General features: G+C 45.6%; 2 protein-coding genes across 3 annotated transcripts; both read right to left on the bottom strand.

Annotated features, from left to right (window-relative positions):
• Window positions 1-6848: 6848 nt before the first annotated feature.
• LOC311159563 (organic cation/carnitine transporter 2-like) lies at window positions 6849-31878 on the bottom strand. Its single transcript, XM_084215709.1, has 10 exons — window positions 31462-31878; window positions 22825-22928; window positions 20111-20265; window positions 18549-18720; window positions 17483-17609; window positions 13877-13977; window positions 10860-11074; window positions 9438-9620; window positions 8834-8969; window positions 6849-8285 (listed from the first exon to the last, which is right to left on the bottom strand). The coding sequence occupies exons 1-10, from the start codon at window positions 31852-31854 to the stop codon at window positions 8198-8200; spliced, it is 1674 nt and encodes a 557-aa protein (XP_084071835.1). The 5' UTR covers window positions 31855-31878; the 3' UTR covers window positions 6849-8197.
• A 3723-nt stretch (window positions 31879-35601) lies between these two features.
• On the bottom strand, window positions 35602-57464 carry LOC311159584 (solute carrier family 22 member 4-like; the record flags this gene model as incomplete). Of its 2 annotated transcripts, none has more annotated exons than XM_084215742.1 (10): window positions 35602-35677; window positions 36842-36977; window positions 39390-39572; window positions 40226-40440; window positions 41379-41473; window positions 43467-43593; window positions 45495-45666; window positions 49216-49370; window positions 50953-51056; window positions 57072-57464. In XM_084215742.1, 10 exons carry the CDS (start codon window positions 57462-57464, stop codon window positions 35602-35604), a joined length of 1656 nt encoding a protein of 551 aa, XP_084071868.1. The 2 variants fall into 2 exon arrangements, with proteins under 2 accessions (XP_084071868.1, XP_084071867.1); XM_084215741.1 differs by having other exon boundaries at window positions 41379-41479.
• Between the last annotated feature and the right edge of the window lie 8608 nt (window positions 57465-66072).

The following is a 66072-nucleotide window of genomic DNA, read 5'->3' on the forward strand; positions in this document are numbered from 1 at the left end:
TTAGCAGGCTGCCCAGCCCCCAGGCCGGTGCTGGCAGGACCAGGCAGCCTATCCCTCAGCATCATGGCTCTGCAGGACTGGGGCAGGATGAGCCCAGCACCTCTGCATCTTTAATTTCCAAGGCTCTCAGCCCACATTTCCCAGGAAGGAGCAGTATTTCAATTGTTCCCAGGAAGGACATTTTTTAAGTTTGCAAGACATGGAGGTCACCAGGTAAATGCTTTAGGTGGCCAGAATATAACAAATGCCTTTCAAAAACTCTTGTGGGAAACCCAGAGAAAAAGAAGGCAGAATTTGTCACCTCCAAATCTCATTCTGTGCCTTCCACAGATGGTGCAAAAGCAAAAGCTGTTTCATATGTGGAGCCTGAGCCCTGTCCAGGGATCAGCAGCCACCTCTGACCCACTCAACACAGTGCTCTGGTATTCAAGAACATCCCTTCCCTGTAACACTCAGAGAAAGCTGGTTTTGCAGCCCTTCAGTCATGCTACTTTGCTGATGGAAAATAAGGTGTTTGTAAGAGAAATCCAGTTAAGTGGGCTTTATTCAGTTTAATCGCTGTGTTAATTGTATAGGAAATGAGCACCATTTAAGTTGTATAACTAGTACATAAATCTCCTTAAGTAGGGTTCACTTAGAACAAAAACATCTCACCCATGAAACCACCTTCTCTCCAAGAGTGTCCCTCCCATCAGCTGCCAGAGGTAAAGAGAGAGGAGAGGCTGCCCTGAGGCTCTTCACCACAACAACGAAAGTCAATAAAGCCACACAAGGCGTTCCCTTTTCTCCAGGGACGCGGTTTCAGCTGCGAGAGGTTTACTTGGGCAGCACAAGTTCTAGACATATTTTGCTAAAATAAAAGCAAAGGCCCTATAAGGCAAATAGGACTGACTCAAATTCCTCTCAAGTAATGGAGCACTTTTAGCAGCAGCTAAACTGCCCCTCAGGGGAGAAACCTCTCATCTCCTTTGCCTGTTTCTTCAATCAAATCCACCTGCAGTTTCTCTACCAGACCCAGCACACTTCTGCTCTCCTGCAAACCGCTCTTCTGCATCTCTCTTCTAGAAAAAAAACCCTCCCTCCAGGTTTCCTCTTGTTATAAATGGCAATAAAGTTAATGGCTCTTGCATTTATGTATTGATCACAGCTGTTGCTAGAGGAACAAACTGAATTTCATCTGCCAAGGCAAGGGTAAAGCACCCTGCCCTCACTGGTCTCCATCCTCAGCAACTTATAATGTAGTCTTAGTCCAACCTCAACATTAGCACTTTATCCCAGCAATGTCTGCTAAACCCACGTCAATGCCTCACCCCCTTCAGGTTCCTGACCTTTTCTTCACACTCTGGCTCCACCAGCAGCAATCTGTACCAGAGCTACAATCAATACCCAACTTGAGATAGAACAGAAAGAGATTAAATTTGTAGTTATTTTAATTTGTGCAAATCAGCTTATACTTGGGCAAGTAATCTTTACAAAACCTGTTCCCCCTTCCCAGATATAAATTCCTTGCTGGAGTTAAGGAGGAGGTTGGGCAGGCAGTGCTGCTCCAAGGAAAGGTCACCAGAACTACGGCCATCTGAGAGCCAAGGGTCAGTCCTTGCCTCCCTCTTGGATGGAAGAAAATAAACGAACAAAGAAAGGAAAGCCAAGCTGAGGCAGTCACCCAGGTCACAACACTTTCAGCTCAAACAACTAAAGTTGGCAGAATTGTAAGCAACTGAAAACCTGAAGACAGGACCTTGCTGTGGGATAAACTGAACCATCAGAGCATTGGGCAGCTGCTCCCCAGCACTCTGGGAAACACTTGCACCAAAGAAACCCCCCGAACAGAATCCCAGAACCACGGAATGGTGCGGGTTATCAGGACCCAAAAGTTCGTTGAGTCCACACCCAGCCAGGGGCAGGAACCGGACCAAGCTGCTCTAAGCCCCATCCAACCTGGCCTTCAACAGGCGTCTACAGCTTCCCTAAACGTCTATGCCAGTACCTAGCTACTTATGAGAGATAAATAAAGGCGATGGTCAGACTTCCAGAGGCTCCACCGGGAGCTCACAGGACCCACCCCGGGGTACAGGAGCCGGCGGGACCCGGCAGCGGCCGGAGCGGAGCGGAGCGGGGGCTCCCCGAGCGGGCGGTACCGCTCCGAGCTCGCACCCGCCCGCGGCCGGAGGAGGAGGAAGAGGAGGAGGATGAGGAGAAGGGAGCTCCGAGGGGCAGGGCAGGGGCTGGCCGCAGCCGCTCCCTCGGTGCCCGCTGCCCGACCCGCCGGGTCCGCTCCGCTCCGCTCACCTGCCGGGGCCGCCCGTCGCCTCCAGCCCCACTCCGGCCGCGGCCCCGCTCCGACTCGCACCGCTCACGCTTTCGCTTTCCCTTTCCTGGCGAAGGAGGGGCGGCCGCGGCTGCCGGCCGCCCTCGGGGAAAGGTCTGGGGGAGCTGGGGCGGGGGAGCCCGGGAGGACCGGCCCGGAGCCAGGGGCGCGCCGGGGCTGCGAGCGAAGCGGCTGCCCCTGCCCGCCTCTCACACAGCGGGCTTGCCTCTTCCCCAGCGCGATTGTCCCCTGAGCTGCAGCAGGGCAGGTGAAGAAGCGCTTCGGCTGGGCACCGGCGGGACCAGAGGGCTTTAACAGACGTGTAGATGTGGCACTTGGGGACGGGGCTTAGTGGTGGGCTTGGCAGTGCTGGGGAAGTGATCGGACTGGATGATTGTAGAGGCTTTTTCCCACCTGAACGATTCTGTGAGTCCCTGTAGATATGGCAGACCCAGTTCCCACAAGGTCATTTACCTCTTGGGACTTGAGGTGAAGGCACTTGGGATGGTGGGAGTGACTTTCTTCATGGGAAAGCAGCAGTCCCGCAACAAGAGAGCTGCCTCTGACCAATACCCTCTCTGCAATTGAGAGCAGGAGCTACATGAACTCTGGTGGCTTGGATAAAGCTGTCAGAGCACTGAAGAGTTCTTATGGCTAAGAACAATTAATGACTAAATCAAAAGGAAATAAGGTTGGTTCACCCCAGGGGCAAAGAACCCTCCAGATGGTCACAATTAAGATACTTCAAGAAGTCTCACTTCTAGCAGAAAGCCAACACTGACACAGCCCAGGGGAGAAAATCTGGGACTCTCAAAAGTGCTTTGCAGGAACAAGGAACATCCTCCTCAGCTGGTCTGCAATACCCCTCCTGCACAGCTGCTCACTCCAGGAGGGAACAGCTGGAGTGGGAATGCTCACTCAATGACTGCAGGCTTTTAAGGTATTTTCTTCAGGAATTTAATCAATTACCTGGTGTTCTTGGACAGTTGCTGCTTATCACTCATTATTTACCTTGCCTCGAAGTAAAGCTGACCTAGGAGCCAGCACACTTGTAGTTTGTTAGAAGTCAGGCAAAGAGTCAAGTGACACAGGTATGACTTGCTGGCATAACAGGTCAAAAATCTACAGTGCAAGTGAGACAGAAAATCTGTGTCCCTGCAGCTATGGACATCCATCTCCAGAAACAACTGGCTCTACACAGTGCCGTCTCGTCTCTGGTTTGGGGTTTTTTTTTTTCCTCTTCTCAAAAGCATTTGTTTCTGCACAAGAATTTCAGGAATGCTGCTCCCAGGCTCTGTTCAGAAGAATGACCCCAAATGTAAGAAAAACCAGTGTGCACAGGCTGCTAGAGGCAACAGGGGTTTTATGTGAAACCACAGACTGGTTTGGGTGGGAAGAGACATTAAACCTGGTCTCATTCCAAACCCTGCCTTGGGCAGGGGCACCTTCCACTAAATCAGATTGCTCTAAACCCATCCAACCTGGCCTTGAATATTTCCAGAGATGGGCCAGCCACAGCTTGTTCCAGCAGGCACTTGTCCCTCCACAGTCGATAATTCCTTTTCCATCTCTTATCTAATCCTGCCCTCCATCAGTTTGAAGCCATTGCCCAAAGTCGCTCTCCCACTCTCCTGGAGCCCCTTTAGGCACTGGCAGGGGCTCTCAGGTCTTTCCAGAGCCTTCTCTTCTCCAGGTGAGCACCCCCAGCTCTCCCAGCCCAGCTCCAGGGCAGAGGGGCTCCAGCCCTCTGAGCATCTCCCTGGCCTCTCTGGACTGGCTCCAGCAGCTCCACGTCCTTCTGATATTTGGGATCCCAGAGCTGGACACAGCGTGGCAGGTGAGGTCTCACAAGAGCAGAGTAGAGGGGTAGAATCTTGTCTCTTGACTTGCTGGTTATTCTAAAAGGGTATTTCATTCTGCTTTCGTTCTGCTCAGATCCCAGGCAGCTCATCTGGGTTGCACAAGTGCTGCTGGCACCTCTTGCTGGGCTCCTGGGCACTGCAGGCCTGCTGCTATTTGGATGTACACAGAGAGCTCTTACACAAGGATCAGGGTACAGACAGCCCAAGAGATCTCAGACTGGCTGCTAAACAATGAAACTTCATACCAACAGCCTTTCAATAGATACTAGGATATATTTCTAAACATGAAGATTAAAAAAAAAGAATATCTCATTTTAAAGATAATTCCAGGTATTTTATTCTTAATTTTACAAATAACAAGCATTTCTCTATTAAAAAAAAAACAAACACTAAGGTAAGAATCAATGTAGGTTCAGCTAGGAATATTTACATTCTTTGAAGAAATTTATATATTTTTCTATGTACAAGGCTGTAGCCATTACTGGTTTAAGGTACTCCCAAAAGCATTTCTAAGTAAGGCTTTATGGTCCTAAGCTGATTCTATGTTTTAAGAAAATAATTTATAACTGTCAGGACTGAGGTTCTATTCTACAAATACTGAAATAGGTATTGCAGTCCAGCCCTGTGTACCCACCCACCCCAAATGCTCACTTGCAAAGGGAGGAGGTGTTCATGCCTCTTCATAAAATAGTGTCAGAAGTCAGCCAAAGCTGCCCATTGTGGAAGATGAAGTACTAAATGATGCTTATGGGAGCATTACATTCACTGCCAGGGGGGAGAGTCAGAGATTCTAACAATTATTGACTGTGGAGCACAGATCACAAGTAGGTGTGGAACCTTTTGAGTTAATGGCATTTCCAAGCAAAGAAACAGAAGTCACAGGATTATCTGACATGCTTGAGATGATGACAGGAGTCAGCCTGAGAGCTGGAAAGGAAGGGATCCTTGTCCCAAGGCCATATGCTATTTCATGATTGTTCTCTGGCAACAGGGAATCCTCCCTAACCAGGTAACAATAACATGCATTGCTGCTGTGACACAGGTTATAGGCACCCAAACCATGCAGGATTTCCCAGGTTAAGATCAGTCTGAGTGTCAAAGTCTATTTCATCTTCCTCCTCCGCAGCACAAGCTCACAGGTTTATCACAATTCCTCTTCAAAAAGGTCAATTCTGGCCTTTCTCCCTGTTCTGTAGGTACTCTGTGCCAGCATGGATACCACTCTAAAATTTGCCCATGACTGTATCAGGTCCTTTTATCTGTATCTTGTTTATGAAAATATTCCCTCAGTTTCTTTTGGAGATGCCTGTTACCCACTAGAACAAGATCCTTGGCTTAGAGCTGAACTTGAAAAGAGTAGGATAAAACAGTAAGTACAAAATAACCCAGTCTGCTATTTCAATTGTGATCCACATTTCTGACTCAGACTTTTTGTTTTTAAAAATATAAGCAAGGGAAAAAACCGTTTTTTGACCTGAAGTGATTGCCATTGAGTTTTGTAGTATTAGTCACAATCAGGAAATTCCCCAATTCGGATTTTAAAAAAAATCCCAAACCAACAATAACAACAGAAAGCCTCACAAAGAACTTTAGTAAACATCAAAATATTTAAATATTCAAGAACAAAAGTCTCTCTTTCAAGGCACATACTTTGATAAAACAGTGGGTGAGAAATTACAGCTAAATCAGATGTTGAATGGATACTGCACTTTAGGACTGGAATTTCCAGACTAAATCATCAATCAGGCAAGCACATATCTTACATTTCAGGGTATTTTCTGAAGCTGTTTACAGGAAGAGCCTTATGGGACACGTTGTTTACATTGGCAAATTCAGTACAAGGAAGTTGCAGCTAAATGTGTTTTGCCTCAGATTCCTGCAGTTACCAGATCCTTCTTCTACAACACACACACAAAAAGCTGCTTCTCAATGTTCCAGTTCCTAAACATAAGGTTTACAAAGAAAAATATCTGTACTAGGTTTTACAACATACTCTTATGCTTGCAATAAATATTTCAAAAAGGCTGTAAACCTAACAAATCAGGTCGTGTTTTCAGGCAAGGGGGACTGGCTGTTACGTGCACTACCTGACATGTATTCATTCATGTCAAGGCCGCCCTGTGATGTGCAGTGAGGTTTGTAAAATCCAGATTCTCAATTTTGGCAGTAGCCTCAAATCACACACTGCATTTTAAACCTGCCTGCTCAGGGCTTGTCAACCTACTAAACAGGAGTGACGCTGAACGTGCCCCATGGTTTGGATTTTTTTCCTTGGAAAAGCTGCCAACACTGTGGTTTTGGTATCATTCTCTGACCCAGGGACATTGGTCAGCTTCCTGCTGCATTCGTAAATGAAAATCCTAAATAAAGAGGTGAGAAAATGCAGGAAAAGTGAAGCAAACCCTAGAGCTCAAGACACTGTTAGGAAGAATTTAACCAAACCACTATAATCTATACAGCATTTTCTACTTTGTTCCTGTGACAAGCAGTCCAAAGTACACATCAGTCCCATTGCTGGAGTCTGTTACCAAGGTCAGAATTTGGGATATTGATTAATGAAAGACTGGAATCAACAAACACCACCTGTATATTTAAACACCAAAAATGCAAAACTTCCCCAACCAGCTGCTGCAGTACAGAAGGACCCTGAGAGTTTAGGCTACAAAGGTTTAGGCTGTTTATTATTATTGTCTTAATTTAACAAGACAGAACAAAACACAAGTGCCATGAGAGAGAAACCTTTCACCACTCACATTTGTCACACTGTAACCAGCATAGTACAAATGAGACTCTGTGTACATGTATATTATTGTGTATTTAAAGAAACACAGGTAATGCCAAACTTCCATGACACAAGGAACAGTTTCTTGGCAGACTGACAACAAGATTTGTGGGTTTGTTGGTTTTTTTAAACAATTTAAAAGCAATTCACTGATTACATAAGTTAAGTGAAACTTAGAATGAACAGACCTCACAGCAATCATATAGTTGACACTTGAAGATGGAGAATCAGGGTCAGAGATATATTCTGAGTTTTGTTCTCAGTACATTCCACCATGAGGTCACTGCAGTGGCATGATTAACATAAAAATTTACAACTAAATATATTAACTGTGCGCATGTGTACATGAGTGGGAAAAACACAGAACAAAGACAGGAGAATTGTTTCCATCATCCAAATTGCACAGAAAACATTAAAACAATTTATACATAAAACTTTCACCACACATTGAAAAGGGAGAATGCCAAACTAACACCACTCCCTCTACACACAGGTGAAACAATTTGCATTATTTAGAATAAATCCAGCCTGAAAAAAGGCCATATCCAAGGTCAGATGTAAACAACTTCACCAAGAAGGTACAGTTGAAATCCAGCATTGGAATCAAGTGAATTTTATGAACAAAATTTCAGTGCTAAATACTTTGTGCAAGACAATCCTTTCAGTCTATGTTGAGTTAAAACATAGCAGGTTAGAATTAATTCTCAAAATCTTTCTTTGCATCTTTCTCAATTTGGTAACAAATTCAGCGAATGCAAAGTCATTTGAGTAAGATCAGAGAGAAGCACGTTGTCATAAACCTTCACTATAATAAATAAGATTCCTGTCCACAAACAGAAGTCAAGGAGCCAAAAGCAATGAGCAACTTTTCCAGGCAATTTTTACCTCTTGATGTAAGCATTAGCTCTGGAGGAGGTTCACTGAAGAATCCAGGCACACTGCCAGCCCTTGAACTCATTTTCAAGTATCTTTCAGCTGAACTATATGTATAAAGTTACAAAAGATGGATCAGATTCTGCTCCATGGTACTACTGCATGAACTCAACCGTGGCTGAAAAATCTCATTGAAGGCTACAAAGTATTTATGTTCATATAAAAAGAGAATGCAGGGAACACAGTGTTTAAATTAATAAATAAGGTTCAAATTACAGAAAACAAAGTGTTGTCACTAGCCCTTTCTAGGATAAATTTTAGAAGAAAAGTCCATTTAACTTTCAGTCCACCAGGAAGTACATAGGAGTTCCATCAAAAAGCCGTGCTTTTAAAAATCTCTGGATTTTCTTCTTCTTCCTTGGAATCCCTTGTGCTACTAGATGGAGGCCTGTATTCCAACCTGGAGGTTGAAGAAAGAAAAAATAAAATAACTTTAAAAACAAAGAACTTAGGGAAAAAACAATCTGAATCCTGTCTGACATTACAGCTTCCTAATTTTAATATCCTGTTGACTTCAGTTGAAAAGGTCCCTGTCTTACACCACATCTGTGCTCATGTGTCATCTTCAATCAGAGCCAATGCAAAAGGCCAAATGCTCTCAGTGCCTTTTAGATCAGCTGAACTAAACTGGAAGAGTTCAGCTCTTGCCCAGCACTTAGGAGACTTTCAGGACCTACAACATGTCCCTGTACCTTGATAAAGCAACACACTTTTAAAATGCATTCCTCAGATGTACTTTTATAAAGTCATCAGAGTCAAATGATAAATTTGGACTGAGAGATGTACACATGAACATTTACACTTGGGACGAGGGGCTAAGACTTCAGCTAAGCTCTTATATTTTCAACAGAGTACTACCTTTGCTGCCAAAACCAGCCTCTCCCTCTGACCCTACCTAGACAAGACAATTCCTCAGAGCTGAGGAGTGTTAAATCAGGTGGCACTTACCCTTTGACCCTCAGCATTTGATCAATGGTGTCAGGAAGAGGCATGCCATAGCTTTCAGGCAGGAACAGTGTGAGAATTCCTGACAGCACAGTCAGGCTCCCCATCAGGATGTAAGGCAAGAATCGATCATAGGCACCTAGTAAAACACAAAAAAAGAAAAGAAAGAAACAAAGGAAAAAAAAAAAAGCTGCATCAGCTCTTAAGTTTCCGACAATTGCCCAGAGATGCTGTGGATGCAGCATCCCTGAAATGCTCAAGACCAGGTTGGACAGGGCATGGGGCAGCCTGGTCTGGTGGATGTGTCCCTGCCCATGGCAGGGAGGTGGAATGAGATGATATTTAAGGTTCCTTCCAACCCAAACCATTCTGTGGTTCTCTGGTAATGTTTGTACCAAGGTTCAGGGTTTTACCTGTGTAAGTTTGTGCTTTCAGTAAAAACAAAACCAACCAACCCCCATCTCAGCCTGACGTTCAAAGTGTATGTTGTTATAAATGTGGTTGTAGGAACTCAAGGGAGTGGGAATAAATAGTTGTGAGAAGTGTCCTTATTGAGGCAAGAGAATTGAGCCTGCAGAGCATCTCTCCAGCAGCCCAGGTAACTCACCAAGGTAAACAAAGTAAGGTGAGAGGATGCTGCCCAGTCTGGAGGCCATGGAACTTGCTCCAACTCCCATGTTTCTTACTACTGTTGGGTAGAGCTCAGCCGTGTAAACATAAACCATTGAGAAGGCAGAGGTGATTCCAAACTTGCCCAACATCACCAGCAGAATGGACAGCGCACCGAGATCTGAAACCCAAACACAGTCAGGACTTAGGCTCCCGCAATTCACTGTATCCCTTAACTCCTTTGTGTTTGTGTAACTCCTGCCTAATTAACTCCAATATCTGCTGTCTTTTTTCCCCTGTAAATATCCAAACATAAGCAATGTTCTTTTTTAAATTACTAGATGTCAACATTTTCATTTTCTCTTGAGAACAGGGCTTCCTGCCAAGTGAAAAATATGGAGAACAGATATTCTCCCAGGTTTCAGGGGCCAGACCTCTGCTATTGCAAAAAAATGCCATATATCCCTTTTTAATTAAGTGAACAAAGGAAAACATTTGAAACAAATTATTTTTATTTTAGTTTCCTAAAAAACTGGTTTTTCATTAACATTCTTAGCTCCATTCTTTGTTTCATTAACACTCTTAGCTATAATAATTTAAGTATAGGAAGTTGGGTTGTCTTTAACTGGAATAGTTAAGATTTGAAAATCAAACCAGATTATATCAGTGTCCAGTTGACTCAAAGAACAGGGGAAAAAACACCAAACCTGAGAATGCAGCACACATATTACCTCTATAAAATAAGCAAGGCAGTTCTTGCACATTCTCTTTTGTATATCTTTGATTTTTATATGAGTCCTAGGCAACATCACCTCCCTTTATATTCAATATTGTTATCAGTAATGACTCCATAGCCCTATTAATCTAACTGGACTAAAGATACATATGGTTTGAGATCCAATAAAGGTTGCTTGGCCCTCCTTCCCAGTAGATACACATTATTTTAACTATCAACACTAATTCAGTACAAACATCTCTGCTTATCAAAAATACTTACACAATGACTCCATTGAAAGTAACTCTTTAAACAAACTCTAAAGTCAACAACAGCTGTTTGGGAAGTGAGTTCTGCAGCCCCTTGGTAACTTCCACTTACCAAATTCTGGTTGGTCTAGTCCTGGTTTTACACCTGGACCTTACCAGGACACCCTGCCGGAGATGTAGTTTAGAGGCAAAACTGGACTACAATTCTAATCCCAACAGATCCCAGAGCCAATGACCCACCTTTCAAACTGAATCTGAATGTCCTGCTGTGGCAGTCACTTGTGCAGCAGCACTGAGAGCCAAGGAAGAGGGGCAAAGATAGGACATGGGTATCTGTATTTAGTCCCCTCAGGACACCTTTCCTCCACATCTGCCCCGTGCAAGGTACTGCACCTCACCTATCATAGATAAGTGAGATCAACTAATGATTCCATACGTGAAGGCACCAGCTGAATGAAGAGAAGAACACAGCCTCCCAAGAATAACGCAGCAGCCATTGAGTACCGTCGGGGCAGATAGCGCAGCAGCAGCCAGGAGATGATGTAGGCTGGCACTTCAATCACTGCTGAGAGGAAGCAGTTCACATACACGTCTCCATGCAAGTTAGGTGTGTCAAGAGAAAGTCCAAAATAGCCAACTGAGATTATCATCCTGAAAGAAACAATAGCAGGGTCAAACAAGTCTCTCTTCTTCCTCAGGTTGCTGTGAACCTCTTCCACATTTCCATCAAGCACAGAAATGGCTGTGTAGGATAAATTCAGCATCTGGCAGACTTGTTCACTTCTGAAGCAGCTGAAGTGCTGACTTCAGAAACAGCAAGTCAACAATTAAACCATACAGATGCTTTTGATCTTTCAGACTGCTCTTGAATTCAAAGAAGAAAATATATTACCCTGGGAAAAAAGCAATCGTTCACACTGCAGTAATGCAGTACTTACCATAAGTATTGTTTATAGCCTTAACCTGAAAGTCTGAGCTACTGAATTTAACTGCTGCTGAGGCCTACAGCAGCTTTCCATTATGTTTACCAGGGAGGTCTGGGTGGAGAGCATTGTTTCTGGGTCATTATGCTCCATGCTTTCTGTATAAAGTCAGAGAGGAGGAGTATGGCATCCTGGCAGGCCCAAGCAGCCCGTGATTTTCTCTGCCATGCTCCAAGCTGGCTGGGCAGCATCCAAATCACATTGGCATGGCTGGCTGCCTGGGCTGGTCAGTGCAAAAGGGGACAGAGATTGGTGACTGGATCACTGCCATCTTAATTTTGTGCCAGAATACAGCTTGCTTCCATGTAATCCAGAGAAATACACAACTGGCCTTGGAGGCAAACTCTGTCCTGTCTTGGGAGATGCTAGGTAAAGCAGGTTAAGCTTTAACAACAAGTATGACGTGGTAAATAAGGAAATAATGGGCAGTGGATCAGGACATGTCCAGGTGCAAACATGAGGCACAGAACACTTGGCACTTCATCTCCACCAGCATCTACATTATAACAGAACCTGGAGCAAAACCACTGCACAGCACCAAGTGCACCACTGACAAAAGATTAGCTCTTCCTCCCCTCACTGAATATTGGAAGAGCCTTCATGGTCCAGTTGTTTAAAATAAAGCTGCTTACTGTACCTGGGAAGGCATGAAGTGACACAGCTGAGAGTTACCCCCTGCTGCTGTGGTGCCCTGCCCTAAGCCATTCTTCTCAAAAGTAGTTCTGCAGTGTTTTTCACACCCTCTGCTCCTTGGAGTTATTTTTATATACACACTGTAATGCTAGCAGATTGCCTTAGCTCATTACATTGGCAAACCTTAATATAGTTATATATTTCGTAGAAAAACTTCAGTGGTATTTACACATCCTAGGGTGCCAAGAAGCCAAGCTTCTTCATCCCTGGTGCAAACCCTGCAAAGGGAATAGTTTAACGGCCTGTTACTTAGTCAAAATTAACAGAACACTCAGCACTATGTAATGCTGATATAGTGTTGTCTGCAACTATCCTCTTTTATAGCCCTTTTTGGTGAGAACTTTTAATTCATGATACAAAATATACCATCAGTATACCATGGGCTGGAAAACTATGTGCTGTGAGGAAGCACATTCTCTATATATTGGGAAATTAATTTAAAGGAGATTAGGTCTCTGATGTACAAATTAGAATAGTGAAAAAATTGCCCAATTTAACCAAATATTTTTCTGCAAGAGGAGGTAAGAGTGTGCAAGTCAACTGTACCTCTTTGACTCTTCCTGCCTATCATAAAACTTGATTTTTGATGTGGTAAAAAGCCCTTCGGTATGGGTTACTGAATCCATTAGAATGGATTACATACTGTCATGTCAGTGCTTCTCCCAGTTGCTTCATCCTAACAGAAATGCTGTTCAAACAGGTTTGCCTTTGATTTCTACAACCACACATGCAAAACTGGCTGTGCCCAGGAGCTACTGCCCCACATCAAGCAGGTGAGGAGTAGGGCAGTCTCACCTCCAATCAAACATGAGAGTCAGTGGCTGGACTTGAGCAGTAAGACATTATATAGCCACCTTACTGGCATTTCTGCAAGGAACCAACATTACTCTTCTTTTTGAGCTGTTTTTTTTTGCACAAGTTCCCTTCTCAGTGTGTTTATGGCCAGGCCTTGTGCTTGGTGATGGGCCAGAGAATCTGGCTTAAATATAAGCCAATTCATCCTTTGACCTAAAATGCCACATCATCTTGTATGTGCTGGCAGGTCAGTGGACTGAACTCTGAGGCTGTGCCTCACTAAGGAACATGAAGATTGTTCAAAAAGACAGCATATAAACTTAGTTGGCTCCCAAGCACTTAAGGGACCTTCTTGGTTTGGTCATTAGGTACATGCACTAATTAAACTTCACGTGTACGGCCTCTGGCAGGTTTTCAGTTACCCTCTCTGTTTACAGCTTTACTGAGATTTCTGGTAAGGAAAATAATCACCATTTAATCAAATTGAGCATAAAGCATGGCTTCAGTTAGTGAAAACTAAGCTGAAGATGACAAGTAGACAAAGCAGATATCAGGAAAATATAGGGAAATCTCAGATGAGAACTTAAAAGGCAGCAAAAGAAATGGAAAGATTCTCCCCTTATTCAGGCATCACGTTCAGAACTCTGGGCAGAAGTTCTCTGACTGGGGGTAGGGTATGACTCATTCCTTTAAAAGACTTTGTTAAAGTCAGAAGAGCATTCCCCAAGGCCCAGGATCAGGCAGCATTCCCACACTTCCACTGCCAGCTGTTTGGATTCTTGCTCAGTTCAGGATGAGCCTGTTTCAGAAAGGAACACCAACCCAGATGTGTTTCTACACTGGCACCAAAATGAAGTACCTATGTAACCAGAATTTTGTTGTTTCAGCCAGCTAGTAATTGATTTTTGAGCTGGTTTTATCTGTATCTCTTCAGAATACCTTAGTATTTAAAGTTACATACTCCTGAATCACATTTGCTTACCAAAGCAGCACTGACATAATTGTGATAGTTAGGATATTTCGAGTTCTCACTAGATCCAAAATGGTGTATGTCTGCTGCTTCTGGGAATTCACATCTTGTAGCTGTAAAAGAGCAAACAACAAAACATGGGAACTTTAACTTCCTGTAAAAAGAATGATTATGAAACTAAGTCCTACCACCAATTTATACCTCAGTCTTTTGATCTACTGAAAGAGGTTTGTAACAAAACACATGTAAGAGCCAAACTTGTGAAAGTAGAAGCTCCTCTCTAGTTTTAAGTCACTTAAAATTTAGACTGAAACTTTTAACTCTCGTGACAAGTGACAGGACTCAAGGAAACTGCATGAAGCTGAGTCAGGGAATGTTTATCAGAAAGAGTGTGGCTGGGCACTGGAACAGGCTCCCAAGGAAATGGTCACAGCACCAAGCCTGACAGAGCCCAGGAAGCACTTGGACAATGCTCTCAGGCACATGCTGTGACTCTTGGGGTGTCTTGTGCAGGGCCAGGAGTTGGACTCGATGATCTGTGTGGGTCCCTTCCAGCTCAGCACATTCTATGATTCTATAGTAATAATTTTCTTTGAGGCTTCACAAAACAACTGCTTTTTGTTACTTGAATTATAAAGCAACAGCATTAATTCACGATTTATATGTCACTACTGGAGGAGTTCTTACATCCAGTTTTGAGCACTGCACCTGGAGAATCAACTGCACTCAGACTAGAAGAGAGTAACAAGGATGGTGAGACATTTGAAAAAAAGTAGAGGGTTTCTTTAGCTTAAGGTCCAGAAAACCAAGGACATCTTGAGGGACACAGAATAGTCTTCAAATTTCAGGAAAACAAAGTGATAAACTGTCCATTGCAGACACAGCAACAATTAACAAAAATTACTGCAATGAAGTGTAGCAGGGCAGAGTTAGCCAATGACTACTCAAGCTGGACCTAAGAGTAATGTATTTAAACAGACAAACTGGCTAATGAGCTGAAGAGTGCCCATCATTATCTAGTCTGTTTTCGAGATTATCTTCTAAGAATGTAAACAAAAAGACAACAATCTTCTCCTTTCTCCATTAAACTTTCCAGCCTCTCAACATAAAATCACTTCCATGTAAACAATGCAAGGGTAGTCATCCACAAAGTATGAGAACAAGTTCTGTGCTTGGTAAGACTGTAAAAAAAGAAATAATTATTTTTTTAATTAGGACTTTATTTAGACTCCTAAAGAGGGGGACCAAGGGAAAGATTTTTCAAAATATAGAAAAGGTGATTTAAGAGGACAAATTCCATTGATTAAAACTATCAGCTCTGATAAAGCAACTTGGAGTTTCTCTAACCTCTGCAGTAACATGAAAATTCTTTCAAAGTGACAGTTGGTTCTAAAGATCTGGATAATGAAATAGCAGTCTGGTACACACCAAATTTCTGTGTATATGCTTTCATCAATCCCATTTTCTACAAAAGCCAAACAGTCCTTTACCTTTGTTAGCTTTCACTCTGCCTGAAGCCAAACTTATATCACACAAACTGTAGTCACTTCACAGCTCATAGCCCTTTCTCATAAATCACATGATATTTCTACATGCCACTACTTGTTGCCAAGAAACAAGGAAAAAAAAAAAAGAAGAAAAAACAAGCAAACCATAAAACAAAACCAGGAAGAGAAATATTCAGTCAATTAGTCAGTTGATGAGAAAAAGGGGTCCTTGCCTTTTAAGAGCTGGATGAGCAGACAACATAATTTTTACCAGGACAGGCTCAAACAAGAAGCTATGAGAGAAGGGCAGGGAAAACAAAATGATGGTTTGAAATTAAACTTATCATCCAAACATTTTTATCCTTTCTTAACGAACCAGGCCCTATTTATGCTCCACAGCTGGTTTGTGATTCATCACCTGCTGGACCTCAACTGGCTTGAAATCTCTGGAGTCAAAATTCTGCAGTTGCTGCTCTCCAGCTGCACAGGCTTGAGGGACTCTCCAGCTATAAGCTTGGGTGGCTCCTCCATCCCAAACACACATTCCAAATGAGGAAGGCAAAGGGCCATCCAGATTTCTGAGAACCTCTCTGCAGCATAAACATGCTTCCTAAACCCTCAAGAGGCTGTAAGCCTTCTGCTTTCCAGCTCTTCAGATAGCAGACACAAGAACAGCATAAACACACCACTGATGCAGGGGAGTTTTGCACAGATCTTTTGGCCACAATATTACTTTTACCTTAGAAAGGAAAGAGATGGACAGGAGTTCTGCATGTTCATCAAGCTCATTTTCCTTTGATGGTCAGAAAGTTAGTATGTTTTGAAAGCTCATGTGCTAATGTCTGTAAATGCACACCACATTCTCCTGTCCACTCTGCTGCAACATCAGCATTTCTCCTTGTCCAGCATTTCCTGGAATAAAATGCCTATCCTTGCCCCTGCCTTCTGCTCCTTCACTATCCAACCCCATTCAGAGACAGCAAACACATCAGTGTTTCCTTCTAAGAACAAGAGAGAAGATTCCAGGAACAGTGATCTTAGGCAGATGTTGGAGCCAGAGTTTATTTTCTATTCTCCTGCTGCAGTGCTGGCAATTGATAAGTTTTCATGGCCACAGCATGAGAAGGAAGAAGAAAAAGGAAAAGATGTATTCTAACAAAGATCCAGAGGAAAATGTATCAGGAGTGTGTTTTCTTGGCATTCTTACTCTGTTCCAGTGAGACCAGGATGTTTGTCCTACTATCTCCTAATAAGTCTGCACAAACAGCTTTGTCTGCACCTCAGCTGACTTCAACACAAGGGAAGCTGTTTCAGTCTCAGCAGCAAATACCTACAGCTTAATGGCTTCCCATTCTCCTTAGCCCAGAACAGAGGCATTGTAAAGCAAATGAGTATATTATTATATAGGTTAAATATATTTTCACTTAAAGGACTGTTAATTGTCTGCCTGCAACTGCCCAGACAGATTCTGTTGAAGTGCCCATTCTCCTGGAATATACAAACAGTTTCTCTGTCTTGACTTTCTGAGGTCATCTTTGAATGTCTATGGAACTGCTTCTACACCTTAAAGGCACCTTCTACACCTTCAGTTCAGACAAAGGGAAGATTTCCAGAGTAAACAGGAGAATGTAGGAAGAAAGAGATGGGAAAGATACCTGTCACTACTTCACCTGAAAGGGGCTCAAATTTTGCTTACCCTAACGTGGATTAGACATTGAAGTCCAGTATGAACTAGAATAACAATATTTCCAATGTCACTGGCCAGGATTAGCCCTGTGTCATACAGAGTTATATTACAGACTGAATTAACACAGAATCTGTTTGGTGCAAATATTTAGATCGCTAAGCAATAGGCACCTCAAATTCATTATCCTCCCTTGAAAAACGAGCAGCTGTAAACTGGATGAAAAAGATGTTTGCATTAGAATGCATGTTGGCATTCCTGTGGGAATGGGACCACAAAGGCTTTGCAATGAAGGGAAAAGGTATTGTGCTTTTCAGCAGAAAACAATGATCTTTCACCCACTTGGGAAGCACAGAATGCAGTGCAGGCATAACTCCATTCATCTGTATGGAATTAATTGCTTTACATAAAGTCCAGCAAACAACTGGACTGCTAAACAAGTCTTACCTCACTAGGGTCAAATATTACATCAGGGGCTGTAATGCCATTAGTTTTTGCAGCTTTTCGGATGATCTCTTCTGCCTCCTGAAACCTCCCCATGGAGATCAACCACCGTGGAGACTCTGGAATGACCCTGCAGAGAAGGTTCAGAATAACAAGCCTTCATTTCCATAGAAAGAACTGCTGAAGGGACAAACACATTGTTCCAGGCAGGAAGATCTCTAAACATGCCACATCTTGCAGGAATTAGTGCACTGACAACAGAAATCAGATTTACAAGAGCAGACTAGTGTAAGGAACAAGACCAGACTAATATGCCCTTATGGATTTCAGAAGTGCTGAAGGGATTAGCAGTGACTCAGAAAAAAGAGCAATCCAAACATTCCAAATATGGGATTAATTTAAGAAATTCAGAAATGTGAATACACAAGCAGCACGCTGTTGCTAACAAATATAAAATCAGTAACTGTAAATTCTGTGACAGAAAGGCAAATCAGAGAGCAGAATTCCCCAGTCATTCGATTGCACAAGAACAAAGATGGAAGCACAAACACAGCTGCTACTTTAAGTGAAGCAACACCACCACCACGTGGACTATTTCAGTTTTACATGCCACTCAAAAGTAACATTTTAACAACTACAGAAGAAAACACGGAAGTGCCACAGCAGTGCAAGTACAGTTTTGTAGTTTGTCATATCTGTCACCCTACCAATGAAAAACTGGTAAAAATGAACATCTGGTTTTTCCTTCTGCCCTTAGTTCACACCTATACTTAAAAGCCTGTCAATTTCAGTTGGTGCGGAAGTACGAGTTTTATTGACTTTTTTTTGCTTTCTTTGCATGTGCAAGACTTAATTTTACGGAATCCTATAGAACATGAAGAGCAGGTTTTTCAGGCATCAGCCAGATCACATACAACGCCATGCACCGACAGCTAAACAACTGGGAGAGTAAAGGACACAACATCCATTCTTCACCTACCCATTCCTGAATTTCATTAGCTCCATCATCTTAAAAACCTGCAGACAGGACTTTCTAAAGACTAAAGTCTCGTGAGTGAGTTGTACTCACCACCAGAGCGGGATGCAGAGCAGGCCGGGCAGGGTGAGTGCCAGCAGCAGCATCCGCCAGTCTCGGAGGAAGAAAGCGAACAGAGGCAGCAGCATGTAACCAAAGGCATAAAAGATGCACACACCCAGGGTGCAGAACAGCACTCGGACTGACTTGCCAAGGATTTCTGTGCCTGTTCAAAACAGCAGAGGGATTATTAGATTTTCACTTAATAGCAACCAAGTCACTTAATAGAAATACCCCTAGCAATTGGCTTTGAAATGCACTGCACTGTTGCAGGATGTAGCACTTTGCTGTCTAGTTGGAGAGGCACCACAGAGCTCCTTCATGCTGTGATCCTGCACCAATGGAGGTAGTGATATGTGTAAAAGAATGAGAACTGGGCCACATAGCATTTCTGTAGCTCAATATGTAGCTCATATTTCTGCAATTTTATCTTTTCAGAATCTCACATTTTACCTGAGGAGCTGAAATCACCTGACATTCTCAACTGTTAAATGTAGCTTGATGTCCAGAATCCTCTCCAGCTCATGAAGAGTGACCAGCTTCTTTAAAGAATAATTCAAAGGTGCCTCAACTAAGTTCCCAACCTGTATCACCTTCTAAAAGACTATTTAGACTATCTAAAAGACTATTTAAACTATCTAAAATCCAAAATCCTCACTGTCTTTTTGGGTAGATATATGGAATTTAGTTTGGTCACAAAGACCACGCTACTGCCAGGTGAATTAAATGCATGAACAGGGGTCAGTGCCCTCCTCTGAAATGTTTTGGGACCAGCAAATCAAGAGACAGAGAAAAAAAAAAATACAATCTTTCTTGTTTCCATTGAAACCAAAGAAGATGCCAGCAGCTGCATCAGACTATGTGCACTGAGGTTATTGAAGCACTGCTTTCACCCCTGAACTGGCCTTCCTTAGCTCAGAAATAATTTCTTGCCACCATTTGGTACTTTGGACAGTGAGGTCACTGTAAATTAATTTTTTTTTTTACATTTCAGATTCATGAGGTAATTCACATCCCCATAATTAAATATGGTCTTAGCGTGAAAGTATACAAAGCAAAAGTCATGATGACATTTAAATTTTTACTATAGGCTGTTTAAAGAAGACTTTATAAAAATTACTCTACCTATCTTGGTTCTTTTGCAGTTTTTAAATTAAACAGGTATTTAGACCCCAAAATGGACATCAGAAATTCCAGAAAAATCATAGAATCATGGAATGGTTTGGATTGGAAGGGACCTTAAGGATCATCTAGTTCCAATTCCCAAGAAATCATGTCTCACAAGTATTATCTCTCACAAGTATTATCTCCTGACTTCATTTCAAATAATTTCTGGGGTTTTGCCTCTTTTATGACAGTAAACCATAGAAATAATTCAAATTGCACCTCTATCAGCTGGAAGCTTCCAAGGAGAAGAGAAGTTATTCATGCATGGTGAGGCCACACTCTTAACAGTGTTGCTTGGCAAAACAAATCAACCCTAAGTCAGTACTGAAAAGGAGCAGGAAAAGCACAAGATGAAAGGACACATGCAGTGACCAGCAGGACTTTCATACCAAGAACAAATGCTGCCACGTAGTTAGATATCTGTCCCATGCCAACCAGCACAAACAACACTGAAAACATCTCCCAGCTGGTAGAGAAGACCTGTATGAAACTGAAGCCAGTCTGCATTGCCAGAGTTGCAAACAGCACATTCTTCCTGCCAAACCTTCCATGGACAGATTAAAAAAAAGAAAGAGAAGGGGAAAAAAAATATGATTAAACAACATCATGAACGAAATCTACAGAAACAGAAAAATAAAATTACTTATATGCATGCTTAAGGAGATATAAAACTTCTGCAAAAAGCAGAGGTTCAGAGATGCAACACAGGCACAACTATTCTAAACACATTAAAAACATCATTGGCCAAGAGAAATTGTATTCTAAAGGCTGCTAGTTCAGTCATCTTCAAGTATGTGCTGGAACACTATTCCTTTTTTACTGATTGGAAACAAATCATCAGGAATAAGTTACTTGAAGTGCAAGAGTATCCAATGCTTCTCCTCTTCCGAGGAGCACATGGACCCTGACAGATCAACAGGTTAAAAAAAGAAAAAGAAGAAAGGCTTGTGGAAGAGAGGTAAACATAGATTTGGAAGATGCTATTGGCAGTCAGTGATCCTGTGCCACAATCTTCATTCCCTTTGGTTTAAATATGAACAGAATTAAGGGATTCTAGAAGACCTCCTGATAAAGTACTAACAAAACCCCAAAAACCAAAGAGAAGAGAAATTAAACTAAACTCAACCTGTCAAGCTGCTGTAAGAGTGGTTGCTGCTGCCCTGGCCCAGGCAGCCCCACACTGCTGGGAGAGGGTGTGCTGAGTGCAGGTTGCACAGCTCCAAAGTCCGTGTTGACCTACAGGTCTACAGCTGGTGTTGTGGGCAACACACAAAGAACTGACTGTTACTTGAAACCCCCAAATATTTTGTAAACCTTCAGATCTCAGGCTCACTGCAGTGCAGAACACTGCAGGCAGCTTTGCTGGAGCATTCTCCTCATGGAGAGAAGAAGCTCTTGACTCTGAGCTTTGTGTCCCTCAGTGGCTACAAGTGACTGGATGGGCTGCAGGGATGGGCTGCAGGGATGGGCTGCAGGGATGGGCTGCAGGGATGGGCTTCTCACCTGCACCTGGTGAAGACCTGTGCTACCAGGGGAAGGAGCTGCAGGAGACTGCCAGGAGTGTGAAGGAAGGAAGCTCATGGATTCTGGCACTAGAACCGTTCCTGCTTCACCTGCTGGGTGGTGACCATGGGAGACACTCAGGATCCTTGTAGCAGACAAGGAGCTCTTTGGAAGGAAGCACCTGAACCTTGTGAAGCAGCAGCAGCACCAGGAAAAGGTGGTGAGAGACTCCCCCACAGGGAAGAGGGGAATCACCCCTCAGTGGGAGGGCATGGATCTGGGCCTGGGGATGAGTGACAAGCCAGATGAGATCATGGGTTGGGATTTGCAAGGAGGACAACATGGGTGCTGGGTGTCTGCTGCAGCCACCTGCTCAGAAGAAAGCAAACAGGACCTGCTGCAGGGCACCACAGGAAACCTCCTCGTGTCCAAAGGCACTGGCCACCATAAGGGTAGTGAACACTCCAGGACACGCTGGAAGGACACAACCAGGGAGGCTTCTGGAGCTCATTAGTGGTGATTTCCTAACAGAGAAAGCTGAGGAGGTGACAAAGGGACACTGCTGGACCTCAAACAAGGGTGCACTGACTGGGGGTGTGGAGGCCAGCAGCCTGCTGGCTGCACAGGGGAAAAGAGCAGGACTGTGAGGGGAGGAACCAGGCAGAAGGAGGATCACAGAGAAAGCATTTCTTGTATATCAGCTGCCTGGGGATTTTTTGGACAAAAAACATAGCATATAGCTTTGGAGAGAAGTACAGGAGGCCTGGTTAATTTGTTAAGATCATTCTTTCTAAGCTTGAGATTGGTCCATCCTGATAGGCAGCTATGAAAAGGCCCTAAATGATACCAGAAGATGTGCAGCATGGAGATTATGTTTCAGTGAAACAGAAACTTTCCAAGTACAAGCAAATTAGAGAACCACATATTGTTCTCAGGGAATCAGAAAGACAGCACACAATGCACAGCAAATCCCAGGGAGAGAATCAGAAAAACTGAGCTTTACAAAATACAAACAACTGTTAGCATCACAGAAATTAATGGTGTCTTCCTTTTTTTTTTTAAATGTTTGTACTGATAAACAAGAAAGTCTTGATTCTCTGGAGTACAGCTGAAAAGCATTTATGCTTCCACAAATACAGATCATTGGACTTAAATGCTGCATTTGATGATGAGAAAAAGCAGCTATAGTTTATAAAAAGAAAAATCCCAATTTAAACTAAAAAAAAAAAAAAAAAGAAAAGAAAACAAGTGTCAGGGATCCCTCTGAACATAGTACAAAATAAATAGAAGAGAATGTCATTGATCAGATTTTTCCAGACAAAACTCATCTCCAACACCTGTTTTCTGGCATAAAAAACCAGTTTGCTGTAGAGTGACTGTCACAAGAACAAGCAGATGTAGATAACACCTACTAACAATCTTTATAACATTCTGTTCTAGCTCAGCACATTTCTCTACCCCTTCTGTGTACACTCAGGTTAGACAGTCACAGAACAGACATGTTAGTAGTTGCAGAAAGACACTAGTAGGAAAGCTGATATACAAGAAATGTCTAAAAATGAGCATCAAAGAGATAGCAACCCTGGTGTATATACTTTACTTGTCTGAGAGCTGTCCTGAGATGAAAGATCCCAGCAGGACACCCACAAAGAACAGGGAGGTGCTGAGGGGTCCCTTCCAGTCGTTGTTACATACGAGATTCCACTGCAGGGAGAGAGAATTGGAAAGTCTTTTAATAAACAGGATTTCCCCTCCCTCCTAAATTCTGCTGAGCTGGGCTTGGAAGGATTGAGAACAGAATTACAGAATAGTTTGGGCTGTAATGGGTCTTAAGGACCATCTCATTCCAATCCCCTGCCATGGCCAAGGACACCTTCCACTCTCCCAGGTTGTTCCAAGGCCCATCCAACCTGGCCTTGAACACCTCCAGAGATGGGGCAGCCACAGCTGCTCTGGGCAACCTGTGCCAGGGCATCACCAGCCTCACAGGAACAGTTTCCTCTTCATATCCAATATAACCCTGCCCTCTATCAGTATGAAGCCATTCCCCCTTGGCTTGTCACTGCATGACCTTGTAAATAGTTTCTAAACTTGATTTCACTACAAATAGTAATGTTTCCCATTAAAAATTCACATTCTATATTGTTGTTTCTAATTTTAAGAAAAATTAGAAACAACAATATAGAAAGAAAAAGCCTTTTTATTACATTTCAATATGGTTTTGAGAGACAGGATACTGCTCATTCTTCACTGGAAATTTAACTAACCTCAACTAGAGTCTTTGAAATACAAATTGAAATATACACCAAACAAACAAAGATTTCCAAGATTAAAACAAAAAGAAGGACTAAAAGAAAATATTTTTAAAATAAAGTATTCAGTATTTTTCAAGATCCTACCCAGTTCAGTCAGATGTTTTTGAAACAGCACTTGTGTTATTTTTCCATCTACATAAACAACTATTATTAAAAGACTCTTAGTTCTATTTTGGTTTTCTGGGGGAAAAAATGTGTCAATATTAAAAGAAAGGACAAAACCCAGCAGGGATCCCTCATCCCCTCCTTCACAGCTATGTTCTGACTGGAGGACATAAAACCAGTTTCCCAGAGCTCTCCCAGTACCTGCTGCCAGAGGGCAGGTGCTGCAGCCCTGCAGGAGAGGAACTGGGAGGCAACAGATGCTTCTGATCTGAGGCCAAACCCTCCTGAGCATAGTTATTCAAACAGCTCCCTGAAGGCCCTTCTGATGTATTAGTAATGGAAAATTTTAGGTTTTAATCTGTATTAAAAAGGCCAAAATTAAAATATTGACCCAGACCTGAATAATTAACCCTCCTTGTCCCCCAGTTACAAATAATTGAGTATATTTTTTTCAATTAGTTGAAGGGAACACCCTTCCATGCTTTGATCTGCTCATGATAAACACACAGCAGTTGCTGTGTGTTCCAGCTCCCACAGATGGGAATGCTCCTGGTTCACTGTCTGCCAGCCCCATCTCCTCAGCACCAAGCCTCTGACTCCAGGAATCTCACAGCCCTCAGCCTGTTAACAGTCACACCAGAACCACATCCTTGTCCATGGTTTAAGGCTGGAGGATCACTTAAAACTATGCACAGAATGAACAACACCAGCAATGGCCTTCCATTGCCAGATTCCTGTGTCAAAATGCAACTGAGCCATTGCTTATTTCATGGACTAGAATCCAGTTTTGAATTAGAATTGGGAACTGTTCCAGAGATGAATTATCGTCATTCACACAGGCTACACTCTCATCAGCTGTCTAACTCTAGCTGCCAGCCATTACATTACCTTATATTTATAAGACAGTCATCATAATTATTATTTTTAAGGTCAATATGCACGTTTTTCCAATTTGTAACTGTATTCAGGTCATTTCATAACCCCTCCATTGATAAATCTGTTTGTGGTTTCATGTCTGAAAATTCTCTCCTTCTATCAGATTTCATAACCCTCAACATTTCCTCCCCAGGCCTTTCCAGCCCCACAGCACCTGGAGTTCAGGCACCAGCACTCCAGGCAGTGCACATCCCACCACCACCATCCATTAGGCATCACTACAGAAGTTCCTTCCAGAACTGTGGCTTTCCAGTGTGTTAATAAATGTATCCCATTCCTGGTAAGGAATTGAACTTACTACAGTTAACAACATCATTTAGATTATGAACTATAATCAACATTAATAGTTAAATCTCTATTATTCAACAAAAGCTATACTTCATTATAGATTAAAGGAAGCTTGAGCCTGTCACGACCACAGAGGCTAAGCCAGCTAGGAAGATTCAGTAAAATATACCTGGCAACTGGGAAATACCAGCAAATTATTGTTATCAAATTTATAATTTATACAGGCCAAAGATTTCAGTGGTTATCATATGCCCTTATATGATAACACCTACCAGAGAACAAACACCACAAATACAAATCCTGCTGTTATAAAGACTTGCCTACTCACAAGAAGTTATCTTTGCATCAACTACTGCAGTCAGGCATCGTCAATAACAGAACTAAAACCTGTCTTGGTGATTAGTCTGTCATTACTAAATAGATCATTACTTTCCAGCGGATCACCCTGTGCCTGTGAGTCTACCATCTCCTTTCACCTGTCCTACACCCTGCACTTTGGCACAAGGCTTGAACAACACTTGGATTTCCAGACACTGGCATGTTTGTGTCCTACAACAAACATTTCCTTCAGATCACTGAGGTGGAGACCTTTCTTGGAAAAGTTCATGGTACTAGAACGTTTAGCACAGCTCTGCCAAAACCTTCTTGCACTGGCAGGTGGAAACATACTGGGCATTCAAATGTGACAGTGATGAGCAGCTTGTTTTTCTGGCCTCGCTGTTAAAGCACAGCGAGGAGCTGTCATGCTGGAGACCACTTGAACCAGGCTCATCAAAGTGAGCTTCAACATTAAATTTCCAAAGTAGAACTACCTTGGTTGTACAATACCAGTAATTTACAGACTCCACAGAAGCACAGTTAGAACAAAGGGATTTTAAGGTCTGTTACCCTTTGCCCCAGTAAATACATGTCGAAGTCTTCAACTCATTGATGACACACCTATAATAGACCTATTATACTGCTAGTCAGTGATGATGGCATCATCCTTCTAGAATCATTTTGCAACCATACCCTTCCCTCAACTGCACACTGTCCAAGAGGAAGTCACCAAGGCAACACTGCTAGATGAGCATGGAAAAGAGCAAATGTCCCAGGAATAGTTACTAATCAACCCCTCCTGCTGGTAGTGCTGTTTGGACACAGCATACCGTGACCTAGTGCTCTAAAACCATGTGCTATTTTCATTTCTTAGTATCTAGTATCTAGTTCTTTTCAACTAGCCTGCTAGCTGTAATAGCCTTTGCCCCAGTGAACAAGATAAGGTTAACCTTGGCAAGGTATCTGAGCTTCAAACAAGAGAAAAATATTTCCACTCTGTTTTCGAAGAGCAGCTGCTGATTGTGAAGCATCAAGCTGCTCAGCTGGTACCCAACAGAACAGAGCATTCTTGACCGATTTTGTTATAACTTTAGGACATCCTCTGTTGCAGTTTAAACTTGTCTTCTTACTCATCTTACAGATATTTTGTGATTTTTCTACTTCCCAGGCAATTCATCAGGCTGGGGTGATGTCTGCCAGCAGCCTCACACCCAGCACAAATGCCGTTTGTGTGCTGGAGCCAAGCTGTGCTCATGCACCTCTGTAAGCAGATCCTTGGCTGATGCCTGTGCTGGTGAGGACAGCTGGAAACGGGATGGAGAAAAGAGCACAGGCTATGGAAATGGCCAGGAATGTGGACAGCTTGGATCAGAAGGCAGGGGGAGCAAAAAGGAGAGGGACTGAAGCAGTTCCTGTGCTTCTCAAGTCCAGGTTTGAGGCCCGAGTGTCAAACAGTCCCAGGCACTGTGACAGTCATCACTCACGCACCTCTCTAGGACAGCACTTTACAAGTTCTGCTTGATCTCTTACATGCCAGCTGCCAGGAAGCATGTCTCCAAATCCCTTGCTAGAAAGGCAAGCCCAGTGACAGAACTGAGAAGAATAAAAACTATCAACTACTCCATCAGATCTCCTCCCTCCCACAAACTCAAGACCCTTCCCTAGTGCCACTACAAGAACCCTAAACAAAGCTGGACTGTGACAAACACAAGCCTTCAGGAGCCTCACCTGGTTATACTCCGCTCCTACAAGGAAAAGCCTTATAGACAAAACAATTTTTACAGCTACAAGATACTGTGTGTTCACATTCCTTTATTTTTTAAAACTCTTTTCCTGTCCTACTCAGAATAACATGTATAATTGAAAATTGAAGTGGCTAGTTCCATGTATTAATATTTTCTTTTTAAAAAACAACATGTTATCAAGACTTTTTGAAGCTGGCCCAGTACCCTGTATTCCCTCCTTTCACTTGCTTCTCTCAGCAAGTAGAGGCAGGTTCTTCAATAAAATCTCAGTCACACAACCAAGTTCTAACAACCTTTGATGCTGAATCTGATTTTGTTTATATCCATACAAGTATTCTCCGCTTACTTGAAAGCTGTGAGTGTTATTAAACACCCTTTCCTCTAAAAACACATTTGTATATTCCAAATACTTAAAAGGTCTAGATGTTACATTGAAACTTATTATCTAAAGCAAACAGAAGTCTGTGTCTACAAAATACGCATTCTGCTTAATTTTCCCTCCTCTAGTTGTTTTACATTTTTGCAGCAATAAAGCTTGCACAGAACAGGAAGGAAATTGCCAAATATTTTACAATTCCAGTGCAGAAATGGAACCGTTCCCCATACATCACATTTTTGAGATGGCTGGAGAAAAAGGAAACAGGGCACTGCCACCACCTGAGGTGACTTTGAATTTAAAAGTAAAGGCAACATAAAGGGAATTTTACCTTGTCACTAACTGTCCACAGTGCCTCTAAAAGAGTACTGTTTTCATTTAACCATATCAACAGCAGGCCCATTATTCTTTAACAATATTAATCTTACTTTATGCTGCGATCTCAGAAACAGCTGTACTTTGTACAATTTCAAACATTACTGCATGATGTGCTTTTTAAATCCCACCTTGAAAAACCCAGCATTTTACAAACACCTTTGTTTATCTGTCAGACAATTGTATTTACTTATTAAATGAAAACCAGACTTTCTTTTCCTTCTTCTGACAAGACCAGTAATACTAAGCTTTTACAAAGCTGCAAAAATATTTTTCAGCAAAGTTATGAGTATGAACTTCAGCCACAGTGATAAGCAGACATTAACCTACAACAATAAAAAAGAAGCACCTCTTTTAAAAGATGATAAATAATGGAGGTGTCTAACATTAATGAAGAGTTGGGTGAGAGCTGAACCTGGATGACACAGGGTTGATTTACAATTCAGCTGCTGGCTCCACTGCTGCAACAGCCTGCTCTAGAGGAAGGTGTCCCTGCCCATACCAGCAGGGGTGGAAGCAGATGATCTTTACAGTCCCTCCCAACCCAAACCATTCTATGACTAACCCAAAACATTCTATTCTAACCCAAAACATTCTATGACTGTATAGATTACAATGTCTAGCTTAAGCCTGTGTTTTTATTTTGGCAAAGTGAAACAATACATCCCTCTGCCTTCCAGCAGAGTGAACATTGAAACCTCTGGATGACCAGCTGTGCCCCAGAGCCCATTTGTGTCCTGCACATGTCACTGCTGCAGTCTCCCCTTGCTTCCTGAAACTCTGGCATAACCCACTCATCTCCAGGGACTGTGGTCTGACAGCACAGCAGGGCACCTGAATCCCTGGGGTGTAGAGAATGGAAACCGCTGGGCCCTCACCTCTGCCCAGAACTTTCTCTCTCTGAACACCCACACAGGAAGGAGCACCAGCCCTGCACCTAACCAGCCTCTAGACACCTGGCAAGCCCCACCATGTGCATCCTTCCCCTGCAAAAACCAACAGGCCCTAAAGTTTGCCAGTAGCAAAACAGACACAAAGCATGCAAATCTGGCATACACCACCTGCACTGATTTCAAACTGATGAATAATACAACACCTTTTTAGAAGCTGAGGATGAATAAGTGAATCCAAAATTCAGCATCTGTTTATGGTTCACTGTTCAAGAATTACTCTTGTGTGAACTAAAATGTTCTGACTGATGTATCATCTAACACCTCATTATATCATATTTCTAGTGCACTCATGCCCTTAACTCCACTGCACAATTCTACTCCTGGTATAGCCCCATAACAACCATGACTGGCAGAAGTTAATCTTTTCCCTTAATTACTCCTGGTTTAGTCCTTTTACTACCATGTATGAACTTTTACTACTCTTACATTAATTTTTTACAGGACTCATGGAGGAATTAGAATGACACAGTTGGTTTCTTGAGCCAAAATAAAGCCCCTCTTATGCCCTGAGATACAGCATTTCAAAAAGTAAAAGACAGAAAGGGATTTTGTTACACCAGAGCTGGGTAAATACTGCAGACTGGCTAATAACAACCTTCTGTTGTTAGCTTGTGAGAAAAGAAAGTCTCTCTTCTAGTGGGAGAGAACTGAATGTTTTAAGTCTCCCCTGAAAAGCAGAACCATAAACAAGGTTTCTCTCAAGTCATGAGAGATTCAGCAAAAGCCTTTCTTAAAAAAAAAAAAATCCCCCTTCCCCCTCCCAGTGTCAGCTATGGAAATCTGGGACAAAGGTCCTCATGATTATTCAACAAGTTAGAGATATGCAACTAAACACAAGATTAGTTAATCATGAAAGCAGTACCACCAAGCCAAGAAATTAAACAAGTTAAACACTGAAAACCTGTAAGTGTGTGAAAGGCCACAGCTCTTGCAAAACTCCCTCAGAAGAATTAATATTAGATGAGAAAAAAAATACTGCCTCAGTGCATGATGCCTGGGCAGACAAACATTGCCTCCCACAGACACAGGACATCTGCCAAGTCACACAGACGAGGAGCCAGGGCTGGGGACTCTCAGCACTATGTGAGCACCTCCCTTTTCTTATAGACTGTAAAATTCCTGGACGATACTCCAATAGCTCAAGACATTTTAATTAACATCAAGCCAAAGCCGAATGAAGCTCTAAAGACAAAAAGCAGCACATCTAAGCCAAGATAATCATCATAGCGCAGCACTCAGAACAACACCATGTGCCCCGCAGTGAAAGGCCTGCCCATGAAGATGCCAACTGCCTGACACTGCCCTGAGAGTACTCAGCCTTTCACAACAGTGCATTTCAGCAAGCACCGGAGCTGAGACATTCCAGCAGCTTTCCTCTCCATAAGACAGCAATTCTTTAGGAACTGATGAGGCAATGCCTTGCACTTGTCAGAATCATTCAAACCCTTGACTGAGTTTCCTACAACTCCTGTGTTCCCATTTCTAATCCTCCCTTGTGCTGCCATGGCTCCTCTCCCATGTTCCCTTAGTCCTCTGTGCCCAGATCAGCTTATGGTCATTCAGCACTCACACCCATCACTACCCAAACACTGATCACAACCTAGTTTGCAAAACAAGAAATCATGGCAGATTTTTTTATGGAGCTCCAGCTCTATAACTCATGTCCAGGCAATGGCACTGTACAAACTTTGTAAGCCTTCTGAAAAAGGCCTATACTTGTATTGAAACCCAAGTATTCCTCAAAAGTACTTCTCAAAATCCATTTCCTTGCTTCTCAAGTCAACCTGACCCAGTGGGTCTGGACAGCTTTCTTCTGAAAGCTGAGTGACCCACAGCACAGCTTCACCTTTGGTAGGCTGCCCACACCCCAGACTTGACTCAAGCAGTGCACACCTGCACAGACACAAACATGACCTGTCCCAGCATGTGAGCACAGGGACAAGGCAGAGGCACTGTGGGCACACAGCAAAGTTCAGAGTCCTTCAAATAAAGCATCAAACCAGGCCTCCCCAACCCATGCATCTTGCACAACTCAGGATGACTCCAACCAGTGACAGTGCTGACACATTGGCACAGACTGCCCAGAGGAGCTATGAATGCCCCATCCCTACAAGTGCTCAAGGTTGAACAGGGCTTAGAACTACCTGGTCTAGTGGAAGGTGTTCCTGCCCATGCCAGGGGGTTGGAACTGGATGTTCCTTAAGGCCCCTTCCAACACAGGCCCCTTCCCTCCCCTGTGATTCTATGAGTTCTGACACCTTTATTTTTTTAAAGAAAGAAAACAAACACTGTTGATGTTCAAAGAGACATCTCTGCCACACCAAGCAAGCTGAACCCAGTGCTCACCCTGCTCCAGTCCCTTGCACAGATACCTGATAAACCAAGAAGCATTTGCACAGTGTGACCAGTTTCGCTGGCTAAGGAAACAGGCAGCACTTGGAAGCTCATTATAGAAACAAACAATGTTAAGGGATTGGAATGGACCTTATAAAGATCATTTAGTCCCTGCCATGGACAAGATAGACCAGGTTGCTCAAGGCCTTATCTAAGCTGGCCTATGAACATTGGGGATCCACAACCTCCCTGGACAACCTGTTCCAGTGTATCACCCCCCTCACTATATAAGTTTCCTTCCTCATTCTTATGCAAATGAAAGTGAACAGAAGACCTCAAAATAAACTCGGCATGGCGGGTTTAGCAGCAGATCAACGTGCCGGCAGAGAGCCCAGAAGGCGGCGGAGCTGCACGGGCACTGCGATAACCCCGCGGTTCTCCGCGGCACGCCGGGCTTCCCGGGATTCCCCTCCCGCTCCCGCGGCCGCGCACCTCGGTGACGATGGTGGAGCGATAGACATCGCGGCTGTACTCCCAGCCGTCCAGGCACGGCTCCTGCTCCAGCGTCTCCAGCTCCACGTCGGAGCCGGGTCGCAGCCCCAGCGCCGAGAAGTTGGCGAGCGCGGCCAGGCGGTAGCGGCGGCAGCGGCTCGGCACCTCCTGCCCTTCCCGCACCTCCAGCGGGATGCTGGCGTTGCGCCACTCGTCGCTCAGGTTGGCCCCGCGGGGCACGACGCACCGGTGCTCGGGCGTGCCGGCCAGGAACACGATGGAGAGGCCGTTGAAGCCATTGGGAATGATGCTGGCGCTGAGCAGAAAGAAGACGAGGCGCTGGAAGCGGCCCCATTCGCCCAGGAAGGCGGTGGCCGCATCGTAGTCGCGCATGGCGCGGCCGAGCTGCGGCCGCCGGTGCCGCGGCTCAGTGTGGCGCGGGCAGGAAGCGGCTCGGCCGCGCAGCCCCGCGCCATGGGCCGGCCTGGGGGTGGGGTTTGCCGGAGGCCGAGCAGGTGGGGCCGGCCCGGCGGAGGCGGGCCCGGGGCGCTCCGCCCGGAGGCGCGGCGGGGGCTCGGCCGGGCCGGGCCGGGCCGGGGCAGGCGGAGCCGCCTGGGGCGGGCCGAGCGCGGCTGTGAGGCGGGGGTGCCACGCGCGGCGGCCACGCAGCCTGCCCGCTGCTCCCGGGCCTCAGTGCGTCGGATCTCGCATTTACTGCCCAGAGAATTCAAAAACCAGGGTGGAGATGAATTCTAGTCAATGAGGTGGGACAGGGCCCCGCAGATCATTGCGTCCCACCTCTGACCGAACAGCCACGTCCAGTCTTGCCTTAAACACCTCCAGGGGCCCGGATACCAGCACCCCCCGGGCAGCCCCTTCCCACCGAATGGTGGCTGGGCTGCCTGCAGCCCCCGAGGCACATATGTGAACCTGCCTTTATGGGGGTCTTCCATAAAACCTTGTCTGGGGTCCGTGCCATGGATGAGCCAGGAGCCTTCATGGAGTGTTCTGCTCATCAAAGCAGGGCAGTTGCTGCAAGTCCAGGAGTTAAAGGGTTCCTCATGACACTCTCTAGCACCTTCCCACAGCTGCCGCTGTCCCTTCAGCAGGCTCAGCTAAAGCTGTAAAAAAGCTTTCCTGACCCTGACACTATTTTCTCAGGCAACGTGTACTACATGCTTGTCAAATAATAAATTTAATAAATAATATTCTAACCCTAGGCCTAAAATCTCAGTTCTACCTAGTGGCACTGGCAGGAAGTTCACAGAGCTGAATTGTATTGCTGCAGAAATTTGGTCCTGCTCTTCATAAAGCTAATTCACATTTCAAGTGGCTTTTTACGGCTGATATTTTTCCCCACCTCTAACTGATTTTAAAAAAATAGTGTACCTTTTACAGCATTTTTTGAACACTTGTATTTACAATGATCTTTTATCACAGGTTGGAATCACACAGCTGTGAGAAATCTCGAAGGTAGAAAAGGAATGACATAATAGGAGTTAAATCCCAAAATCATCCCGAGCCTGGCCAGAGTCAGCTACCAGGGATATGCACCTGAAAGGCAGAAAAATTGTACCACACCATCATAATTTTCCTGTATGGAAGAACTTAATTGGTGAAAGAGCTTATTTCAGGAATTTTTTTCCATGCCTGATCCAGGCTAAATGCATTTTATTATCTACTTAGTTAAAAATTCTTGGCACCAAGTGTTTAAGTTCAGAGACTTGCTCTTCAAATAGAATCCACACACGAAGCAGGTTGAAACAATGTCAGTGCACATTTTTATTGCAATGAAGACAGAGGGCAATGAATGACAATTACTACAGCTTCATATAACTAGCAGATCCAGCAAGTCAGCTGAGGATCCAAGGTTGCACAGAGAGACCCCAGTAAGGTGACAGAGGCTACAGATGAGGCACAGGGTGATGACCCCTGTGTCAGTGAGAACAATCCAGCTGGGATTCCCTCATTTCCACTATGCTCAGATTCCATAAGGCCTTATAACAACTTCACATAATTTTAAGAAGGGCATTCCACTCCCCTGAAAGATTATTAAATCTGCTGCAAAAAATACTGAAGTGTGATGCTAGCTCGAGATCAATGTTTAAGTAAGAAAAATGATACTGGTTATAACATGGTATTTTAAAAAACACTGTACTCATTTAAAAAAGGAAAATTGGGTTTTAAGATACTGAAAGGTTCAAGAGTACAAAAATATTTACCTTTTAGAAATACTCAAGCCTACAGTCACATAAAATAAGTCTCAAAATAACAATCTTCATAAAAATATGACCACCTATATTTAACTCAAGTCCTCAAACCTGTCCTATATGCTGATAAAAAGGCTTTCTTGAGAAATTCAGTTACATCTAAACAGTACATCTTTAGATTAACTCTGTAAAAGTAAAAGCAGGATTAAATACTGCTGTTATTAGAGAAATTGATTGAGAAGGGATGAGAAGATCAGGAGTCACAGGTTTTCTTATGCCATGTTACATTTATGGCAAAAGCATAACTGCAGGAAATTAAAAATAGTATTTCAACTCCCAAAAGCAGCTTGAGTTAATTGCACAAGTTCCTTGCATTTGTTTATAAAGCTTAATATTTGTGCTTGAACTTCAGGGAGAGCCTCATTCTTGTGCCAAGAGCCAGCACAAGACAACATACCCTGAACTCATGCATTAGAGATGAGACACTGTGCTTTTGTTAGCCCTTACAGAAGGTGAATCAGGGCTAATTGTTATTTATAGAGGATAAAAATCAGTCTACCAGGTCTGACAGACTTTAAGTGACCAAGAAGTGCACATACAGGCAATAAATACAAAAATAAGAGGAATCACACTGTTCAAACAATGTAGTGTTCATAAAACAGTAGTAGCACAACTCTGAGCTCTACATTTATCTTTATCAAATCTAGTTTTGGTGAACTTAAAAAAACCCCCAAACATACATAATCTGTAGGATTTGAAAAATCCTGGTTTTGTTGTTGTTTGGGTTTGTTTGTTTGTTTTTTAAATAAAAATCCTGTGGTCCCAAATTAGTCCTTTTGAATTTCTAATAGCTGCAGGTGAACATATCCAGTAGAGAAAATCAGATTTTTTGTTAGCATCGAATCACCTTTAAGTTTGCAAATTCTACAAAGGTTTTGTGAAAGCTTTTGAAACTGCAGTGAGTGTTCTCTGAAGGTGCAGAACAAAATGGTATATATTCAAAGAAGAAATTAAATACTTTGGGAAAAAGAAAAAACAACACCCCAAGAGAGCTAAAAAAACTGCTTATGCCCATATACCACAAAAAACCTGAAAGCTATAATGCATGGCACGTTGGGACAGGATCATGGACTTGCTACAGCTCACTTTTCTGTTGAAAGTGGGTGTGACCCACCAGAAAGTCAGCAAATTATAGTCCTTTCTCAGTGCTCAAGATTTTCCCCCTTCCCCAAAGACACTGAAGATTCACAAAGCTGAGGGTTTAGGGTGGGCTCAGGCTTTATGAAAGAGCAGCAGCTTTTACAGGAACATGGGGATCCCAGGTCCTGGGAAAAGCAAGTGACACCTAAAGCTACTCTGATGGGTTTAAAACCCATGTCCTTACAGGGAAGTCTGTGTCTGCTCTGCTGCAAATGAATTTTGACTCCACTTAGTCTATGGGCTTTGGTCACAGATTTCAAAGGAGGCCAGGATGTTTGTTTCAAGTTTTGAAAGGCAGACACCCAGCTCCCCTTCCTCCAGTCAACACACAAAGTGAGAATAAACACCAGCATTAGGTCTGCTATTATTTTTTCTCCCTTTCAGCAGCTTTTATCAAGTACCTGACTGCCTAGAGTCACTGCTGTGTTATTTCTAAGGCTCACTTCCAGCTTACTCCTTGACTTGTGCTCAGCACAGACAGGCCCCCATTTCTCAACAGGGGCTGTGTCTGCTGACAAACAGCAGGGAACAGGACACTGAATGACAGGATAATGGTCCTGCAGGAGCAGACAGCATCTGCTCAGTATACCATGTATTGTGGGGACAGCAGCACAGGGGATAACAACTATGGTGCAGTAGCTGTTGGGTTTTGTTCATTTTCCTCTGGCAGCAAATGCATTTTGAGATGATTATGTTCTTCTTTCAGCCCCTCTGAGAGGTGTGTCTTTCTTCACAAAGGTGTTACCAGACTTTTAGGACTCTCCTTGGAACTCCTAATGCCAGTGGTTTGTTGCTCATTTCTGAAACTGAAAGCAAGTAAAAGACTCAGAACATTTTCCAGGGTATCATCAGACACTTCCCTCTCCTACAAGCACCACTACAATAACCATGTAACACTGCTAATATAAACATGAGATGAAATATAATGGTCTGTACAGTGTGCCTTGCTGGATGGCAGCAGCAGTGCAGCAAACAACGTTTGGAGGTTGAACATCCTTCCGCAGCTATAATTCAGTTACTTCAGGCTGCTCATCCAAGAAGGCTCCGAGGGAAATCTGGTTTGACTCTAGGATTTCTAGCTACAGTTTCTCAACTGCAAAGCTGAAAAGCCACATGTGAGACATCCAAGAAGTAATTGTAATAAAGACCAACATGCCCTTTCTCAAGGAAAGGCCTAGCAATTTTTCTTTTTCTGAGACCATAATGACCGCTCCTTAGGCTTACCAAGAATTAGATAAAGGGAATTCTAGCTTTTTCAAGCTATTATTGCTTACAGGGCCAAATTCTGTTCCAATACCAGCTCTCACTGAGCTGAATGGTGACTGTGCAGCTGCTCTTTGGTTAATTCAGTTTCCCTCTGCTGCTCTAAAAATTTTTCTCACACTGTAGTGGATGTGCATGGATTTGAGCAGAAATGTTTGCTCAGTGCACCCTAAGTAGCAGTGTTGGTGGGACATGAGAACTGTCATTGCTTACAGCTAAGTCATTTAAACCAGAGGAAAAGCTGTCCTGGCCTGTCTCTGGCTGCCCAAGAAGAGTCTAGAATGTTGAAATCCTGTGCTTAATTTAGAATAGTACCTAAAAAACCTACACTGGAAGAATGAAGGGTCTCATAATACATATAATCCTACTAAATAAATAGTTTAAAGGAATAGTTTAAATTAAGAGTTAAGGAGAGTAAATGATATAATAGGATGGAAAATGTCTGGACATCTGAAGCAAGAGCCTCAAGGTGCTGTGAAGGTCAGCCTTGCTTTGCCAGCAGACATCAGCTCTTGGGTTTAGACATTCTGGAGAAATTGTGTGATGTCATTGTCTGTCAAATTAACAAACCCAAAGAAAACAATCTGAAGGGCACTTTGAGAGCTTTGAAGTTTTGCAGTGGACCTGAAGAAACATGTTTTCTGATTGTGAAAAGGGACTGTGTTCTAAACTCCTGTGAAGCGTGGGATGAATGAAAGCTGCCTTACCATTTCACCTTCAGCATCTGCTCAAAGCTCTCAGGCAGTGGATTGCCAAAGCTCTCTGGGAGAAACAGGGTCAGGATCCCAATCAGCACAGTCAGGCTCCCCATCAGGATGTAGGGTAGGAATCTGTCATAGGCACCTGGCAGAACACAGAACATTCCAACAGTACTCAATGTCCACAACTGACAAACTCACATGTAAAGTTTGTATTTCAGGCATTGCTGTAATGCAGAATTAATTGGAATAATTAGCTGAAAGATTCATCAATATCAAAGGTGAACCCAAAGCTGAATTATATCTATTACCTGCCAGCAAAGGGACTTTTCAATTTTAAAGCTTCAAAATGTGCTTTTGGATGGCCACACCTACCATAATTTCATGCCAACTCCCACATTTGTGTTGCAGCCAAAAGTTTGGGTAATTTTTTTGTTTGGGTTTTTTTGTTTGGTTGGGGTTTTATATTTTTATATTTTCAACTCTTTTTATTTTTTTTTAAATTTTCAACTGGGATAATCAACATTATTGCAAGGCAATAGCTCTGCTGGAGCCTTCAGTACCACACTGTCATGAAGAACCAAATCCTCTGTTAACAATATGAGGGAATAAAATTGCTTGTAAGCAGTGAAGCAGTAATCACTGCCTGAGATCGTGTACCCTGCTGGGCTGATGCAAAAGAAGGGAAGAGACTAAGTCAGCTGAACAGGTCAGTTCCAGACTAACAGCTCATTAATGGGAAACTGCTTTAAAGCCTTCCTTGCTGCAAAGGGAGAGAACATCAGGCTTCCCAAGAAACACATGAGGCTCTGACCTTAGTCTACTCACAGAATTATTTTGGACTTGAAGGCAGCAGCCTCTGCCAGCAGCCTCAAGCTGGCACACAACTGTTTAGGCAGGATGCAAGATCCTCAAGTCACAACAGCACAGCAATGAAAAGGTCTTTCAGAAAAGGGATTAGCTAGAAGTTAAAGTATTGGAGATAGAGAAATTACCAAACTGTACTTGACAGCTTTATTTTATAGCTGGGATAGAGCAATATACTTTATAAGGTATGGAATAAACTCAGATTAAAGAGAGGACCTCTGGGTATGTCCCACATAGCTGAAGTTTGTGATCTGATCTCCTCTGTGTTTTTGAGCTGGACGAACTGCAAGGTCCTAATTTAGCTGTAGCAAATAGCAGCAGCTGACAAGTTTCTCCTCAAACCTCTTAAAGTTTAAGAAACTATTTTGATGTCTGGAACAAGATTTTTTTAAAGACTGAGCCTATGGATACCTGGGAGGAAAAAAATCCACAAACCCACAAAAAACAATCAGCAAAAATGTTATTTTGTCTACATTTCTCTCTTAGTGCTGCAATGGAGATTGAAGACCTTAAGGAGAGTCACAGTCCTGCTGACCCTTTTACTGCACATTTGCACTGTACAAGTATGAAACTAAGACAAGGTATTTTCATCACTTTTGGTACAGAATGTTCCAGTTACACTGGAATGCAGAGGTGAGTGAACACTGATTAGTTACAGATAGTAATCTCCTCTCCACTCTCCTGGCATGGAGAATCAGCAGGAACCCCTCAGCCATACCAGCAATGTTTTGTCAGAGCCAGCAAAGTGAAGCTCATGTTGTATCAAAGATCTCAGCAGGAAGCAACACTCATTAGGGTCAGAGAGAGCTTGACATGGGTCCAGTGATGGCAGAAGGAAATAAATCATGTGTGAATGAAAGAAAGAGGAGATTGAGCACCCCAGACTGAACAGCTGGTATTCACAGATACTCTCACCCTTAGTCCCCTAACACTTACTGTCTGCAATATGAGGAACATGTATTTTATGTATTAAACAAAAAACCAAACCAAAAATATTTGTCAGTTAATATATGTGCAGCACTCAGAATGTGATGGCATTGAGTGTCAAAAAAAGCCTATGAGGAAATTAATAATTCTGCTTACAGAAATATTGAGCAATAAGAAAAAGCAAAATGAATGAATGCTGAGATGACTGGCTTAGAAACAAAAAAAAATTTAAAAAACCACTTCAAGTAAACACATTTTCATGCTACTTAACCTGTATGTTTTCCATGTATTACGTTAGAGAGCACAAATCCTGGGAAATGTTTGGATTCCCACCTGCCAACATACCCATCTCAGGATGCACAGGGACAGTACCATGCAATGAATTTCCTACTGCTACATTTCCTTACTTGCAAGACCACTTCTTGTCACACTCTCCCGGGAAACTAACTGGCATCCCGAGATGTGAATATCATTTCAGCCACTCTGCTTGCATAGTTTATAAATATCATCATTGTATTGGACCAGCTCTAACCCACTTCAGAGATAGATGAATGGTCCCTAAAGGAATGAAGTGCCTGATCCTTCTGTGAAGCCCAGGGAGCTCCCGTTAATTTCTACCATGTGAACTCACACCCAAGCTGAGAGAAGGAACTGAAAAGCCAACAAGTGGAGGGACTTAAAGCTGAGCCTGCACTGCAGAAGCCCAGACAACTTCTCTGTTGTGGCAGTTGTGTGGTGCAAGGCAGGAAGAAGGAGATCTCACCCAGGTAAACGAAGTAAGGAGCAATGATGCTGCCCAGCCTGGAGGCCGTGGAAGTCGCTCCCACTGCCATGTTCCGCACCAGCGTTGGGTACAGCTCCACGTTGTAGACATAAAGCATTGAAAATGCAGCTGTGATGCCAAACTTCCCAAGCATCACCAGTCCAACAGAGAGGACATTAAGTTCTGGAGGAGAAAAAATAAAATCAAGGTGAATAAACAACACTCTGTGCTTATTACCTGTATTACTTCTACATCCAAAAACCTGTATTGCTGTTTTTCCAAAAGATCTCGAGTTGGGAGCTTTAGGGTTTTTTAATTATACAAAGTGTTAATCCCATCCCTATATGATTTCAAACTCTCGACTAAGCTTAATGTAGATGCTCAGGTTATTTTATATTTTTCAGATTTTGGTTGTCTTCAACCAAAAAGAGCATTCTTGAAATGGAACAAAACTGGATTACGCAGCAATAAACTACAAGCTTGAACCCACCCCTTTTTCACAAAATCCTTTGGAGATTTACACACAGGGAAATCCGGATGCAGGTTTTTGTAGCCTGGAACACAACCAGATAAATCACAGTACACTTTCAGCTTTCATTTTAGAACTTGGTTCCCCCTGAACTATATAAAGCTCAGTAATTTGACACAATAAATGAGAGTCGAGTGTGACTCAGCATATACAAATGCAAAAGAAAAAAACCTAAGGCTGCAAGGGATCAGCATGAACTTGACCTCGAATTCTAAATTTGATCCTGGTTTCCAGTAATTTTGCAGTACTAGTATACAGTACCATAACATATTTTGAATGTTTCATATACAAATATTTAATTTTGTACCTGTAGGAACCAGCTGAATGAAGAGGACAACACTTCCCCCTAAAAACAAGGTGCTAGATAAGGAGTAGCGCCGTGGGAGGGAGCGGAGGAGAAGCCAGGCGATCACATATGCTGGAACTTCAATAACAGCTGAGAGGAAACAGTTGACATAGGCATCTCCATGCCAGTCTGGAGTGCTGAGGGACAGGCCAAAGTAACCAACTGATGTGAAAAACCTGAGGAAAGCAATAAAATCAAGTTATTCCAGAAACAGCAGTCTCTGAACGCCTCCAGTGTTGCCTCAGATGTCGTTACAAAAATAGGACACCGCGAAGCGCTGCCACAGGCATTGTGGCTTAAAAAAGTCTCAGTGGCAACCCCCTCTTTCTAATTCTGTCATCCCATTCAGTGATCATATCCACAGCAGCTTGAAGACACCTCAGATTTCTCTGTCCTTCCTGCATACAGTACACCAAGTAAAAAAGCTTTGTGGGAGTTGTTCACAAAGGCTTTTCACTGCAATGGACTCAAAGACACAATGACAGTCTTGCAAGCTTCCCAAGCCAACTACATTCCTACTTGAAGCTAATGTCAGGATCTCCCACCCTCAGCAGTTCCATCATATCTTATTTAATCTTCACAGAGAGCTGGATGTTCATGTTTCAGATCTCAGGAGTGCCTTACCAAATGTGCTAGCCAGTTCCTTTCTGCTGGAGTGAATATGGACTGAAAAGAGTTCTGGTTTGTCTATACAGCATTATTGGGTCCTCATTTCTCGTGTCTGCCCAGGCAGGGACTGAGATGGGCACAGAACAGAACAAAAATGCTGGCCACGGGTCTGGCTCTTATTATGTTACTGAGTTGCTGCCTTTGCTTCAAGAAGAACATTTATCTTCAAATAGAGATTACAGAGATGGGGAGCATTAAAAAAAAAAAAAGCAACATACTTAAAAATACAGAAGTTGTTACATACAGTTTTCTAACTATTTTACTGTCTCCTTATTCTCGTGTATTAATGCAGTGTGGTTGTGAGGACACTGAGGGCCATGTACCAGCCAAGGACCACTGGAGCTCAGCTCTGAGGCTCAGACTTATTATCTAAACCCGTGGCATGTGCCCTCAGATCAGGAACTGTTCTATTGCCTGGGTACTTTAGGAATACACATTTCCTTACCACAAAAGTAATGACATAATAGTAATAGTTGCAATGTTTCGGGTTCGAAATAGGTCCAGAAGGATAGCCTTCTGCTGCTGCTGGGGCTTCGAATCCTGCATCTGAAGGAAAAAGGAAAACAAAACCAAAAAAATTCCCACACACCTAAGAGCATAACAACCTCTGCTACCCACAGTCCAGGCAGTTACGGAGTTATGACTATCAGGGGATAAGTGGTCAGCCCAAGGGCCACTTCTGCACCAGGGAGCACAGTCCTTAGGTGGAGCTTGCCTTTGCACCCAGCTGTACTCATGGGAGTTTCCACTGCACCACGAAGATTAATTAGAAAGGACAATCAGCTGACCAGGCAGATGAGTTAACGTTTCCTTAAGGATCTCACGCAGTACTTCCAGAAGTAACCTCAGTACCAGAAGCATTGTTCTGTCCATTTTCTGCACTGTCCATTCAATTCTGTCAAATCTTCATAAGTGGTGGGAAATGAATGTAGGAAAACAGCCATTTTTGCTGCCTGCCAGCACCCTGACAGGGAGAGGAACGGATGAGAAAGGTTGGTGAGGTGGCCAGGGCACATCATAGGAGCATCCACCACCTCAGATTGGAGATAAAGGGTCTAGTTTGAGGCTTGAAGCAGGAATCTTCTGAGTGGCAATTAGGGTGCCTTTCTGCCTGCACACTTTGCCCTTGCTAGGGCAAAGCCAGAATTTGTGGCCAGGCTTCCCCCAGGCCCAAAGAAAAAACCACCCTGCTTCTCCCTACAGGACTACCCAGGAGATGCCCTTTCCTAGGAATAGATGATGGTTTCCAAGGAGTGTGTTTCTATTAGTGTTTGAAAAATACTTCCAACATGAGACTTAGCATGCAGACATCTTCCTCAGGCTTTTCTGGACAAACACTTTGGCACACAAAATTTCCATGAAGCAGGTGAGTGTCTCCTTGTTTTAAGAAAATAGGCAGGAATGATAAAATGCTGCAATCCAAAAAAGTCATCCCCAGATTGAAAGACATCTGAGGCCTGTTGTGAAGCAAGGGAAGTGCTTTTCCATGGCTGGTGTATAATGAGCTTCACATAATTGGAACACACACTTCCATTCACACTAAAACTTCCACTTGGGAAAGAAATCTTCAGCCAAAATATAAGTGTGACAGTCAGGTGACAGATTCTGCCCAGGGGAGGGGTAACTCACAGCATCTTTGTCCTGCAGACACTGCAGAGGAGCACACGGTGCTTTGCTTTCTGCTCTCTCTGCCACAAAAGGAAGGTGGCAGTATAAGGCAGCAGAGGAAGATCCGACCTACAGACACTCGGTCATTGCTGACGCAGGGCTGGAGGTGCCTTTGCACAGGAAAAATGTGCCTCTGTGAGGAGCTCCAGTGAGGGCAGAGCCAGCAGAGGTGGAGATGGACACAGGAACCAACCATCCCGCTGTGGCTGTGCTGCTTCCTGGCTTGATGGGCTGCCAGTTTCACCAGACTTTCTTCTTTAAACCAACAGATATGAAATACAATACCAATAGATATGAAATACAGAAAAACCACAGTTTTGAAGAAGAGCTTGATGTTCTTCCCTGTCTTCACTTACATCATGGTTTTCAAGTCCCCTTGTAGCACTCAGGTGCTTTGGCTGGTTTGGGCAACCTGAGGAGTCCCTCAGGCTCCACACAGACCCAGCTCATGTGGGTGCTGATTCAGGGTCCCCCACACAGACCCTTGCAAAGGGCTCTTGCTAAACTGCAAACTGCAAACTGCAAACTGCTAATAATGCACCAAACTGAAATGGGCACAAACACATTCTCCTTGGGTCTTTGCAGTGCCAAAAGGATGAAGCAATCTGGGTCACCCTTGCTTTGAAAACCACAATAAACCACTGCTGAGGAAGAGAATTTTACTGTGAGAAGCAAACAAATAAAACCTCCCTCTGGGTTCTTACTTTGATCTCTTTGATCACTTTGCTAACCCAGCACTTACCACAGGCCAGCAGTCACTGCCAGCCCAAGAGCTGCTGGTGCAAACCAGCTCTGCTGGCATTTCTCAACCAGCCAAACAGGGGAGTGCCAGCGGAGGTGAAGCACCAGGATGCATGGAACATACCTCTGCAGTGTCAAAAAGCACAGCTGGGGCTGGAATGCCATTCATTTTTGCAGCCTTTAGGATAATAGCTTCTGCCTCCTTATATCTTCCCTGGGAGATCAGCCACCGAGGAGACTCAGGAATGATCCTATAATAAGTTTCAGAAGAAGTGATTCAATGTTTCCCCAAAAGTAATAAGTTATAAATAACATATTTATTGTGCCTAGGAGTTACACTCGGATCTCACAGATTGCTTGCAGCAGGAGACAGCCAGCACAGAAGCATGTGGGCAATGTAATTCAAATACATGGAACCTATTGTCATGCTAAAGTAGATGCTTTGTCCTCAGTGGTTGTTTTTTAAGCAATAATTGATGTCCACCAGATGTCACCAGATAGACAGAAAGGATGGGGGTGGCTTAGCCAGTGTGAATCAAAAATATTCTTAGGAAACTGCACACAATGTGGAAATGCTTTAAATATGCACAGTGTGTATTTAAAGGTTCTGTGTCATAGGAATTTTATATACAAACCTCACCATGTTACCACAGCTCTGAGGCAGATTCTCCCAGGCGGAGGGCAGGGGCAGTGTCCCCTTGCAGAGTTGATGACATTTTCTAATCAATTACAGGCACATGTTGAATGAATTAACACCAAGCAAGGGCAGAAAACTTTAACTTTCCTTAACTAAATCCTTTGCTATTAACAGATGCTATCTCGCTCCTTTTAACCAGCCGCACTTTTTCCTCTCCTTGGAAAAAAGCAGGTCAAGCACTCATTTTCTGATGAGCCCCAAAGGCTGACTCAAAGCCAGGTTAATAATTACAAACATCAGATGATTTATATCTGATCATTAATCACTAATGGGACTTTCTGTAAGATGAGCTGCCTCCACTGCTCTTCTTACTGGGAAAGCTGAGGATCTTGAGACTGCAGAGAATGCAGGGAACCTTCTGGAGAATTTGGAAGGGAAATGAGTGAAAGAGCAAGAACTGTACAGAGCAGAGGGATGTGCAAGTCACATGGCCTGTGGAAGCAGTGGGTTCACATGCCAAAACACCAGCTAACACCAACCTGCCTTGGCAGAGCTTTGCCAGGGCACCCTGATCCCCATCTACCCCCACACAGGCCCCAAAGTGCCATCAGAGGAAGTTTTTGGCACTTTTAAGTGTAAGCTTTTAAAAGGCCTGGGAATTCCCAGCCCATGGATTTCAAAGCAGGACTCTGAAGCCATGCCTTGGGGACAATTTTCCTGTGCCTCCTGTGCCTTTTTTATAGCAGACATCTGAGAGGCTCCCACCCAGAACCAGCCTCCCCAGAGAACAGCTGCTTGGTGGTGCAGAGGGAGATGCTGCTGTGATGAAGGAATTTGAAATGCTTCAAGTGAAATAAGCAACCTGACCCTTAAACAGAATCAGACTGTCTTTAAAATCCAATGACAGCAGAGGTGGAGCTGGAAACCATTTTAAAGGTTTGGTTTGAAGACTGAGGTTAAAAAAAAATCTCCCAGCTAACCAACAAATCATCTTCAGATACTTCTAACAAGACTGGGACATGCAGGAGTTGTTTTAGACCATAGAAGAGCGTGTCTAAATTACTCAACTGTTATAAAGATCCTGATTGCTCATTTACTTTTTCAAGATAGCAAAAAGAAAGGAGTTCCCTGAATAATATGAAAGAACTCTTCCTGTTGAATTATTCTTGAGTGTGAGTGATACCTTGCTTTTCCTTTCCTATTTTCAAACACCTGTCCCTTTAGAAAACAGCAGATGCCCAAGGCAGCAACCAAATAGGGCTATCTGCCCTTCTTCAGTGCTTCTGTCCAGCTAGAAAGAGCAGGGCTTCAAGTAGCAGCACCAACGAGGCACTCTAGGTGGTTACTCGACTTAAAGTTGGCAAGAAACCCCAAACAAAAAGCGCCTCCTCCAGGCAGAGCCTTCTCATTTGGTGAATAGAAGAGTGCCCCTCCTCCCGGACCCTCTGCCATGACCCAGCACAAAGAGCATCAGGCGGTAGGGGAGGTGGAAGCGTGGCCCCGGCATGGACTCACCACCAGAGCGGGATGCAGAACAGCCCCGGGACAGTGAGCGCCAGCAGCAGCATCCGCCAGTCTCTGATGAAGTAAGCAAACAGTGGCAGCAACATGTAGCCAATTGCAAAAAATATGCAAACTCCTAATGTAGAGAATAGAATACGAACTGATTTGCCAAGAATTTCTGTGCCTGTTTAAAACAAGGGAGGTTGGATTAGCATTTTAACTCTTTGTTTTCAAACATGACTAAATACTTTATTGCATTTACAAACAAACAAACAAACAAACAAAAGCTAAACAGTCTTAGAAAAGAGCAGCACAGCACAGACACACCTGTACAGAAAAGCTGCTGGGAGTATTGGGAACCTTCAGATAAAGAAGCTACTTCTGTTTGCTTTGATTAATGCATTGGCAGACACAGATAAGGACAGGCATGGAGGATGGCTAGCAGACTTCCAGGAGCCTTCCCCACACACTCATCCTGCCCCCCCACGTAACCTGTCTGGATTTAAGATTAATTCACTGCTGGGCACTTCTGAAAGAGCAAAGGTCTGAGCACAGCAGACTGGCATGGGATGGAAGGATGTGAATTTACAGTAAGGTGAGGTGGAAACAAATTTCCCACCTATTTTTGGGAACAGAAGGAAGGCTGGAATGTTGGATGGGCACATCAGGGGCTGAAGGACAGAACCAGGGAAGATGCCATCCTCTAGTAATGTTACTGTTCCAGTAGCCAGGCAGCAGTCAGGGAAAGCATCCTACAGCCATTGCATCATGCAGCAACCAAATACTGAGTCATGAAAACTCAGACAGTTCTAAGCCTTCCACAGCGCCTAAATTCTTTTATAATTAAACACCCAGCCACTCCTTAGCAGAATCCAGTGAAGCCCTCAGGTCCACCTCACTTCTCCTTGAGCTCTCAGCCCCTGGTCTCCTTCTCATCAGGAGCACTGCAAGGGCCACAACTGCCACAGTTTGATCTGGACTCAGTTAAAACACAAATGACACTGAGCATACTGAGGGTCACAAAGTGTGGAGAGTGTATTTGGGCTGTGTATCATGGCAAGAACGCCAACATTTATTATTGCAAAGAAAATGGAATAAAATACCCAAGACTGGAAAACCCTCCTATTTGATGAATTCTCATTTCAGTAAACCTGGAGTAACTGAATAAAGTCACAGTAAAAAAATATGAAAATAAGAATTTGCTGGGCTAAAATGACTGTGTGGGGATAAATGTTACCACCTTCCCCTTGACTTGCTCTTGTTTTGAGGGTCTTTCCTGGGAGAGGTCTGATACTTGAAACATTGTTTTAAGCCTGTTAAATGTTACGTTATAATTTGTGTCAATTCAAAGACAGTATAAGATGATATCTCTCCTGCCTTTCCTCTTCCCTCATTCTCCTAGCCATGGAGTAATAGTTCTTGGACAATACCAATATGCCTTCACAAACCTCTGCAGTGTTTTGCAGTCCCAGAACCTGAACACAACAGTTTTGAGCACAGAGAACAACTGAGACTAAAGCTATGAGAGAAATTTCACCGTATGGCTGAAAAACCCCTAACATTGACTACAGAAGTTCACTAACAGCTCAGGGGGAACTATTTCCCTGAAGGTGGGCAGCAGTGCAAAGGGTAGCATGAGCCTGAGTGGCTAAGGATGCTGAAACAGGGTCTGAGCTAGACATGAGGAGGCAACAGAGGTTTGGATGTTGAGAGTTTGAATGACAAGAGAAACTATGCTGAACTTGGGAAAAAACCCACTGCATGTGGGGATGGAGGGTGCCAGGGCTGCAGCACAGCCAGGGTCAATGGGGCCTTTATACATTTATAGGTGCTGGTGTCACTTCTCCCCTGCCAAGCACAGCTCAGCCCTGCCTGCCCTTGGATGAAGTAAGGGGAGCATCTCCAGCACATCCTGTAATCAGGATGGGCTTTCTATAGGAGCGACTTTTCTTTTTATGGGTATATTCTCCTATTCAGTACCTCTATCATGTGCAGCTTCCTGGAAGCTCCAGGGTTTGCCTTGCCACAGGCAGAAGTCACAGTGCTTATGGGGACACCTGGCTGTGGAGTACACGGTAGGAAAGACCACCTTCTGTAAGTACCTCCCTCCTTACCCATGACAGGCAGCTGATGGCTCACTTAAACAAGGAAGATAAGGTCTAAATTAGTTTAGATTAACCCTGCCCTTAGAACCAGCCTCAAGGCTGCTGGGGAGGAGCCAGCACTGCTGCCAAGTGCCCCAGGAATCTGTCTCTGCTCCCTGGGAGCCACAGCTGAATCTGCCTCTCTGCTCCCTGGGAGCCATCGCTGCTGTGGCAACTCTACAGAGGAGAGGATGGCAGAAGAGACAGCCCAATGGGGCAAGGGCCAGCAAATAACAGCTAACCAATTAAACCAGCCTAATGGCACCAGGGAAAACCCAGTCCCCTCCCTCAACAGAAGAGCCATTTGCCCACTGGGGTGTTCCTGGCCCTCCCTTTCAGCTTTGCTTCTGCTGAGCACTGAGACAGCATCCCAATCCACATCCAGCTGTGCCCCACATTCCCAGGGGAGCTGGCAGCTAAATTCCTGCCTGATCAGAACCTGCACCTCTGTGCTACACAACACCCATGTGTTTCCACAAGGATTTTCAGCTTTACCCAGTGCTGTAACCCTCCAGCCTTCCCATGGCAGGCATTTGCTCTTGCTCCATCAGCTCCACACAAGGATTCAACTACCAGGACAGTGGGAGCAGTGGCAATTGTGACAGCAATGGCAGGAACAGTTAGAATAGCAACAAAGGATCTCCTGCTGACAGCCTGACTTAATCCTCCCTGTGCCACAGGCAGCAGTGACTCCTGGCTGCTTGGGGACACAATGCTGTATCCTCTTCATAGCACTGACTTCATTTTATGCTCTTCTGAACTGTTTTTCCCTGTTAAACCTCATTGGGTAGGAAAGACCAGCATTAACTAATAATGTACAATTTTAATCTAGCTCACATTAGCTCAAATTGTAATGTTGACACCAGAGGTTTAAAACCAGCCATAAATATATATTTATACAGACTTAAAAGACAGCAAATTCCCATTTTCTCCCTGAGACCTGCATCACTCATCCCCATAATTTGGCCATACAGTTGCCTTTCCTGAAACTCCTGCGTCCAGTGGGAGCCTCTGTGGGGTCCCATGTTCCCTGCAGGGTCCCCAGGCCATGCAGATGCTGGGTCTTTATTCCTACACTCCTCATAGTAAAGAAAGCAAACCTTATCTCTTCTAAAACTTAGGACTTTATCACTGATCTGAACACTGAGAGCATTTATGGCCAATGGGGCTTTGGCATCCATCCAGCTCCTCTGCCTATTGTCCCTGGAAATTGCTAGTTTGCTCCAAGGCTTTGAACTCAGGTATGCACTGACGTCTCTGCAAAGGGTGCAGAGGGAGGCAGGGATGAACCCAAATGCCTTCTGATCTCAGACCTGCTGCTGCTAAACCCTGAACACTGCCTTGAATGTCTTCTCCAAAGAGGAATGAAATGGATGCTTATTTAGACTCCTTCTGCTCTCTTCTTTTTCTCTAAACCTACAGAAAGTATAGGCCTGAAGAATCACAGAGAAAAAAAAATCGTACTGGCCTAAAGTAGGAATTTTACCAGTGCAGATTTTCCAGTGTCTAATTAAAAGATCCAGGTTCAGAGGGAAAAAAAGTAACAGTACATTATGCAAACATTTAATCTAATGCAAATATATTCATACCCAAAATGAAGGCCACCACGTAGTTAGAGATCTGTCCCATCCCCACAATGAGAAAGAGCACTGTGAACATCTCCCAGCTGGTGGAAAAGATCTGCAGGAAGCTGAAGCCAGTCTGCACAGCCATTGTCAAAAAAAGGATATTCTTCCTGCCAAACCTTTGGTAAAGAAAAAGATTATTACTGAAACAGCATGTATTTATGGTGGGGGCTATATAAGAGGGCACAGGGAGAACAAGTATCCAATCTCAAGTCATGCATCTTAGCACAACCTGACATTCTGTTCATCTTAAAGAATTCTATTATTTTCATATGCACTAAAAAATATTAAAATTTCCAAGACCCACAATACAAACAGAGAAGAAAAGCTATGAGCAGAAACTTCAGAAAGCCACTAGACAGAGATTAAGGAGACCAGGCAACAGTACAATAGGGAGATGCAGACAGCAAGCCATACAACTGAAAGTGAGGAAAGGATGGATTTTAGGCTGCATTGCAACACCATTATGCTTTCAGTGTGCTAAATAGCTTTGTCAACTGGTTCTGGTCTGAGTTGCCAGACATACTGTCCCCTTTGTCTCACCTGTTTCTCTGCACTAGGATTATGTGGCATGTGGTCCTGGAGAGGCAGGACAAGCTCAGCTTTTCATACCTGTGGGCACAGATGCTGCACAGGCTGCATCACCTGCTGCCTGCAGCAACCCTTCACTTGGAAAGGCTTCTGTGGCAGGCATGGGGAAATTGCTTAGGGACAGATCACAACCCTTTACTGACAAAAGCCCCAAATAATCCACGGAAGCTCATGTGGAAGGCATGAGCCGGGCTCTCAGTGGCTGTGCTGCCATCAGGGCACACACACTTCCTCAAATGCTCCCACTGGGAAACGGCACCACTGGGATTTAGTGATTATCTCATCTCCCTTTCAAACAGTAACACCAACTGACTTCTGCACTGGGGCAGGAGTCAGGAGATTAAATTCAGATCACATGGAATTTAATGCTGGAGGCTTTAGGATTAAGACTCCCAGAGAGTTTTGAAACCCCTCCACTAAGCACCCAGAGGAACACTGCTACGCTATGACATCCTCAGTCCCAGAGAGGAGTCAGAGCAGGACCAGAGATGCCACCATATGGCTATGGACACAGGGCTGAGGGCTGAATGGAGCAGAGATTGGCACAGGTAATGTATATTCTGCATTCAACACTTGCAAGATCAAAATCTCAGCACTGCTGAGACAATTATCAAATGCCTGTAATGATTTTTTTACATTTATGTCTTCTTAGTGAGATGCTATGACAATTGCTATCATTTTCAGGTTATCTTTTTTCCTTCCTCTCATATGTACTTTGTTTCCACCAAACCATCTCTCCTATGCAGAGATTCCATTCAAAGGGCAAATTCCTATCTTGCAGCTCTAACAAGGGATTATCAGTTAATGTGCAGCAAAACCCAGCATCTTTTAAACTACTGAAAAGGCTGGATAAAGAAACAAATGGGAAGTGGGTTGTGAAGGGAAACCCACTGCATCAATCTGCAAAGCAGCCACATGGGCTCCTTGTAGAGATCAGTCCGTGGGCTCTGAAGTGCCCAAGAGAGAGAAATCCTTCACCTGGGGTACACCAGGATGGAATTTTTGAAGAAGCCAGGCCAGTTACCTAATTTAGATCGGCACTCAGAGGACATTTCATTCCTTTTGTCTCTTAAAACAAATGCCCCAGGTGTGTCCTGCCCATGGCATTACCTGTCTGAGAGCTGCCCCGAGATGAAGGAGCCGATGAGGACCCCCACAAAGAAGAGGGAGGTGGTCAGTGGGGCTTTCCAGTCGTCCTCACACACCAGGTTCCACTGCAAGAGAAAGTCCTGTGCTTAGACACAGCCCCGGTGCTGTGCTGAGCCTCGTCCAGCACAGGGCTGCTGCTTGGAGACACACACATTTCCATGCGATGGAATTCTGTTTCCCACACTTCCACCCATCACCAGCACTGTTTTCTTGGCCAAGGTCACTGTTGGAACCCTGCTTAAAACAGGAAAAAGAAGGGAAAGTGATTGCCTCCCCAGGCAACTGCCTGAGGCCAAAGCACCAGCAGCTCTCTGACACAGCCCCATTGCCTCTGGCCAGCAGTGCCAGACCTGGTGGGAGCCCACGTGTGCAGCTCAGGGGCTGTCCTGGACCTGTTTCCAGTACAATCCTCCCATCATGTGCCCACCCCTGGAGCTGGCTCCCCATGGTCCAAGATGCTTCCAACAGTCAAACAGCAATGGAGAAGGGTGAAGAACCATCCCAGCTAAGGACAGCTCCCAGTTTACCTCTCCCAGCACAAAACCTGCTGCATCTCTATAACTTCTGGGGCTGACAAAGCATGTGTAAGAAGACACACAGAATGAAAGCTCTTTTTCTTGCATTGAAGTGTTACCAAATTCTGTTCCACCCCACCACCTGCACCACTGACTTGCCACCCATCACTCACAGCCTCATGACTGCAGCTGGCTCTGGCTGCAGACTTAGGACAGGAGCCAGTGTGGAAACTTCCACCTAAAACTACTCATAGCCTCAGACAAGGTTTAAAAAAAATAAAAATGGCATCATGAGCCTCTGTCCACCGAAGTTACAGCTGAGCATGTCTCTGCCAAGGCTTGTTCCCTTCCTGGTGACTAATCTCCTGGTTAAGGCATGTCTGCCAGGAGTACTTAGGGAGAGGCTTCAAACATGTCACTCTCAGATCAGATAATTCTACCACAATGGTAAGCTAGTTAGATCACAGATTGAAGTATGGCATAATTTTAATAATTAGCCATGCTATCAGGGAGCAGGGACCTTTGCCTGCACCAGCAGCCCACTCTTTGCTCACAGAATGGATGGGCCAAGCACAGGCAAAGGTTTGGTGATGGAGCAGAAACCTGCCATCAGAGCTACTCAGCTGCTCGGGTTCCTCACTCAACTGCAGGCAACAAAGAGCAATTCTTGTGTTACAGAGACACCCAGGTGCTGTCTGATGGCACCACAAGCCCTGCCAAAAACAAACCACCAGTGGATTGGTGGGTGAGCTTCACAGCTGCTGCAGAACAGGCAGGCAAACCCTAAAACAAGGAGGAAGGTGGTGTGGTTTGATGAAGTTTGCTTTGGACTATAATTTAGGCAAGAGATGCAATTAATGCCTATTTTCAGTCAGAACAGAAGGACTCTGCCAGCAGAGGGAAGTCAAGTACCTCTGCCCTTTGCCCAGCCTGCAAAGTAACACCAGCTACACAAGAAAAAAATAAGTTGAAGTTAAATACACAGCCCATGCCTCTTCCTGAGGAACACACATGTCTTCAATGAAGGAACAAGGAGACTTGTGGACTAAAATGTGCCTCCAAGACTTAAATCCGATTAAGAACAAAAAGAACCCTGTGGCAGAATTTTCTGTAAGGTATTTTCTTGTCCCTGCTGGGAAGAGAGAGGTGGTGAAGTGTGGGCCTGTCTGGGCACACACCTGCGCTTATTTGCACTGTGTTTTGAGAAGGTGGAGGTTAGCATGTGGGTCAGTGGGGCTCTGATACATTCAAGGATGATAGTTGTGAAAAATAGGTGCAGGAATCTGCTTCACCTGTGAAAGAAAACAGATTTCTGTAAAGAAAGTCAGTAGAAATCAAGTCCAGTATTTAAAGCAAAATTCAGCTACAAAAAACCTGGCATTCAAAGTGCACTGCAGAGTCTTTCACCTCATCCTGCTGCACCTTCCTTGCCTCTCTCAGGGAAAGCTGTTGAGTGCCAGCATGGCAGAATCTGCAGCTCATACAAACTACTGTCAATTATCTGGGTACTGAGCACCTTGCTCTGGGGCCACCAGCACTGCACCTGCTCCTGGACCTTCAGACTTGGGTTGCTCGAGGTTAAGGATCAATGTTTTCAAAATGTCTCCATGGTGCCAAAGGCACATTGGCTGTAAAATAAACCCAGCTAAATAATAACTTGCCCATGAAACTGCATTACCTCCTTGGTGCCAAATGCCTCCTATCCAGGTGTTTGCTCCATTTTTTCCCATGACATACTGCATGCCCAGCAAAAATTCACTGTACAGGGTCAAGCCTTTCAGATTTGGGGGGATGTGGAAACAGCACACAGCAGCTGGCTGTCCAAAGAGGGGTTACTGTTTACAGGAACTCACTGCATTTGACCAGAAAACACACAAACACATCAAATCCATCTGACTTTAAGTATACCTGAAGCTGCTGAGTGAACAATCCACCTATTTTAGCTCCAATATCACATGGTACCTGAGCAATACAGCCCTACCCTACAGCTACACCTCATCTCCCAAATTCCAGCTTCCCATCCCCACAGGCACTCACTCTGACTGAGGCTCATGCACAGTGATCAACCACATATCAACATGGTAAGGTTTCACCAGCGCTTCAGTGTGTAGGGAAAAGTGAAATGTAGCTTGTCTGACCCCTTGTCTGACCCCTCCCTCAGAGCTGCATCCCTCACAGACAGCACCAAGCACTCCACGGCTACAGGAGCTCCAGCCCACCACAGCAAAACTGCCTACAGCTAGAACTTCCAAAATGTCTCTACTGGGCTAATTATACATTAACCAGAAAAGAAGTCATTCTGTAATGTCCCTAGCAAACCAAACTGGGGAGCAAAGTTCATGTAAGATTCCAGGCAAGGCCTCTGAATGCTAGGAATAGGAGCTGCTCAAGAACACTGTTATTAAATCACTTTATTCCCATCAAATCCCTACAGCCCTCTCTCACACATCCCCAGCTGCTGCAAGAGCCAATTCTGCTAAGTGCTGCTGGTAGGAACACTACAGATGGATGAGCTTTCTGAAAAACTGAAATTGCTGGAGAAGGTGCTCTCACTGCCCAAAGTGCCCCCCTGCCAATTAGAAATCACTAATTAACCCCCTGAGTACAGCCCATTCACATCAGAGGAGAAAACACTAGTGGAGGCTTGTGTAAACGGGTGGGGCTGCAAACCAGGGAAAATCTGAACTTGTTTCCAAGAGTAAAGCTGACCATGAATAACTCAAGAAGTGTTAATTATTCACAGATGGCCCCATCCTGCTCCCTGGGTTCCAGGTCCAGCAATGAGACCAGCTCTGCTCAGTGCACAAGTGACAAGCACAAGCACCTCCATGCCTGAGCACAGCATGGGCTTCCAGGGCTGCTCTCCACTGACGGAAAAAAACAGAACAGAACAGAAAAGACCTTCAGATGCCTTCAAACCACAGCAATTCCTATCCAGTCTCTTGCCTCTGCCAGTCCCAAAAGCTTCTGGTTTCTGCCTTCACTCAGATCAGGGCCAGGGCTGGGACAAGGACTGAGCAGGATGACACAGGTGACAGACCAGTAGTCCCAGTAGTGCCTCTGGTGCTCCCTCTGCCCTTTGCAGGGGCCCCAAAGGGGTGTCTGGGTACATGCCCTGCCCCAGTGCTGGAGAGCAGCTCAGTGTGTCCCCAGGGAGCAGTACTGGTGACAGCCTGGCTCAAGAGAACTAACTGGATCCTAACGCCTACTCTGAAGGGCAAAATCACTGCTTGTCCTTGAGCCTCTAATTCATGTTTGATCTGAACATCATTATCTGGAAATAAAAGAAAAGTAGATTAGTTCCAGAAAAGAATACCAATGTAACAGACCCCAGGAGCCTGCCAATAGGAAAAGGACACCCTGCAGCCCCTTCGTCTCAGCCAAGGGATCACTCTTGACCCCACAATGACTCACATTTCCACTTGCTCACCATTACTCTTACAGCCCCTTTCTTACATCAGCCCGGCCCAAAGATCACCTGTGGACACGTTCACTTTTCCCCATCATCTCCATTTTAGCACCACCAAAATGACTCAGTCTGGGATTCTCTGGTCCCAGGGTTTAGCATGTCCTCACAGACCAAGTAACACAGGTGCTGAGCTGGCATCTCCCACTTGCCTTCAAGCAGCATTTAATAACAGGATTAAATGCAACTGAATGGATCAAATGAAGTCTCCAGCACTTAATCCTGTACCATCAAGTTCTGTTCTTTAATTGAGTTCTGAAGCTATTTCTTCACTGAGCTCTTCTGGTGGCCTGTCCTGGCTTGTCTTTCCTAATACAGATAAAAATGTTGGGTACAAAAATAAGCATCTCAAATTTGTCGAAACTGCCTCTTTCCAGCATTTAATCAGTGTGTGTTTTTCTTCTTTTGAAACCAAATTCTACATTTTTTCCAAATATCCATGACAATTTTGAAACAAAACAAGTATTCTTCTTTTCCATCTGGCTTACAGATGGGAACCTGGCACTTGGTTTCCATCTCTGAATGTGCTATTGCCTGTCTGGCACACCCCAGGCCCTGTGGCAAACCCCACAGCTATGTCCCATCCAAATACTGCACAGAATGCTCTTGTCTGGCATCTTCCAACATAAATTATTTGCTGTTCATTAAGAAGAATCACATTTCTCCTCCTTTTGCTTCATTTACTGCCTCTCCCAGAGCATGCACTGACTCTAAAACAGAGATAACAAGTTCATAGCGACACCAGGATAAACTGACCTCCCTCTGGCAGGGAAGTGGCATTGTGTGTGCCAGTGGTGGCCACCAGGCACCTGCCATGCGGCTGTGCCAGCCTGTGGGTTATGTGAGCAGCAGCCAGGCTGCTGCTTCAATTTGCCCATGGCCAGGAGCAGGGCAAGCCTCCCATGAGCCCCTGCCTTGATCTGATATTGTGCGGGATCTCCAGCGACTGAGTATGAGTGCCAGCACAAATGGCAAGTGTCACACGTGCCAGTGACGTCCCTTTGAGCAGGTGACAGGAGGCTGACACCTCCTGCCCGGCATGTGGCTGAGCCTATGTCTGCACACCCCTAGCACAGACCCTCCTCCTGCATCCTCAGGGCACAGACTCCTCGCCTCAGCATCAGAACCTTTCCTGGCTGTGCCATCCTCCGATTTTTTTGGTGGCAGATGTTGCTGTTGAGTCACAGGGACTCGTGAGGAGGGTTCCCCACCCTTTCCCTCTCACGCTCCCGAGGGTGAGCCGTGCATGAGGAGGGTGGCCCTGGGCTGACGGACCGCGGAGCCTGCCAGCTGCCACTGCCTGCCATGAGGGTGAGCCTGTTATTCCCTGAAACCCATTACATAACGAAGAACAGCAACAGCATTCCTGCAGCTTCAGAGGAATCATTTTCCTTCTCTAACGGAGCTCCACACTCCGTGACAGCGCTACGGAACAGCACGGCTCTGCCTCCACACCATGACACGGCCACAAGAGACAAACAAGTGCTTACATTGCCCGGCACCGCTGACGTTCCATTGTGACGCTCTGCACAGATGATGCCACTGCAGACAGAGCCTTACAAACCGAGCGGGCAGCCCGGCTGCGGCCAGGTCAGGCTCCCGCAGGAGCGACCGCGGCACCTGCCTCCCGCCAATCCCAGCGCTGACGGCCACGGAAGCCACCGGCATTCCAGGGAGCGGGGCCAGCGACGGTCCACTCTGCTCTAGCCCCGGACAGGCTGGGGGTGTGTTTATCTGAACGTATCCATGTCCCCATTCAAGACGGCACTGAGGATGAGCAATTCCATCACATAGAAAATTTACTGGGATGCTCAACGTGCGGCAGGAGAAAATTACCTGGCTTCAATTTTCTGCCTCCCCCTCCACACAAACCTGTCCTAGAGTAAAACCAGCTGGCAAACACAGCTGGAATGGCGAGGGCGCGCAGCTCCAACCTTTAACTCGCATCCCTCCCGCTCCTCGCAGCATCGTGCCCACCCGGACCCCTTCCCACAGGCACTTCACCCGATGGTTCCTGCTCCTTGTTCGCACCCCCAGACAGAATGACAGGCCCCGGCCCCAGCACGGCCCGGGCTAAGGGTATCACCACGGCCGCGCACCTCGGTGATGATGGTGGAGCGATAGACATCGCGGCTGTACTCCCAGCCGTCCAGGCACGGCTCCTGTTCCAGCGTCTCCAGCTCCACGTCGGAGCCGGGTCGCAGCCCCAGCGCCGAGAAGTTGGCGAGCGCGGCCAGGCGGTAGCGGCGGCAGCGGCTCGGCACCTCCTGCCCTTCCCGCACCTCCAGCGGGATGCTGGCGTTGCGCCACTCGCCGCTCAGGTTGGCCCCGCGGGGCACGACGCACCGGTGCTCCGGCGTGCCGGCCAGGAACACGACCGACATCCCGTTGAAGCCATTGGGAATGATGCTGGCGCTGAGCAGAAAGAAGACGAGGCGCTGGAAGCGGCCCCATTCGCCCAGGAAGGCGGTGGCCGCATCGTAGTCGCGCATGACGAGCGCGGAGCTCCGCGGGTCTCCCCGGGAGCCGCGCGCTCCGCGGAGGCGGCGCCGGCGGCTCCGCCCCCGCCCGGCCCGGCCCGGCCCCCGCGGGGCGGCGCGTCCCGGCCCGGCGGGCCCGGCCGGAGGGGAGCGGGGGGAGCTTGGCCGACCCCGGGCTCTGCCGACCCCGCCTCCTCGCGGCATCCCCGGAGTTTTCCCCCGGGCACCGCTTCTGCTCCGCCGGCTCCGGAGCTTTCCTTAGGAGGCGTGTCCGGTTTTTTTCCGTTTATTTGCCTGGGCAGCCGCAGCCTGAGCGGAGCGGGTTGTGCCGGTACCGGCACGGCGGGACCGGGCGGTTGTCTCGGCAGCAGTTGCCGGTGCGAGATCAGCGTCTGGTGGGAACGCGGCAATGATTGCGCCGCCCCCAGCCTTCCCCGAGCCCCGAATCCCTCTCTTCAGGGACCCAAAACAGGCTATACCCTGTATTGCTGCTGCAAGATGGAGGCACAGCATCGTACCACCCGCGCGGGAGCGGAGCACAGCCGGGCATCGTGAGCACAGTTAATGGACAGGGAGCTGGAACAGCGAGCCATCAGCTGGGAGCTGCCGGGCTGGCGGGGTCTCTCTCCCCGGCTCATCCCACGAAAGGCAGCGACGTCAATAATGGGAGCCCTCCTACACTGGCACAGAGGAAAACAAGGACAGTGTTTTAGGAATCGAACGTTCTCACAGCCCCTGAAATCCCGTCCCTAATGCAGCCCAGTGCTTTTTCCCAGCAGTGTTTACTCTCGGCAACAGACAAGGTCAGCAGTGTCTGCTCAAGGAGCCTGTAGCAGCTCTGGCCTCAAGAGAGGAGCTTTTTATATTCCCATCTCCTATCCATTTACTATTCCTGCTCCACACGTGACTCTGGCTTTGCCCGCGGTCCGATACGTGGATAGCTGTCAAAGCCATTTCAGAAATCCGAACAACGCTGTCATCTTCTGAAATGACTCAGGGAGCACTCAGAAACGCGGTGGTGTCTAAAACAAGCACAGCGCTTGCCCCGCTTGGACATGCGGCTCCCCGGAGCTGTGAGCAGGGTGCCCGGCTCGGGCTGTGCCCAGATGAGGATGCCCGTGTGCGATGTGCGAGCGCAGCCTGGGAAGCATCGCTCCAGCAGAGATCACACCGGGTGACGGGGAGTGTGGGAAGGAAGCACGGAGCTGAAGCGATGCTCGGCGGTGCTTGGGGGAGGAGAAGCATGTGGCAGCATTTATCCGGCCAGGCAGGGATCTGCTGCTGCTTTGGATGTGGGCGAAGAACTCATGTCATGGGTAGATTCAGATATCTCCTGTTTGGACAGGACATCCTCGTGCCAGGCCTGGGCTACTGAGCAGTCTAAGCTGTCTCCAGTGATAAGAGCAGGGTGGGGTCCACTTGGGACAGATCAAGGGTTCCCAGGCAGCAGCAGGCAGCAGCCCTCCACCTACCCTGCCCTGAGGCTGTGCAAGAACCGTAGTAAAATTCAATGCATGCCTGCTCCCATGAGGAAATTAGGGATGTGGAGTGTATTGTCTTAAGCATTAATGTTAATGCAATCTTAGTAATTATTCAGTCAACAATAATTTATTACAGAGGACTAATTCACAGAGCTCAGAAATAACTGTGGTTAGGCTGCAAACTTAGCATATCAAAAGCGCTAGACAGACTCAGTAAGGGCTAGATGATGTGCTTAGGTTTATCTGGTTTGCAGATGCATGCTTAACATATTAAAATTTCATGTGTCTGACATGAGAAATACCACGGGGTTTTCTCTTATACTGTGAACCTGCATAAATTAGCAGTAATAGAAATCCCTTGTGTTCTAGCCAGCTCTGCCACAGCACCACAAGCTCTTGCTGCAATCACTATAGCCCAGAGCTTTCGCTGGGTGCTCCCCAGCTTGCAAAACCCTCTTGTGATCCAACATCAGGGATGCTTTAACCCAAGCATGGAGATTATGAAAACCACATGAAAACAGTGGCCAGTGAATGGCTTGGACTGTTGTGGAGCAAATTCACTGTAAGGGAAGGACCAGTCCTAATTCTTGCAACTGACCCTTCTTAAAGAGGTCAGTGTATGTGTCCAGAGAAGGGCAACTGATCTGGGGAAGGAGCTGGAGCACAATTCTGATGAGGAGCAGCTGAGGGTGCAGGAGGGGCTCTGGAGTATGGGAGGCTCAGTGGGGACCTTCTTGCTCTCTACAACTCCCTAAAAAGAGGAGGTAGTGAGGTGGGGGTTGGTCTCTTCTCCCAAGGAACAAGCAAGGTTTCTTCTTCCAAGGAGAGATGAAATGGCCTCAAGTTGTACCAGGGGAGGTTTAGGTTGAATATTAGAGAAAATTGTTTGTGACACTGGCATGGGCAGTGGTGTAGTCACCATCCCTGGAGGGAGTTAACATGCATGAAGATATGGCACTTGGTGACATGGTTTAGTGGTGGGGGCTTTGGTAATGTTGGGGGCTTTTTTCACTAAAACAATTCTATGATTTTACCACAGCCTAATAAAACACATTTTCAGCTATTAGGTAAAGAGCAGTGTGGGGGAAATGAGCTCAGGAAGATTCCTTTAAAGTGAAGTCAGACGCCAAGAAGCTGGCAGAGCAAAGGGGGAGTCCTTCATTACAGGGGGAGATGGAACAAATCTTTGAATGGCTGAGACACCACCTCTAGTGCAGGCACTTGGTTCTTGTAGAAGCAGGAAGCTGCTCCAATGGCTGCTGGATGCCACAAGCTGCTCTGAGCTGTGGAGGAGCCCAGCTCCTGCTTGTGCAGTCACATTACCCTCAGCCAGTGTGCCACTGTGCCACAGCTGGCATCAGAGCTCCTGCTCAGCTCAGAGTGGGGTGGTGCTGCCCACAGCAGCTCTGCTCTTTCTGCTAGGTCAAAGCCCCTTTGAAGGGATCCTCTGCTGTGGTAGGACAGCTGTGCCACCCTCCCGGTAGCCATCTTGAGAGCTGGGAATTAAGAAAGCACATGATAATTTAGAGTTCTGTGGATTGCATAGCACTTGGATCACGTGGAAACTTGCTTATCAGCAGGGCAAAGCAAGGCCTATTTTGTATGTGAGCTGCAGTGTGTCCTCTGAGGGGCTCTGTGCCACATGCTGGAGCTCCTGTGCCACCCTGCTGGAGTGTGGCACAGCCTGCTCTGGCCAAAGCCCTGGCCTTGCCCTCCTGCCTACCTGCTGCCCACCCTGGAGTTGGTGATCACATCCATCAGGGCCACATCCCATTGGACCAAGAGCACTTGGGAAAAAGTCATCTTTGGCAGCCTTTAAAAAGGCTCTTGACTCATCTCAGTCTTTCAGCTCTCAGCAATCCAGTGCAGGCACCCCTTGCAGCAGTGCCAAGAATTAGCTGAGGCTCGCTTGAATCCAGCCTGTGGGACTTGCAGCTCTCAGGGGCATTATGGCCATCACTTCCCAGCTCCTGGAAGTGGTGAATGAACTTCTCTCCTCCTAAGTAGGGCCCAGCAGACAAGCATTTGGTGTGAATGATTTTTCATCTTATTTGTGGTAGGAATCCTATAAAAGAGATGGAGCAAGGATGCCTGTCTTTAGCACATGTGTGAGGATTTGGGATAAACCCTCCCAGAGCCCACCTGCTCTGGGAGGTGCACTCAGCTTTCCCAAGGCTATCCACCACTCAGGAAGGACTTCAGTAATTTTGCCTGGTGCAATGTCACTCCAGCTGTGGAAGGGACATTGCTTTGGCCCTGCTGGGGACCAGCACACGCTTCCTGTGCAGCAGGAGCACGTTCTGCTTCCCTGGCCCCAGCCTTCAGGTCAGAGCTCAGTGATGTTGATGTGGGTCAGGGCTGCAGCAGAGCAAGGAACTTGCCAGAGAAGAGACGAGATGCTGGTGTAAAACGACCTCTCCCGATTGCCAGACGTTTCCCGAAGTGCTGCCCTCGGGGTGGATTTGGATGTTCCCTCTCGGGAACCTCCTCACCATGCCGGAACTCCTCACAGAGCTGGCTCTTGTCCCATCCCGCTCGAAGCCGCTGGATATTTCAGTTTTCATCACTAGATGGAGCAGGAGACAGCACAGCGCAGAGATGGAGCTCTGCCTTGCCCCATGGCCCTGCAGCCAGACAGCTCCTCTGCCCCTAATCCCCTCCCCACGTCCTTTATAGCCCGCTGCAGCCCACCTGCCCCTCATCCCCATCCCACATCCTTTATAGCCCCCTGCAGCCCAGGCACACCCATTTAGCACCATCTCCCCTACAGATCCCATACATCCCTCCGCACATCATGCATCCAGTGTCCTCCTTTACATCCCCTGCACTCCCCCAGATGTTGGGAAAACCCCTGGGACATGCAGCCTGGGGAGCTGGGATTGTCCATTCCAAGGACAGGTTAGACACCTCTTGGGAGGGTCATGGTGGCTGGTGCTGCCTGGGGACAGGAGAAAGGTTGAGTGGCCTCCCAAGAGCCCCTCCAGCTGGATTTTCTAGTGGTGGCATCCATGTCCCACTGGTGAGCCCAAGCCCTCCCAACCCATGGTCCCACAGTGCCAGCAGCTTTGCATCTCCTCAGAGTCCATTGAGTTTGGGGAGGACACACTCATCACTGGCCTCCTGCAACTCCTCAGGTTTGGGAGTGAAGGAATAAGGTGTTTCTTCAGACAATAGTTATTCTCATTAATAAAGGCAAAAGCCTGAACCAGGCTTGAGCAGTATCTTTGCAGAGTGAAGTGTGGCCCTGTGTGTTTTAACTGCCCTGAAATCAGTAATGGCCCAGCCCAGGCCCCACCCCCACCCCCTCTCCACTGGGCTCCCTGCACAAGCAACTGCTTTAGGACTACCTAAAAATTCAGAATATTTAACTGTCCTGGTGGAGAAGCTGGTCCCCGCTGGAAGAGCTCTGAGTGTTTGCTGGGGAGAAACAGAGACAAACAACTTGCAGATAAGTTTCTCTAGAATCAGGAGCAGTTTTCTGGGTTTTATTATATGTGTAGGGAAGATTTTTTCCTCCCTAAAGTAATGAAAACAGCTTCTTTCATACATGAGAAAGGGAAGAGAGGGAACTTTTCCAAAGAGCCTCTTCCCCTCAATCCCCCTGCTATGGCACAGGACATTTATCCTCAGATAAATGGACAAGCTGAGATTTTTTTCAGTCCCTGGGGCAGACCAGTAGTAACAAAAGCAAAGTTAAACAACTCCAAACAAAAGCTGCAGCAGAACAGGGGTGTGGTGGTGGAAATAATGCCTGGCTAAGTAAGAAACTTTAATGATACATGGAAAAAGTTAAACAATTAAAACTTGCATCAGTCTGGCCCTGGTCCCACCTCATTTAGCTAATAAATGCTGGGCTTCATCACGGTGGAACTTTTTTCCTGAAGAAGAGAGGAGGCTCCCAGTGTGGGGCTGGTCAGAGTAGCTGTGTGGGCAGCAGAGGGTCTGGGGGGGCCCAGAGCTGCCCAGGCTCTCTGTACCCCTCATTCTCACAGCGGGGATTCCCCCAATGGGCTGAAGCCCCCCAGCATCAATGCCCAGGGCAGAGGGGCTGGGGATGGTGGTGGCTAAACCACAGAAACACATCCAACACATGTGTGTATTCAAGGGTGAATAGAAAACCACTAATTGGAGAGTCATAACCATATTAATTATTTGAATATGTGTACAAATTAGACATACAGTTACACAGACCCACACTGAAAACTCTCTTTCCCCTATGGAAACCTTTTCTGCCACATGCAGATCCTCAGAGGTTTTGTCTTTTAAATGTTTTAGGCACTTACAGACAACAATTTCCATATATGAACACTTGCCAAATCAAACCTTTTAGGTTAAATATTGGAGGCACTTACCTCACACTCCTTCTGACTTTCCCATACACCAGTGATTTGAATCTCAATCAACAATTAAAACCAGACCCATAGAGACTGAGCTACAGAAGCAAACATCCCTCTGACTCAGCTGCTAACCCCAGCCTGCCCTCACCTCCCAATCCCCCACACTCCCACCACCCAGTGGGCTTCTGTACTCCAAGGGTCAGCAGTAACCTCTCCTTGGGAAGAAGGGTTAGCTCACTCCAGCAGTGCCAGCAGTAACACCCCAGCACTGCAGAACTGTGGATCCCAGTGTGGTGACAGCCTGGGACGTCAGGTGGAAGAAGGTTCCCTTAGAGTGTCACTGTGGCTGATTAAACATCACCAAAACCACTGATTCTTCAGCCTTGTGCAGGGGCAGATGCAGCTCTGGACCATCACAGGTGAGCTGGGTCACACTGGTTGGAGAGGAGCCAGGCACCAGGGGGGATCACAGAGAGACACAGTGGCCTTTCCCACCTCCACACCTGATAGGATGTAGGATCCCAGGAAGGTCTCAAGTTAAAAAAACCCCACACCAACTCCCCAAAACACAGACCAAACCTCAAACAAGCTCTCAATTAAATGTGGAAAGCAATTCACATTTGCAGTTGGCATGGAGATGCAATTTGTATCTCCAAGATGCTTTTTGAAGTTTATCTAGTCCTCTGGATGCCAGGAGACCCCCACACATACGGACCAGGCAAAGGCCAAGTGATGTGAGACAAAACCCATAATACAATTTTATTTTTTGTTTCATACAAACAGTACCCTCCTCACATTTCACAGAGTTGAACAGAATTATCTGGTGACAGAGAAGGTGATGCTTGTGGCTGCTCCTGTAAGCCTCACAACAGGAACAGGGTGGCCTGAAGCCAGGAAACCATGTGCCCTGGGATGGGTCAGTCTGTGTGAGGCAGCTCCAAGCTCTGCAGAGGGATCAGGTGAATTGATTACTCCTAAGAAAGGGCATCATGAGATGCCATGTGGAAATATTGATTTGAGGGAACTTGGGATCATTAGAAGAACAGCTCCATGCCCAGCATTCCCACTGGTACGGCAGCCAAGCAAGACCACCAAGGGTGCCCTGGCAGCAGCCTGCTCAGCTGGGTGTTTAAAATGAGGGCAATGAACCAACTTATGAACTTCTTGGTGCTCCCTGTATCAGGGCTGCAGATTCCTGGCATCCTGCAGGACATGGCCACCATGCAGGTAGAGTCAAAAGGGGACAAGAGCCCCAGGGAGTGACAAACAGCACCACTAGCAGCTCCAACTGTCTGCCTGGAAAACAAGGAAGGGCATCCTGTGCCATTCATGTTGGGAGTCTTCCATCATGCAGCTGAGCTGTATTCAATCCTGAACTCTCAAGCTACGGGCACCAGAGCTCAAACCAGCAACATATAAGGATAACAGAGGAATTCAGAATAAATGTTTCTGACAAGGGCACCCTAAGGAGCTCCAAGCAGAGCCCTGCAAAGCAGAGCAGTAATGCTTCCCACCTGATTACCACATCCCTCCTTTACACTTGTCCCAAACATTCCCCCCTTCAGAGGGTCCAACTGACCAAGCAAGGCCATGCAAATACAAGAAAAAGGTGGTTCAGCACTGTGATAGAATTTCCACATTTCTTATATTTTAATTATTAAAAAATTCCTGATGGCAGAAGGAGGGGGAGGTAGATGTCTCCCTGCTAGCAGGAATGCACACAGCCAGCATCTCTGTGGTACCCAGCTGGAGGGAGCCCAGGGCTGCTGGGAGGCTGCAGGGCACAGGGTAGGAGCTGCTGTGTCCCTGTAAGGCACTGCATTAAGAGGTCTAGATGGAGACCAGTAACACCCTAAAATCCCTTCTGGGGTGCAGAACCTGTAGGAAGGAATTACCTGCTCAGGCCCAACTAGGATCATGCTCCCAAACCTCCTCCAATCCCCAAATTTCCCTCATATGGAGAGCCAGGAGGGAAAGGGGTCCTTTGCCCATCACCCCATTTCTTATTTTCCTTTTCTATGGAAGGAAAGCAAGCCCAAGCATTTCTTTTTCTCCCTCACATCCTTACCCTCCCAAAGTGAGGAGGAAGAAGACTGAGGCTGTTGCAAAGCAGAAGTAACCTTGTTGTACCAAAGACACAGCTTCCATCACCTTGCACAGCAGTACCCAGCAGCTGAGCAAGTCAACTCTCTCTCTCCTTCCTCTGAGTACTAACATGAAAAACCCACATTTCTCTAACAAAAACATTTCAAGAGCCACAAAATCTTCTCCCTGTCAAATAAAGTGGATGATGGACCTGCCTGAAAACACAGCCTTGGGAGATGGGTATAAACACAATCCTGCTGCCCTGGGACCCGGGGCTCACCCAAGCTCTGGTTATTCCTTAAGTGCTGGAGGGATTTTATCAGCCCCTCTCTGCTGGGAGGCAGACCCAGATAGCAGCAATCTGAGGATTTAGAAATAAAGAACTGCAAAATTATAGCAAAAACTGGGGAATAATCACAATGGCCAAAGCAAAGGCAGCTGTGGGCAAAAATGTAGGAGGGTGGGGATAATCAAAGGGTGCTCCACACTGCTGCAGAGTCCTTTCAAGGTGTGCTTGAGTCATTAAATGACAGAATAATGGAATTACGAGTAGAAGGAGGCAGAAAAAGGCCTCATCACACACTCAGTGCAGAGATCTCTTGGAAACTCGAATCAGTCCTTGTCAGCCTCAAAGTGCACTGCCCTGGTCCAGAGAGTTTCACTGTAATTACTGTCTTAAGAGACCACCCTTCCTTGGCACATCTGCTGGGATGCAGC

Source organism: Fringilla coelebs, assembly GCF_963513975.1.
Source record: "Fringilla coelebs genome assembly, chromosome: 15".
Lineage (NCBI taxonomy): Eukaryota > Metazoa > Chordata > Aves > Passeriformes > Fringillidae > Fringilla > Fringilla coelebs.

Coding starts and splice junctions, on each gene's coding strand:
- LOC311159563 (XM_084215709.1), bottom strand. CDS start 31,854: ATGCGCGACTACGATGCGGCCACCGCCTTCCTGGGCGAATGGGGCCGC. Junction 22,929..31,461: donor GCTCCACCATCGTCACCGAG/GTGCGCGGCCGC, acceptor CTCTCCCTGCAG/TGGAATCTCGTATGTAACAA. Junction 20,266..22,824: donor TCAGGACAGCTCTCAGACAA/GTAAAGTATATA, acceptor TGTCCATGGAAG/GTTTGGCAGGAAGAATGTGC.